This window comes from Diceros bicornis, chromosome 13, assembly GCF_020826845.1.
Source record: "Diceros bicornis minor isolate mBicDic1 chromosome 13, mDicBic1.mat.cur, whole genome shotgun sequence".
In the NCBI taxonomy this organism is placed as follows: domain Eukaryota; kingdom Metazoa; phylum Chordata; class Mammalia; order Perissodactyla; family Rhinocerotidae; genus Diceros; species Diceros bicornis.
In genome coordinates this window covers 55,241,035-55,293,713 of record NC_080752.1, presented here as the reverse complement: position 1 = coordinate 55,293,713, position 52,679 = coordinate 55,241,035, and the positions used below count along the sequence as shown (strand labels likewise).

At 54.3% G+C, this 52,679-nt stretch overlaps 1 protein-coding gene across 1 annotated transcript; it reads right to left on the bottom strand.

Moving 5' to 3' along the window:
- Positions 1-21,673: 21,673 nt before the first annotated feature.
- LOC131412366 (forkhead box protein O6-like) lies at positions 21,674-51,826 on the bottom strand. The gene is given in 4 exon segments (XM_058551950.1): positions 21,674-22,881; positions 22,883-23,116; positions 41,221-41,370; positions 51,734-51,826. Coding segments are annotated over 4 exon segments (1,521 nt in total). The 3' UTR covers positions 21,674-21,837.
- Positions 51,827-52,679: the final 853 nt, after the last annotated feature.

Below are 52,679 nucleotides of genomic sequence, written 5' to 3'. Positions count from 1 at the left end.
ATCTACTTTTTTTTTTTTTTTTGTGAGGAGGACCAGCCCTGAGCTAACATCCAATGCCAAGCCTCCTCTTTTTTGCTGAAGAAGACTGGCCCTGGGCTAACACCCGTGCCCATCTTCCTCTACTTTACATGGGATGCTGCCACAGCATGGCTTAACAAGCGGTGCGTCTGCGCGCGCCCGGGATCCGAACCAGTGAACCCCAGGCCACCTCAGTGGAGCGGGGGCACTTAACCACTTGTGCCACCGGGCCGGCCCCAAGAGGAATCAACTTTTATCTTTAATTTTTTTCTCTTAAATAGGCCACCTTTGGTCTAAAAATATGAAGAAATATGATAACGGAGTTTGTGAAGAGAGAAAAGACCATTCCAAAGGCACGTATATTTAAAAAAAAAAAAGATTTACTATTCTAGTAAGTATTCAGACACAAAAGCAATAAAATTAGTCAAAAACAGGAAAAATAAAATATGAAAAATTTCATAATAGCATCCTCACAATTTTGATATCCTATAACTTCCAAGAAAGTCTGATTCTCTTTCATTTCCAGGTGAAAAACTTGGAGAAGACCTTTAATTGGCTAAGCTTGAATTATATACCACCGTTAGGCCAATCAACTACAGCTAGGGGCGGAGCTCCGACAAGAACACGGCAGCTCACACTGTAGCCACAGGGCGGCAGGGGGCTGGGAAGGCCTGAGGCTCCCAGGAGAAGGGAAGGGTGCTGGGCAGATAATACGCCCAATGTCCCTTGCACAGTATGAGTGTCAGCTGAATTCCTAACCAGAGAGATGGAAGGGAATCATGAGAACAAGGGAAAATTTGCAAAAGTTTGGAAAATGGAGTAGTTGTCACTCAGAGGCCCAGGAGGGGCAGCCTGAGAAAAGCCCATGGCCCCAGAAGGCATTGACTGAGAGCAGAGGATAAAAAACATCGTCCTGACAGAGAAAAGGAGAAGGCTCCCAACAGAGTTTGTCTGTGTGTGTGAGAGGCTAGAGGAGCAGTGTCTGGGCTCCTGGAGTGGTTGGGTGGGGATGTAACTGGGCCTAACTGTAATATCTGGTAAAAGTGTGAGGAAGACCCTCATATCCCCAGAGACTGGGGTTGCTGGGAAAGGGCCTGCAGATGGAAGCTGAACTGGCAGAGCAGACAAAAGCAGAAGGTAGTCAATTGCTTTCTAACAAGTCTCTGGAGCCACTCACTAGCTGTGCAGCCTGTGTGTAAATTAGATTTCACATCTCTGAGCCTCAGTTTGCTGGGATTTAAAATGGCGCATGTGTTAAATGCAATAATGGATAAATGACAGTGCCTCTCTCATAAAGTGGAGAGAAGATGAAATGAGATAATGCATGTAAATTACCTGCTACAGAGCCTGGCACAGAGTAGGTGCTCAATTATGTCATCTATTGTTTCCATTATTACCCCAGAGGAGGTGTGTGGAGGAGGTAGGTCAGAGAGAGTTCCCTGTAACTTTTGAGTGCCTATGAGAGAACATTCTCAAATACAAGAGGCTTTAATTTATGGTCAATGACTCCACCCTGGGCAACAGTAATAGAAGCTGTACTTTCTGATCACCTGCTATGTGCCAGGCATTCTGTTGGGTACTTTACTTACATCGTCTCATCTTTGTCCATACAGCAATGATTTGAGAGAGTGTATTAGTTAGCTTTTGCTGTGTAATAAATCACCCCAACATTCATGGCTTAAAACAACTATCACTTATTAAGCTCATGATTCTATGGTTTGGAAATTCAGCTAGGCTGTTCTGATCTTGGCCGGGCTCACCCATGCGTGTGTAGTCAGCTGCTCGTCAGTTAAGTGGTTCCACTTCTGGGAGTTGCCTGGCTGTCATCTGGGTGATGGGGATGACTGAGCCATGTCCCTCTTCATCCAGCAGGATAGCCCAAGCTTTTCCATGCAGCAGCTGGGCGGGGCTCCAAGAGAGCCAATGAAAGCGTGCAAGACCTCTGGAGGCTCAGGCTCAGAACTGGCACTGGCACTTCTGTCACATTCTGGTGGCCAAAGTAAGGCGCAAGGCCAACCCAGATTCAAGGGTATGGGAGAAGCTGCAAAGTTACATCGCCATGGGGCGTGCCCAGGGAGGAGTGGAAAATTGTGGTCACTTTTGCAATCTGCCACACACAGGCACTAGTATTACTGCCATTTTACAGATGAGAAAATTGAGACTCAAAGAGAAACAATGTCTTGCCTAAATTATGCGGCTAGTGAGTGGAAGAGCCAGGATTTGACCTCAGGGGTCTCCGTACGTGATTGCATTGTGACATTCAAACTCCATCCCCTTGGGGGACACTGGCAAGGCCCTTGTCGGGCACCATCCAAAACAGCCCAACCTAACAGGCACCGGAGAGCTTGGCTGAGATAAGGCGAGGCAGGAACAGATAAAAAGGTGATTCTGAGGTGGCAGGACCAGGGAATTCAGATGGAGCCTGTGGCCATGACAAGGATGCCAGTTTTGTGACATGGACTTCAGTGTGCCTCACAAAGCCAGAGAACTCGACAGGCCAGGGCTGACCTCTCCCAGACAGAAACATTGCCTGGGCCTCATGCTGACAGGGGCCCATGGTGAGCCTGCGGTTAGGGAGCGGCCTCTGGTGTCTGTTACTGAGCTCCCAGACCATGGGTGGCCACAGTGCCGGCCAAAAGATCAAAGAGGTGTCGCAAGGTGAAAGAAAAGATCTGTCCTCCCAAAAGCGCTCTGAGGTCTGCCCGTATGGAGGGTGAGCAGAGGCACACTGGGCCTGCCCCACCTCCTCACCTCCACTGTGACGGGCTCCTCCCCTCACAGAGATACCAGAGCCAGGAGCACAGCTGTGCCCAGCCAAGCTGCCGGGTGCCAAGACGGGCCTGGCGGGCTCCCTCTCATCTGTCTCTCTTTAGCAGGAACAAATGGGAATGAGGGAATCAATTAACAAGGCTCCTTAGCCAAATGACTGCTGCTCCCTCCTTCCCCAGCCGGTTAACTCTTTGCTTCCAGGGCTGGGAAGGGCTGCCCTGGCTTGCCGTCCACGCTCGCCCCTGGAGCCCCCAGCTGGATGCTGTGCTCCTGCCTTGTCTGTGCCAAATGCCGGGGGCAGCTGCCAAGCTGAGGAACCAGAGCCAGGAACACAGACACCTCCGTTCAACCTCAGGGAATTTCTCAAAGATACCCAGGGGCGCTGGCCCAGGGGGCAGGCCTGGCCTTTTCTTCTCTCTCCAGGGACCTGGGGCCCTCTCCTGGATCAAAAATCCCTGAACAGAAGGGAGAGGCCTAACAGCAGCCTTCAGACCGGAGGGAGGGTCACTGACAAGCCCCACCTGGGGCCCACACTGGGTCTGGGAAAAGGAAGGGGCCCAGCGGACAGGGAAGGATGTATCAGGCCACATTCAGGAAGCCCTGACAACTCTAACATCAGATGCAAATGGCGAGCGCTAAGAATTCTCTCTGAGGAATTCAGAAAGGCGAGCATGGGGGCCTGGAAGTCCGAGGTTGTTAAGAGTCCTGGGTTCAAGTCAGAGCTCAACAGCTGACATGGGGCCTGATGACATTTTGGATAATTAAGCAACAGGCCACTCTTTCTCCCACCCACTCTCACCGTGTCTTGACTTGTTCTCCAAGGGTCTCTCGCAGCCTTGGCAGTTGGGCTTCAGTCTTGAGCTGCTGCATTACACAGCTTGGGGGTGCCGCCCGTAGCCTGATCCACCATATGAGGTGACACTAGGTCACCCCTGCACTGGACAAGAGAAAAAAAGCCGTGTACTCTTGGCCTTTTACATTCAAAAGATCCTCTTCTAAGTTAAGCCCCCACAACTGCACGCAGCTTGCATGGAGAGAGCCACCCACCCCCACCCCTGGACGGGATAAAAGACCCCAAAGACTGGTGAGGGGGTGGTGAGAGGGACCAGAGAAGACAGGTGAGTGGGGAGGAGCACCTGCTGAGCCCCACACTGGTGAGTGAGCTCTGTGCCCAGCCAGGGCCTGAGTCATATTCATCCGTCCGTTCATTCATTTCACAAAGGGACAGTGAGTGCCTGCTGTGTGCCAGACCCTGTTCTGGGCACAGTGAACGAGAAACGAGGGCCCTGGCCTCAGGCAGTGCGAGGGTGAGGACCCCTCAGCGACAACGCTCAGCCTTTCACCCATGACTGTCCAGCAGGAGTGAGGCTGTCCGTGCCCTGAGCTGTGCCTCAGCAGCCCCTGGGGCGTCCAATGGGCACAGCCCCCTCCTGCCTGGCTTCCATCCCCCTGGACACTCGTGAGCCCCTGGGTGACAGTTGGCCCTGGACAAGCAGAGGGGTGATGGGGGGATGCGGGAGAGGCTTGGGCAAGGTGGAGCTAGTGGAACCAGCTGGAGACTGCCTAGTAAGCCGAGGGCATGCTGAAGCCCCTGGGCTGCCCCGTAACAGGCAGGTGATAGTCAGACTCGCTCCCTCTCCCACTGCAGAACGGGATCTGGGCTGCTGAAACCTCCACAGCCTCATCTTGGCCCCAAGTTCAAAACTCTCAAGTCAGGGCTCTGATTGGCCCAGTTTGAATCATGTGTCCATCCCTTAGCCAATCAACACTGCCCAGGAAGGTGGGCCCTTTAGTGGGGAAACTGGTTCTCTGAATACAAAACCACAGATGGCCACCACACTGATCTTGGGCATGTGGAGATACATGGAGCCTCACTTTTCTGCCCTGTAAAATGGAGCCAATGAGAGTGCCAACCTCACTGGGCTGTCTTGAGGATCAAAGGAGAGCATTCGGCAGGTACTGAAGAAATGGGCGTCAAGTTTGGGACCTCTCTGGCCTCAGTCACTCCCTTTCTAAAATGGGGGGTGTCTCGTTGATCTCCCCAGCCCTGATGCCCCAGGATCCCAGGGCCCAGAGCCTCCATGACAAGTGTGAGTGAGCAGAGACCCTCCCCTCAGAGGTCAAGGGCCTCCTTCTATTCCTCAGGACTGGGAAAATCCTCCTGTTGCTCTTTCCCTCCCCAACTCCGTCTCCCCACCCCTGTGACTGCCCCTCAACCCTCTGAGTCTTTGCCTGGTGTCCTGGGGAAGAGCACGTGCAAAGCTGTGCTGAGCTGGGCCATCCGAATTCAGATCCCAGTCATGTCTGTCGCTCAGAGGCTGGGTGATCTGGGTCAGGCTCCTGAACTCCTCTGTGCCTCAGCTCCCTCATCTGTAACAATGGGGTATAAGAATAGGCACTCCCTTGTGGGGTCGTTGTGTATGTGGCCCAGCCACGTAAGTATTAGCTGTTCATGTTATTATCGCTGCTGGCTCCTGCTGCACCCTGCTGCGGAAACAGCCCAGCGGGTAAGAGTGAACCGAGCACTGGGGACCGAGCAATGCACCAGACTGGCTGACGCCGCCCCTGTCCTCCTCGAGCTCCCGCCTGGTGGAGGCAGACACATCAACAAGCAATTTCAGTGCAGCGTGACCAGGGCCCCTCTCTGGGGAAGCCTGGGGACCGTGTGGCCACAGGAGGGGCCCAACCCCACAGAGGGAGACCGGGGCAGGCTGCGGGGCGGGTGATGACGAGAAGTCAGTGCAAGCGGGCTGGTGAAGGAGGTTCAGAGTTGGGGTCCAAGCAGAGGGGCTAAGGGTGCAAGAAACTCAGCTGTGAGGGTGGGCCAGGAGGCCTGCTGCTCTTGGTCAGTTCCGGTGGAGGGAACATGTGACAGGATGGGCTGGAGGGATCCAGGGGGTGGCTGCACTCTGGGGCAGACTGTGGAGCCTCGGTGCCTGCCTTTCACTGGACTGTGTGCCTGGGTGTGACTTTGTGTGATTGACTGGACTCTGTGTGTATGTGTGTGGCTGTGTGGGGGACGGTGTGTTTGTGAGTGTGTTTCTGGGTGGGGCTGTGTGTGTGAGAATGTGAAATAGTGTGGGTTTGAAAAGGGAGGGAGCTTGCCTGTTTGAGACAGTTTAGGGTGTGACCACTGTGGGTGAAGTTGTGTGTGTGATTGTGTGTCCATGGATGTCCCTAAGCAGTAGATATGTGGCTGGCTGGCTGTGACCAGGAGTGTTTGTATGTCTGGTGTGCGTATGTATATACATATATGTGCATGTGTGTGTCTGTGTATATATGTACTATGTGTGTGGGCGAGTGTCTTTGTGTAGGTATGTGTGTGTACGTGTGCATGAGACACGTATATTGCTGTCTGCGGAGTCCAGGGCAATGAGAGCCAGTCTCCCCTCTTCAAACCCTGCTGCCTGCCAGCAACACACACACACACACACACACACACACACACACACACACACTTGTGGGGCTGGGAGGGGTGGCTGCCCATCTGCCGCAGCCAGTCAGAACTTGCTAATTTGCATGTTAATGAAGCTCGGGGAGCTCTCCAGCTTGAGACTGACAGGAGCCCCCGGCGCCCCCCCATATCCTCCCCTGACAAGCCTGGGAGGGGGGAGTGGGGATGGCTGGGAACCGACAGAGGGAAGAAGAGGCAGAGGAGGCTCTGGGCTGAAGCTCCCCTTTCTCTCTCTTTCTCTCACTCTCCCACCCCTGTGCAGGCCCCAGGCCCCAACCACATGGCCACCTGCCCCTCAGTCCCCCTGCACTCTCCCTCCTGGCCTGACTAAGAGAGAGGGGGCTGGGGCAGAGGAGGCTGCTCAGGGTTCCCCGTGAGGTGAGGCTGGGCTGCCCACCCCCTGCCCCTAAATGGAGCATCCACCCTGGGGCAGATGCCCTGGAATGGGCCTCTGAGAGCAGGTTGGTGCCAACACAGCCAGCAGGCCCTCCCTCCTGCCCCCTCTGGCAAGGAGAACCACTGTGAGCTCTTCAGCCTGCACCCCAAGACAGAGGGCTCAACCCCAACCCATGTGAGGTCAGGGCTTCTGCACAGGAAAGGAGAGAGTGGGTCAGGGTGGGGGACAGGGATGGGGACTCTGGAGACAAGATGTGTGGGGAGACTGGGCTAGAAATAGAGGCTGCCTGTCCCCAGAGGGCTGTGCTCTCAGTGAGCAAAGGGCAGGTGGTGGGTGGTAGGTAGGAGAGCAGAGCCCTTACAGCTTCGATCAACAGGTCAGTTGTATGACTGTCTTATGCTCGGTCCTATCTCCAACCGCATTCTTGTTTTGGTCCCTGGATCCTTCACCCTTCCCATCTCTGCACACCCCTCCTGTCCCAGCCCCTCCTCCCCTCCTTCCCTTCTTAAGCAGCCACATCCCACAGGAGGCTGGGCCCTCTGGGGAGCCCTCAGCAGCCGGCTCCTAAAAACACTGTCTGGTTTTGTCTCAGAGCTGTGTCCCCTGCCTTGGCAAAGAGAGGGTCTGGGCTGGGGGTCCTGGCTCCTGCCTCCTCAGCCTGACTCCTGTGGGGCATTTTCTTCCCTCCTTTGCCTTCCCTTCTCCCCCGTCTCTTTCTGCCCTGGGTCTGGCCCGCTGGCCCCTGTCTCTCCTTGGGCCTGGGTCTGCATTTCTCCTTCCTCTTCCCCAAATGCTCAAATATTCATATCCCACCCCCCAATCTCCTCTCTCTCTCCCTTGCCCTAGGCACCCGCCCCTGCGCAGTCCCTGCCCCATCCCCCTGTGGCCAGGCCTGGCCCCCAGATGTGCTCTCGCCAAAGCTGGGGAGGCAGAGAGGTGAGGGCAGCCCTGGGTCTCTGCAGGTGAGAGGAGAGCCAGGCAGTTGCTAGTGTTAATTGCAGGGAGGATGTCTGGCAGAAATAAGGTGGTTTTTCTGCTTCAGTGACGACTGTTACAATCAAATTGTCCACAGACAATTAGCGGAGTGGGAGAAATAAGAATTAGATTTCTAATTATTTTCCCAGTAAAAGCCGCCCTGGACCCCGTGGGTGAGGGGGAAGGGCTTTTCAGTGGAGCCAACTGGCGCTTTCATGGGTCTAGCTCCCCTGGGCAGGGGGGGAGCCCCAAGTGGGAGTTCCCATGGGGAAAGCAAGGGGCAAACTTTGCTTAGCCTTGGGTGCTGGAAAGAGCTGGGAATTTGGACGCTTGGGCCTCACAACTAGCCTTGATGCTGACTTGCTGTCACTTCCCCTTTTTGAGCCTTGGTTTGCTCCTTCTAAAATGGGAGGATATTCATTCTCAGGTCGTAGAGCTCTTGTGAGGAGTCGAGGAGGTGAGGTGGAGACACCACCTGACAGACATTGGCACAGGGTAGAGCGTCCTGGGGGCCCTGGCCCCGAGCTCACACGCCCTCGAGTACGGGAAGCCTCTCCTTCCACACCCTTCTGTCTCCCTGGACGGCTAGGTCTGTGTCGGTGACAGAGGGAGGGGACTCTCAGGGAAAAGGAGACGGTACCCAAATAGAGCCTAACTCGTAACAGAATGCCTCTCCCTGATCTGTGTGAGCCTCAGTTTCCACATCTCGCAAATGAGGCTAACGATGGTGCAGCCTGCCTCGGGTTGAAGTGAGGGGTCAGTGACACACACGTAAAGGGCGTGCCTCAGGCCTGGCACATGGCATGTGCTCAGTAAACCCTGTTAATGGTGAAAGTACTATCCCAGGCGTCCAGCCCAGGTGTGAGGCTGAAGAGGGAGGGTAGGGGGTGTTTCTGGAGGGAACCTGGATAGCAAGCTGAAGGAAGGGATGAATAAGTCAAGTCCTTCTCAACTCCTACTAAGCACAAGGGCTCAGTGCTGAGTGTTGTGGGACCACCAGACCCAGCCTCAGGGGCCTCAGATGCTCAGAGAGACAGACAGAAGATGGAGCAGAGAAGGACCGACTGGGCTGAGTAGGATGGTCCTGGGTTCGTGTCTGGGCAGTGCCCTTTCTAGGTAGTCAAGCCACTGCCACTTCCCCTCTTGGAACCTCAGTTTTCTTCTCTGTAAAGTGGGGAGAATATGAGTGGCTTCGTCACAGAGTTGTTTTGAGGCTGTGACAGTGCTTTGCTCCTGGAACGTGCTTTCAGGAGCAGGAGGGGCTGCTGGCACAGTCACCGTGACTTGAACAACAGCGCCCCACATCCTGCACCCAGACTCGGAGTCCCTGAGTGGGAACATCTGGGCCAAACTGAGCAGAGGGAAGACCTGGCTCACTAATGTCCTCCAAGTGCCCAGGGCTAGTGACAGCCGTTGCACCCGCACCCAGAAGACCCCATGCTGGTGCTACGCGTGATCGCACTCTCGCTGTCACATTTGTACACGCACCACACACACCCTTTCTGGGGCAGCCAGAATGTCCCCACGTGAACTGAGGGGAAGCTCGTGGCTGCACCCACCAGGGCTGTGCTGAGGGAAGCAGCTGCGGCCCAGCTGTGGGCTCTGGGGTGGGATGAGGGGAGCTGCTCCGAGACCCAGCTGGGAGTGGGGCAGGAGGGGTACTCAGCTGCACCTTGGGCTCCAGGCCACCTTCCTACCTCCAGGGCCAGCTGGCTGGGCATGGCGTGGTGGAGGTCACCTGCTGGGGGTGGCAAGAACCTCCACCTGTATTGCTCTCCCTCCTCCCCCACCGCCTGTCACTCAGCAGCAGTGACTGGGACCCTCTGGATGGTGCCCTGCCCACCTTCCCCCACCTTCTATGCCATCTCTTTCCTTCTCCCCACCCCCATATCTCTTGTCTCCGGCTCTCTGACTCCGTCTTTCTCTGGTCCCCTGGACCTTTGTCTCCTGGGCCTGGGTCTCCCCACCCCAGGGCTGGGCTATGTAAATGTGGTATTTCCCGTCTCATCAGCAGGGCTGCCTGCTCAGCTCACATTTAATTTGATCCGTGGCGGCGCCTCTGCGGAGCCACTCATCAAAGCAGGAAGACAATTAGGTGAATGTCAGGGTGGCCTAGGCCCCACGGGGCGACCAGGGCCTGGGGCTGGGGCCATGAGAGATGGGGGGCAGGGGGCTGGCTGCCACCTTCATCTCCCTCAGGGCCTGTCTATACTTGGGGCCCAATGCCTGTGGGGTGCCCAGAGGCCTGGACTGCCCCAGTGAAGACCAGGTTGCCCTCTGCCCAGGACTGGAGGCATCGAGGGGCGTGGTCGGTGCTCCTGTAATGGAGGAAGGGCTTGGCAGAGCCCCTCCCCACCCCTGGAGCCCAGAGAGCAAGGGGCCCGGGCATCTGCATGGCTATAGTCAGGTGGACTCCTGGGCTGGGCGCCAGTAGGGTTTGGGAGAGGATCTGAGCTCTGGCTCAGGGTCCCCTGAGAAAAGCACACGTTCTTTCCACAGCAGTCCCACCTGTGCCGGCACGGAGGGGTCTCTCCTGAGGGGTCCCCTCCTGAGCCTCAGCCCTGCCTTTCGTCCTCCCCTCTCTGTCTCTTTTCGTATCCTTCTGTGTCTTTATGTCTCTGATTATCTCTCTCTCCGTGTCTCCCCCCGCTCTGCCTCTTTTTCCAACTCATACCTTTACTCCTAACCTCTCCCTTTTCCTGGGTCTTATACCCGCACCCCCACCCCACCATGTTTTCGATCTGGGACCCTCGAGCCTCAGCTACTTGTCTGTCATTCCCCAACTCCCTCTCCATGGCTTCCTCATGGCTGACCCTGCCCCAGCAGCCCACCTATGGCTGACCTTCTAGACGAATCCCAACCCACCACCCCAGTCCTGGATTCCGCTCCACTGCCCCCCACCCCCCAGGGATACCCTGAATCGCCAGCATCTCCCTCCCTACTGGCTCCTTCCCGTCAGCTCTCAACACATTCAAGTCTCTCTTTTCTTAAAAACCAATAATAATGATAAAATAATTTTAAGAAATACTTTCCCTTGACAGCCCAACCTCTTCCACCATGGCTGAGTCTCTCCTCACCCTCTAGAGAAGCTTCTGAGAGTTGTCTATATTTGCTCTTTGACCCACTCCAAGCTGGCTTCTATACCCCTCATGCCCTAGAAACAATCCTCCCCAAGGTCACCAGCAGCCTTCTTGTCACTAAATCCCACGGTCATTCCTCATCTGGATGCCGGGACAGCGTCAGGCACAACTGACCTCTCTTCTCTTCTTGGCTCTCTCGTGCTCCCGTGATGCCTCCTGGCTTTGCCTCCACCCCTCTGGCTGGTACCTTCTTGGACTCTTCCTCTGCCCTTCTCACAAGGCTGCTCTCCAGAGCTCTGTCCGGGTCCCCTTCTCCGCTCACCCTTCACATGACCCCTGGGTAATATAATCCGTGCCCAAGGCTTCAGTCACCATCTGCGTGCCTACACCTCTGATCTTCCACTCCAGCCCAGCTCTTTCTCCTGAGCTTGGGACGCGACTATCCACTGCCTCCTGGCCCCTCCTTGCATGTTCCCTGGATATCTCCAACCCAGTGTGGCCCAAACCAAGCTTTCTCTCTGACCCACACCACGCTCGTCCTCTTGGCTTCCCCAGCTTGATGACTGGTGCCTTCATCTCCCAGTTTCCCAAGCCAGAAACCTGCAAGTCAAACCAGAGCCCCTTCTCCCACCTTATCCACATAGAGGTGACGATGGACTGCAGATTCATCAATTCTGCCTCCAAAATATTTCTCTTTCTCTAAGGCCTTGAAAGTCCACCCTGACCTTCCCCATCCTCCCTAGACAGACCACTCAAGCCAGGATGTTCTCATCGTTCCTTGGAGGCATCTTATGCTTGTCTACCGCCAGGTGATTACTCTTTCTTTGTCCCCACGTGGAATGCCCTCTTCCTCTTCTTTGCCTAATCCATGCTAAATCTGTCTTGGCCTCCTCTTCAAAGCCAAGCTCCAGTCCCCTCCAAGGAAGCCTCTCCTCTCTGCCCCACTTGGCAGAACTCCCTCTCACTCTAAGCTCCCGGGCCCTTCTTGTCTTGTCCATGCCTAGACACATAGAATCACCCCGGCCCTCCTCCTGCATACACGAAACCCTACATTTCCCAGGCTCCTTCTTGGTAAGTGGGCCGTGTGACTGCTCCTGGCCAAGGACCTGTGGACAGAGGTGAAATGGTCACTTCCCGGCCAAAGCATATAAGAGCTGGTGCATGACCTTCCAGCTGCTGCAGCAACCAAGAAAGCCTCTTTTGAGGCGGTGGATCCTCAAGATCAAAGTGGCATGGAAAGTTGAGTCACCCCATGAAGGACAGCAGCCCTGAGAGGTGCCCGGACCTGCAGGAGACTTTGCATAAGCAAACAATAAGTTTTTGTTGTGTTTCTCCACTGAGATTTAGGGGTTGTTTGTTACCACAGCATAGCCTCTCCTCTCCTGACTAATACAGCCCTCTCTGAGTATAATTTCCCCATCTCTAGTCTGAGGATAACCATCTACTCCTCCCAGGGTGGTGATGAGGATTAATTATCAAAAGGTCCACCCCTAGTTCCTGAGTGCCTACTGTATGCCAGGCTCACTGTGAGGGCCTGACCATGAGATGCCTTGGCTGGGCAGGTGTTATGAACTGAATGTTTGTGCGCCCCCAGATTCACATGTTGGAGCCCCAATCCCCAATGTGATGGTGTTTGGAGGTGGAGGCATTTGGGGGCCTAGGTTTAGATGAGGTCATAAGAGTGGAGCTCCCATGGTAGTAATAGCACCCTTAGGAGAAGAGGAAGACACCAGAGCACTCTCTCTCTCTTCCGTGGGAGGAAGCAGCGAGAAGGCAGCCGTCTGCAAGCCAGGAAGGGTTCTTACCAGGAACCAAATCTGCCGGCACCTTGTTCTTGGACTTCTCAGCCTCCAGATCTGTGAGAAATAAATGTTTGTGGTTTAAGCCACCCAGTCTATGGTGCTTTGTTATAGCAGCCCGAGCAGACTAAGACAGCAGGGCTCCATCATCAGAGAGAAAAGGAGATAGCTACATTCAGCTGCTCAGGTTGGGTTCTGAACAATTCCAGGGGGGAGGGGCACTGACAAACATTATAATGTGGAAGTCAACCCTTGGAGTTGTGAACTGTAGTAACCCTGTCGTACTCCCACTCCCAGTTCTGTTTTGAACCCACTAATAAATATGGAGACTGATTTTGTTGTTATAAGAGTAAGAATTGCGGAGGAGAGTCTGAAAAGGGCACAGGAGAAACAGGAACAATGGTTATAATATCATAACATTAATATCGTCATAATACTATCAGGAAACATTCACATCATGCTGCTATGTGCTAGGTAACACTCCAAGCACTTTACTAACATTCACTTATTTATTTCTCACAACAACAGCCCTATGAGGTAGGTACCATCATCCCCATTTTACAGATGAGGAAATTGAGGCAGAGATAAGTTACCCAACATCATGTGTCTGGTAAATAGCAAAGCCAGGATTTGAATCTGGGCAGTTTGGCTTCAGAACTGCTCTTAACCCCTCCACTGTATGGGTTCCTGGAATGAGGGCAGTGTGGAGCCCTCCCCAGCTGAGCCCCTGCTTAGATTTCAGCTTCCAGGGTCAGGGCAAAGGCAGAAGCTGAAGAAACTGATTTCATGAGAGTGTTTGAGAGATGATAAGCACAAGCACAGCTCCTTGGGGCCCAGATGACAAGGCCCAGAGCTGAGCAGGAACACAGTCCCTTCTACCCTTTACCCCTTTCATCCCCCGTCTTCACCCTGCTGCCCTGGCCTTGATGCAGAGCCCAGAACCACTGTGGCATCCAAACAACAGGGGATTTGGAGAACACCCAGAGGCCACTCTTTGGCCTGGTATTGATATGTCATGATGGGAGGAATGGTGGGGAGGATCTGTCAAACATGTTCAAAGGTGGCAGGCGTGCATAAACGGGAGTTGGGTCAGGACCAGGCTGGAAGAATGATGGGTGGGCTGCAGTAATGAAAGACAGGTCTGTGGGCCCCTGTGAGACCCCACCTCCGGAGCCTGCCAGAAACAGTGGAGACTGTGGGGGGTGGCCTGAGGCCCTGCAGTGAGCATGGGGGGACTCAGAGCCTGAATCATTTAGGCATACCAATAAACGCAAACGTGACCTCATTCATGCGCATAGGTTCTTCAGCTCTGGGACACATCATGCCACAGACAGGAACTCACTTAATTCTTACATCAACCCATTTTACAGATGAAGAAACCAAGGGTCAGAGAAGCTGATTGCCTGAAGCCATTCAGCCATTAGGGAGCAGAGTCTGGCAGACCTCAGGGCTGTCCACATCTCCGGCTGCCCCCACAAGTGCCAGCCCTCCTGAGAGAACTCCCTATGTCCCCAAGGATACCTCCTACTGGGGACCAGGTTATCCAGGTCTCCTGCAGCCTGGCAGAGGTCTGCCTACCCGGGAGAGCCTCTGCCTCACCCGCCCACCCGTGTGCTAGGGACAAAAGGGGGAGTTTATGTGCAATCTGCCCCACTCTCCAGAAAGCACTTAGGTTTACGATGTGCATGAAATTGATCGCCAGTTGGCGCAGCCCCCGCTCGCTCAGTGCCAGCCCAGAGCTGGCAGGAGGCTGCCCCCCCACCCCCGCTTTCAAGGAGCATCAAAGCCGCCTGCCAAGGCCCCTCGTGAGGGTCCTTCTCCACTAACAAGTGCAGAGTGGAGGAGGGAGCTCTGTCCCAAGGACTTTCCACAGCACACACACCCCCACCCCACGAGAGTTAAATAGCTCTGTGTTTTCTGCCAGTTCCAGCCTCTTCTGCTTCCCCTCTAACAAGCTGATGCTTTCAAAGGCCCAGCTAATTGGTGTTTGTGCCTCGCACACCACGACACTTTGATAGTCACTTAGGACGTGGGGCCATCCATCACACCTACGGTACAAGAGGTTGCTCACCTAACTGCACCAGGGTGCCTGGGCCCGTGTGACCCCGTGCCTGTGTGTGCCTGTGAGAGTACCCGTGTGCTTTGCTTCATATGTGGAGGACATGCATCTACACAGGCACACATATGTGCACATGTGTGTCTAAATGCTCCTTTGAAGATATTTCTTGTGTACCTATGTGTTTGCATGTCAGTGCATGTGCACGGGTGACACTACCATCTGTGCACCCGGGGGTGTGCATTTGTGTGCGCGCACTTTCCTGGGTGAGTGTGTTTGTGTGCAAATGTGAACTCGCGTGTGTTTATGCATGCTCTCGTGTGCCTTGCATGTTTGTGTGTGGACATCTGCTTGCAGGCGGGCACGTACATGTGAATTTTCGCAAGTCTACTAATAAGGTACATGTTCCCGTCCGAGTGCATCTCTGGGTGCCGGGGTTTGTATGCCTAAGCGCAGGGGAGGGCAGACGTGTGTTTGTGTGCATGCAGGTGGGACGTGGAGATGAGAAACTCTCTGGTTGGGGATGTATGTGTATGTGGCATGCATGTCCCTGGGCATTTGTGTATGACACGTGGAGGAAAGGTGTAGCATAATAGTCAAGGGCCCATAGACTTTGGTTTTGAGGTCTGGATCTGCCATTTTCTAGCTGTGTGACTTTGGGATAATCACTTAACCTCTCTAATCATCAATTTTCTCATCTGTAAAATGGAGATAATAAAAGTATCTACCTCACATTGTTGCGTGGATCAATGGGATGGCACATTCAAAGGGCTGGCAGGGATGTGCAAGATGCAGGGGTGTGTGCCTATGTGCAGGGGCGGGCCCTTCCCACCCTCCCAACCCCTCCCTCCCCCCGGGGAACACCCACAGCACAGACACTTTTCCCCGCCCTCAACATGGAGCTAGCTGCCTGGGAGAGACCTGTGGGCACCTGGGGAGAGAACTGGTCAGGCCCGGGTCACACAGTAACAGCTACAACCTCGGAGATCTTTGTTGCATCTGAAGTGAGTTCACACTTTTATTACCTCCCTTTGACAGGTGGGAAACTGAGGTGCAGAAGTAGATGCCAGTTGGTGGCAGAGCAGGAACTTGCTGACAGAGGACACAGCCTACAACCAGGCTGTGGGAAGCCAGGCCGCCCCTCTACTCTTGAGGATGGAGTAATGCTCACCTTGGCACCTCGTGCACAAATGCACAAAGCTGGAGCAAAGGCGATTCCTCGCCTGTCCCTGGCCTAGGGTGCTTGCCTCGGGGGAGGGTCCCTGATGGGGACTCCAGGCTGAATACGGACAACCTCTAAGGATCCCAGCCCTGTCCCCTCTGTGAACACAGCTTTAGTCTAACCCTCCCCTTTACTCAGAGAAACTGAGGCCCAGAGAGGGAAGGGAGCTTGCTCTAGGCCATAGGACAGAAAAAGCTAGAACAGAGGGCCCAGGCACCAGACCATGACTCTCACCCCCTTGCTCTCCTCATTCGCCACACTGCCACTTAAGTGGCACTGACCAGGTTGGTGAATCGTGGGGCAGAGGCTGGGTCCTCCCCATGGGCAGGTCTTAGAGCCTTCAAGCCCACCTGGTGGTCAGCCTGAAGTGTCCATTGCGTCCCCATTTGGGGGTACATGACCTCTAGACCTGGGCTCCTGGTCTGCCCCCACCTAAGACTGCAACCAGTATGCATTACTTTTATTTCCTTCCTATTTTGCAGGGTAATTTTTCATGTTACTTTTTTAATTTCAAAAGAATTAAAACTTTAAAAATCACAACCAGCAGCAGCATTGCAACCTTGCCAATTGACACTGCCACTATCATCAGTACCATCATCCCCCAGAGTCATCACCAATGCCAGCCGCAGGGTATGACTGTGCCCCCACTGCCAATGCCCACCCCTTAAGCTGTCGTTACACCCTCACCCTTAAAAAATGTCTCCTACGTGGCCCCAGAATCAAGCAGAAATGGTCTTCCTCCAGCATTTGCATTTCATTTCTCCTCCCACCCCCAAGCTCATTCCAGGGTCATATGACCTGATGCCCTCCCCGCTCCCAAGGGCCCCTGGCCTAGCCTGTCCTGCAGAGACTGTGGGCTGGGCTCTGGCCCTGAAGTCCTCGCTGGGGGCTGGCAGCCAGCAAGGGAGCCGGGAGGGCAAGCGGCCCCCTCCTCAGCCTGGCACTCCACCCACCCAGCCGGCCGCCCGTCTGCCTTCCTGAGCTCATTATCTGCAGGTCACCGTTCAGCAGGAAAGACAAGGCGTGGGTTCTGCGGGCGTTCATTAGCCGTGAGAGGAACAGTGTGTGTGAAATTAGCAGTCACCTGAGGCCCTCGATAATTTCATAATTAGGAGGCCTAATGGCCCCAGCTCTGGATGCCAAATGACTTAACCCCTTGCCTGCTGGGCGCCAAACCCCTAGCCCAAGGCTGCAGGGGAGGGCATGCAGTAGCCCCCTGCTCCAGTCCCTCCCTATGGCCCAATCACGCTCATTTCTGCCACCCCAGCACCCAGCACCAGGGCTGGCACAGAGGGGTGGCATGTAAAGTTTATGGAGTGAATGAGTGAATGAATGAATGAACGAACCTGTATCCAAATGGGGAGAGTTTCAGCCCCCGCTGCAGGTGCTCAGGGAGGAACGACTCTCCATCTGTGTGCGTAGGTGTGTGGCTGTGTGCATGCCTGTGTGTGTGTGTGTGTGCACGCGCGAGCTTGAGGGCACACACATGTGGATCTGTGATGTCTGCTTCTAAGAACCTTGCATGTGTCCATGTCCATGCTCACATCTGTGATACTCATTCTCCTACCTCCTGTCTGGAAAGAGAGGGAGCTCTGCGATGGGGCCCCAAGAGCCTCCCTTGATGCCAGCCTCTTCCGGCATCACCTGAATAACAGTAGCTCCAGAGTTTCTCTATCGGGGCACACTTAAGGGATAAAGGGGGCCAAGGAGTTTCCCTTGAACCTGCATTTGCTTAGCAAGTGCACGTTTTTTAGACTGAATGTTTATTTGGGGGGCTGGTGCTATTAATGAGGGGCAAAAGTCACAGCCTTTAGCATAGGGGGAGCTGGTATGACAGCCTCCAGAAACCAGCCCATCCCCCGTCACTCTCAGCCTGCTCCCCCTCCTCCCAACCTTCCCCTAGTCCTGAAGAGGTGAAGGCCGAGGGGAGGGGTGGGGTACACCGGGCTCCAGGCCTGTGTAGGCCTTCCCCAATCTGGGACAATTGGTTCTGAGCCTCCTGCGACCCTGCCTCCTTCCCCTAATTGTAGAGCAGATGTGGAGAGGTGAGTGGGGTGAGAAGGGAGGAGCATGAAGAAATGGGCGAAGAGGAGGTATGAGGAGAACAAGAAAGGAATAGAGAGAGGGAACAGGAGGGGAAGTGGGAAGAAAGGAGAGGAAGAAAGAATGGGAAGTCCCAAGGAGGTGAGAGAGAAGAGGGGAGGGGAGGAGAGGCAAGGAGGCTGAGAGCATTATCAGCACTTAAAAAGCCAGCAGCTCTGTTCTTCTTTGGCACAAATAATAGCTTTTTACGAATAAATCATGTGTCAGACGCCTCCCAGGGAGTGGGCGTGGAGGGGGGCTCGTCTGCTGGGCTCAAGGCTGGTGGGGAAGGGCCAGTCGCAGACCCCCAGCTGCAGGGGTGTTGCCCCCTTTCTCCCGATGGGGCTCAGCAGGACAGAAGCTCTCTCTAGAATTACCACTGGCCTGAGCCGGGCAGAGCTCAGTCGTTACTCTGAGGTGGTTTCACTGCTCCCTGCTCATAAGCCTGGCCACATCCCAGGGTTGGGAGTGTCCCTCTGCTCCCCTCCTCTTCCTCCGCAGAGCAGCCCAGAAGACACTCCTGGCAGGGGAACACCAGCTCTGGTGCACCCGGAGAGACGTGTGCGCCAAGAAAGGCAGACACACCCAGAGAGGAAGGCATGCAGCACACACAACTCACACAAGCATGGACTCCACAGCCCCGGGCACACATGTGAGCCTACTCAGAGATGGATACACTGTCATTCTCAATAGACACACACACACACACACACACACGCTCAGGCATGTGCGTACTCAGACAGGGAGGCTCCAACCATCACTCAGCCTGCCCCCCTCCCAGCACACTCACACACACACACACAGGCCCACACAGGCAGAGGCACATGGGGCTACATGGACACACACAGACCTGCACATGCACACCAGCAGCCCACCCTCGGTCAGCCTAGGGTGGGGGCAGCTTTGCAGCCCATATGGAGCCCAGACCCAGCTGGACCATCCGGAGTCTGATTGTGGGGTGGGGCTGGGGCATCTGTCCCAGGGGAGGATCTGTCAGCCTCTCTGTGCTCCCCACCCGGCAGGGACAGCTACCACACCCCACAGTGAGGTCTCGCCCTCCACCTTTAAGTCCTGTACATGTCCTGCTGGCTCAGAGCTCGTTTGCTCTTGTGGTCACAGCCACCTCCCCAGAGGCATTGGAGGCTGCAGGAGAGCCTGGGCATTGGAGGTCCACAGTGCGGGCAGGAACCCGGCTCTGCTCCCTGCCAGCTGTGTGACCTCAGAGAATAATTCCAATCTTATTTGCTCTTCAAAACAAATCTGAGACAGGTGCTACTGTCCCATCTCCCAGAACAAGAAAGTGAGGCTCTGCGGGTAAGAGCACTGGGCATTCCTTTCTAGGACCATGCTCTTTGCACAGATTCTAGGAGCTCACAGTGTCCTGGTTTTCCTTCTCCTCAGTCCGGCGGCTCCCTCTCAACCAGTGGGTTCCTCTTCCTGTGCCAAGGTGTGCTAAGGTATCCATGCAATCAGACCTGGATCCCCTGTTCTTCCCATTCTGCACCACCCCCAGGCCACTCCCAACACCTCCATGACAGCCTCTGTGCCCTTGGTTCTCTGAGCCTCTCCAGCCCAGACACCTTCCTGGGCTTCTGACCTCACTACCCAGGGGGACATCTCCAGGCTACCATGTCGGCCAATGCCAGGGCCAATGCCATTCACACAATATACATGCTCCTGAACACCCCTCCCACATCCCACTGGTTCCCGTAGTACCCAACTCAAATTGAGCCTGTCTGAGGCTGAACGCACCAGCTTCCCCGGGGCTCCTCCTGCTGGGATGTTCCCCATCTCAGGGAAGGGCTCTGTCTGCCCAGGTCACCAACTCGAAACCAGGTATCACTCAACTCTTCCTTCTCCCTCATCCCCCATGTCCAATCCACAACAAAGTCCCAATGACCCCACATCCAAAATATATGTGACCTCTTCCTTTCCGCTCCAGCCCCACTGCCCTCCCATATCCCTCCTGGTTTCAGTCACCACCAGCACCTCTGGCCTGGCCACTGACTCCCTCCCACTGTTGCTCCCTCCAGCCCATTTGCCTCCCTGTCATCAGTAACCTTTCTATCTCTGAGTTTCCATCACACTAAACTGCCTTTGGTTCTGGAACCCATATGATCTCTTGATTCCGGGCCTCTGACCATGCCGTTCCCTCTGTCTGAATCCCTCCCCTTCCCAAGGCCAACTCATCCTTCAAGGCTCAGCTGAGACAGCACCCCCTCCAGGCACCTTCCCTGACTCCTCAAGCCTGGGATGGGTGCAGCGTGTCATTCGTTCCCACAGCAGCCCTCTGGCTCCTCCCTTCATTCCAGCTCTGACCTGCAATCGCCTCTTTACTCATCCACGTCCCCCTCGAGCCTCGAAGTTCCTTGAGGGGAGAGACTGTGCCTGTGGTGTTCTCTGTGGCAGCCCCAGTGCTTGGTATAAGACCTGGCACATAACAGTTGGTCACTAAATCTTCTGTGGATGAATGAATGAATGAGTGCAGGACCACTGCTGAGCACATTACATACCTTTTCTCCTTTACTCCTTAGAAGAAATCCATGCAATCAGTGCTACTATCCTGTGGTCTAGGCCAGGAAAGCAAGGCTACAGAGCTTAAAAACTTGCCCATGGTCACACAGCCAGTAAACCGCCGGGAACGGATTCAAGTAGATGTCTGTGTGCCTTCAAAGGCCTCCTTTCCACCCCACCTTGCCTTCCCAAGCCATTGTCCCTCTCGGACCTTTTTCTCATCTGTATATCGGGAACAAAAATCGTGCCTAATACATGACCTGACACTAACAGGTTCTCAGTAAATATCTGTGCCTTCTCTTCCAATCTCTGAGGCTTATTCAGGACAGAATTTCGCCAAACCAGAAACTTCCTGCATGCACATGTTCACGGAAACAGGTGCAGAGCTCCACACAGGCACATCTCCAGCGTCCGGAACTCACTAGGCCCTTAACCAATGTGTGTTGAGCAGACAGACGTAGTGAATGCTGACACATACTCAGAGGCAAAGCCACAGTAGGGGCTCAGGCACAGGGACACTCCGTCCCCATGATCCCTGCCAATTCTCCTCCTCTGCTGCTACGCCCCCTGCTAGCCCAAGGCGCGGGAAATATTTAAAACAATTTTATCCATGAAAATATGCTGTACAATGCACTCTACACGGCCTCGACACGGCACACACGCACACGCGCACGCTGACGGCACGGCCACGGTACACTGCCTACGACATGCGCCAGGGACGCCGCGCCCACAGCCCGCCCCGACCGGACACTTATAAATATGGGAGAGAGGAGCCAGCACTGGCACAGAGAAAGGGGTGTCGGTTGTGGGGTGGATGGGAGCTGAGGCCCGCTGGAGAGACTGAGACCAGCACTAGCGGGTGATGGGGAGGTTGGAAAGAGGGATTGACTCCGACGGAGGAGGGGAGAAGCTAGGGCCGGCAAGGATGGGTGGGAGGGTGGTTTAGGGCTGAAAGAGGACAGCTCAGGGTGAACAGCAGGTAGGTGTGAGTGTATTTTCGGGAGGGGATTGCTGGCTTGGGGTGGGTGAGGCTAAGACCAGTAGGAAAGTGTCAACTGAGAACTAGACCGCAGTTTGGGGTGGGCGATTCGTCATGGCGAGGGCCCCACAAATGAAACTGAAGATTCGGAGACGCCCCCTGCCCCATCTCCCGGTTGGCTTCCCCGACCAGCGCGGCCCACCTCGCTCCTCGCCGTTCCACCCAGCCCGGAATTCGGCCTCCACTCCCAGACTTCCTGCCCCCGGGGGAAGGAGTGGGTCTCAGGAGTTTGGGCAGCAGTGGAGGGGTGCCCCAGCCCCTCCCCACCACTTCCTTCAGCGGTCAACTTCTGAGGGATGTCTCTAGCTGGGCTGGGGCTGCCTCCTGGATCCTCCCGCGGAGCTGGAATCGGGGGTGGGGTCCCGGGGATCAGGATGGGAAGACAGAGGCCCCTTGGGGCGGGGCAGGCACCCGGGGCGCGGGAAGCGGCCCTCAGCCCGGCACCCAGCTCTGGTTGGGGGGCGGGGCCCCGGCCAGGCCGGGCGGCGGCGGAGGCAGGGCCGAGTCGAAGTTGAAGTCCATTTCGTCGCTGTCCATGAAGTCGCTGAGGACGATGGACTCGACGTCGCACTCGAGGCTCCCGCTGAACATGTCGAGGTCCAGGTCGGCCGGGAAGCGGTCGGGCGCGGCACCCAGCGGCCGGGCAGCGGCGGCCGCGTACGGCCCGGGCAGCGCGTCCAGCAGGAGGCCGCCGGGCGGGGCCCCGAAGGCGGCCGCATGGCCCGGCGGCGCCAGGCCCGGGGCGCCCGCCTCGCCGGGCAGCGTCATAAGGCTGATGGGGTGGGCTAAGGCACTGCGCGAGGGCACAGGCGGCGCGTATGGGGCCGCCCCCTTGCCCGGGTAGGCGGCGGGCGCGCCCGCCAGCGCCAGCTCCCCGGGCGCTCCCAGCACCGGGCCGGGCCTGGGCGCGGGCGGCGGCGGCAGCAGCGCGGACAGCGCCCCGGGGCGGAAGGGCGCGGCGGCCGGCGCGAAGCTGGCCTGCTTGTTCTCCTGGATGGTCTGCATGGGCAGGCGGCGCAGCGCGCCCAACGCCGGCGGCCCGAAGCCCCCGCCCCCGCCCCCGCCCCCGCCGTAAGCACCGCTCTTGCAGCCCCCGAAGTAGGCGGGCGTCCCGGCGCGGGCCCGCGGCCCGTACGCGTCCTGCGCGCCGTCCAGCAGGGCCTCGGGCAGCCCCGCGCCGCCGCCGCCGCCGTGCAGACCCAGCGGGCCTCCCAGCTCGGCCAGGCGGGGCAGCTCCCCCGGGCAGCGCGCACCCAGCGCGGGCGACAGCGCGCTCGCCGGGCTCGGGTACATGAGCGGCGACGATGGCGCCAGGGCCTCCAGGGCCTCGTCGTCCTCCAATTCGGCCGCCTCCCCTAGCAGGGGTCTCCCGCCACCGCGGAAGTCGGCCCACGCCTCATAGTCGTCGCTGGCGTGTGAGGCCGGGCTGGTGGCCCACTTGGCCGCGGCAGGCAAGGGCCCCGGGGCTGGTGCGCTCAGGGGGGCTGTCGTCGGGGCTTCGCTCAGGTGCCTGCAGCTGCTGCTTCTTGCTTGCCTTGCCTTTGATGCACAGGAACTTGGCCCCGTTGTCCATGGACGCGGCCCTGCGCCGCGGGGTCTTGCCCGTCTTTCTGCCCTCGGGGTTCAGCATCCACCACGAGCTCTTGCCGGTGCCCTCGTTCTGCACGCGGATGAAACGGGTGTGCAGCGACAGGTTGTGCCGGATGGAGTTCTGTGGCCGGAGACAAGGACATGGGTGGGGGAGTGGGAAGTGAGGAGGCCGTGGGGAACGGGGAGGGGGGAGAAAACAGAGAAGGAGGTGAGAGGATGAGAAAGGAGAGAGCCAGAAGGGAGAAGGGGGCAATGGGGTTGGGGGAACAGGTGTAAGTCCCCAGGTCGGACTAACCCGAACACCCATCCTCTCCCCCGCTCCCCACAGGCACTGCCCAGAGGGTGGGACCCGAGCCTTGGGCCTGGCCTTTCCCGGGAAGCATGGGCGAACCTGAGGGCGACTCTTAAGGGGCCTGCAGCAGGGGAGCAGGACCCTGTCTCCCCAGCTCAGCCCAGCGCCGCCTGGAGCTGGCCAGCCTGCCAGGGCCCCCGGGCAGATTATGTAAGGGCTCATGCCGCTGCGGCTCATTTGTCTGCCCCCCTCCCTCCCCAGCCTGGCATGGTGCCAGGAGCCCGAAAACCCAGGGCTCCAGAAATCAATCTCTCGGTGACTGATTAAGCCCTGTTTAGAACTAATTGCTCTTTCGTGTGTGGGGAGAATAAATTACCTGCTTTAATTTCGTGTCTTTAAAATGCAACTGCAGGTAGAGAAGACTGTTAACCCTTTGCTGGGAGGGCCTGGCCAGGGAAAGCAGAATAAGCTGGGGGTCCCCAAGGTGGCTATAGGCCCGAGACTATGCAGAGATTTCCCCCAACTCCTCTGAGCTCCTGGGACCTCCACAGAGGACGTGGATCCCAGCAAGCCCCTCAAAACACATCCACTGGCCGTGGAGACCTCAGACCCCACCTCTGCTTGGTGCCCACCTTCAGGCCAGCCCAGCTCTCCAGCCTGCCCTTTGGGCTGCAGCCCACCCTTCCCTCCTGACCCACCTGAAGCAGAGTAGCTCTGCCCTCAAAGCCCCTTCCGTGGAGCCTTCACAAAATCCCCACAAAGCAGGTGGCGTAATCCCCATTTACAGACAAGAAGACCAAGGCTCAGGAGGTGAAGTGGCTTGCCCAAGGCTCCATGGCCCTTTCTGCTGTTCCTTCCTACTTCCCTGAGCTTCCTTTTTGCCACCCCTGCATATCCTCTTCTAAATTTCTACTCTGCCAGTCTCTAGTGATCCCCATGTCACTGCCTGCTTTTGCCAAGAAGGCAGGGGAGTCCACAGCTCCACTGACCTGGCTCCCCTCAGGAACCTGGAGGAGTAGGACTTCTGCTGGGCCTGCCACGCCCCACCACTGGGGCCTCCCACCTGGTGGCCTTGACCTCCCAGCTTAGTAACTGCTGCAGAAACAGCATGGGCTTGGGTATCAGAAGGGCTGGGCAGGATGCCTGGCTCTTTTCAGCCACCTAGCTATGTGACCATGGGCTGCTGACTCAATCTCTTATGAGCCTCAGTGAACTCTGAAAAAAATGGGCAACATTCAATAACCACTTTCGAAGGCTGTTAGATCATTACCTGAGATAATGTGTGTGGGTAAGTGTTTGGTGAACCCACCAGGTGCTCATAGACGTTGGTTAAATCCCTCACTCTGGCCAGAAGACCTCATCTCTTAGGTCACCCAACAGACCTGCTCTGTCTCTACCTCCTTAATATCATACCCTGAGCATAACTGTGCTGGGCACTAACAACCCGGGGAAGCTGGCATTACCCCATCTCATGTACCAGGGAGCGGAGGCCCAGAGGCATGATGTAACTTGCCCACAGTCCCACAGGCAGCAGTGCTAGGTACCACTCCATCCAGATCTGCCCAGCTCATGGACCTGCTCTTAACTCATTAATCCACCTGTAACCATAACCACTGATCCATGAGGGCTCTCCCTCCCGCCTCCTTCCCACCAGTCTCCAGGAGGAGGGGTCCTTTCTGCTGCCCAGGATATGCTCCCACCCCTCACCCCCAGCTCCAGGTACTGCCCTGACTCTTCAGGGCCCAGGCTCCCTATCTCTGGCACTTTCTGGTCTAAGGAGGTGACAGCTGGGGCTCCAAGGCCCCTCCAAGCGTTGCCCTGCCTGGCTTCTCCTGGGGCCCTGAGAGGAGGGGAGCTGGACCCCCAGGGAGTGGTGCTCCCTCAATTAGATACCCCCTTCCTGCTCCCGCCCCTGCACCTGGCTCCCCAGCCCCTCCCTCACACCTGTGTTCAGGGGCCTAGGAGGCCTCAGTTCTTCTCCCCTATGGAACTCTCTGGCTTCCCAGAAGCTCCACCTCCCAGCTTCTCCACCTGGAGGTCAGTAAGGCAACACGTCTTTATCAATGTCCCTATGTGCCAGCCTGGTTCTGAGTGCTGGGGGGGAAGGAGGAAGGACATTGCCAAGTACCAGCACCTACTCAGAACCTGCCTGTTCAGACGTATAAGCGTTAAACTACTTTATCTCACGTGATCAGTCTGTCAAACTCCATACAAGTCAGGGATTGTGATCCCTATCTAAGGATGAGGATAGTGAGGCTCAGAGAGGTTAACTAAGTTGCCAAGGTCACACAGTTTAAGTGGCAGAGCCAGGTATTGATTTCAGGTTAATCTCACCCTGAGTCTAAAGGACATCACATTCCACCACGGGAGAGAGAAACGAGTCAGAGAATTTCCAAAGAATCTTAGGAAGCCAGTACTCCAGTGCTTCTCAAACTTTCCATGTAAACTATCCCTAGAAGCTGGCAGCATGGAAAGACTGGGGACATATCACAAGGTCAAAATTTCCTATATGTCTTGTGATTCGTTTGTAGAGTTCAAGTGAATTTTGAATTGTACTTCATAATACGTCCAAATTTTCTGAATATAAAAATAATGTTTTAGATTTTTACCAAGAGCACATGTTCTGAGCCTAGGAAGGTTTGCATCCTTCCCCACTCTGTTTCCTTCCCAGCCAGGTACCCCTGGGAGCTTGAGCCCCAGCCTGAAACAATGGCTGGTCCAAACCAGAGAGAAGAAAGGATTTGCCCAAGGTCACCCAGGACCTGGTGGTAGAGCAGGGATTCGGGCCCAAGCCCCCTGACCCTCAGCCTGGGGATTGATCCATTCCACCAAGCCTGACCTGGGGCAAGTCCCTCCTTCTCTCCAGCCTCAGTTTCCCTACCAGTAAACTGATGAGATGGGCCATCTGTACTCTGGGGACCTTTTGGATTTGACACTGAAAGTTCTTAGAATCATCCAGCCCAGAGGTTTTCAAACTTTTTTTCAAAGTAGTGGAACTCTTTCAGTTAATGGAATCTAATGCAAAACTTGAGTGTTGCACACTCAAGCCATCAGGGAGTGGGGGTGGGGGCACCTGAGGCCCTGCCGGCTCAGCACCCTCCCTTGCACTCGCACAGAAAACCAGGCCCCTGGGGAGAGATTCTGCTGGCCAGATGGATGGGGCAGAGAGGAGGCCTAGAGGAGGGCGATACCTTGTCCAGGGTCACCCAGGGAGGTGGCCCAGAGCTGCACAAGGACCTAGGCCCTCACTGCTGAGCCAGGCTCTGCACCAGGTGTACACCAGGGCTGTGCCCCACGAGGGAAGCCCAGGCCCTGCAGCCCAGGCTGGCTCCTCAGAGCCCAGCCACCTGGTACCGATCAGACCTCCCGGCCAACATCCAATGGCAAGCGCAGATCACAATTCACCCACAAGGCCTCCTGGGAGGCCAGAGGCCACAGAGGAGGTGAGGGAGGCAGAGGAGGGAGATGCTTCTGCCAGGCAGCAGTAACCAGGGCTCCCTCTCGGAGTCGCCTAGCAACCCGCCACCACAGCCCGGCCCCAGCATGCCCGCGCTCCCCTGGTGCCCAGAGCTGGGCCCGACTTCTGGGGCCTCCCATCTCCCATACCTCCATGCAGGCCTGGGGCAGGTTCCCAGGGGAGATAGACCTTCCTGATTCAGGGCCTCAGGAGACCCTCAGCGGGCAGAGGGAAGGGAGAGTGAGTTACATTCCACACCCATCCCACTCTCCCTCAGAACCTGGGCCAGGGAGGCCAGTCCCCTGGGGCCTCACCCACCAGGGAGAGGAGGCTGGCGCAGGGCAAAGCGCATGCGCTCTGGTGTTGGCTGCGGATCCCAGTTTTGGCTCCAACACTCACAAGCAGTGCGACCCTGGGGCAAGATGCTTTGAACTTCCATCTCCTCACACAGCTACCTGCTTCCACCCTTGCTCCCCTGCAGCCCTCCACCACGCGCCAGCCAGAGTGGTCCTTCAAATAACCCGGATCACGTCCAGTCCTGCCCAGAACCCTCTGACGCCCCCATCTCACTCAGAGTAAAGAACAGAGGCCTTGCCATAGCCCACAGCCCCTCCATGACCTCTCAGACTCCTCCCCTAAATGCTGGATCCCTCCCTCCTGCTCTGAAGCTGCGAGACATGGTCGCACCTTGGGGCCTCTGTCTCAGAGAAACACTGGGCGCCCAGACACCCACGTCGATCTCTCATCTCCTTCAAGTCTTTCTTCAGATGTCACCTTCTGCAACGAGGCCCATCCCGACCACTCTTAACAACTGCTCCTCTTCCCTGCCATTTCTGGGCCCCCTTACCTTGCTCTACATTTTTCTAAAGCAATTATCACTGTCTAAATGAATATTTAATTTATATATCTATGAATTAATAAATTAATATATGTTATATATAAATATATAATGTATTTATATTCTGTATTTATTATTTATTGTCTGGTTTCACTATTTCATGAGGGATTTTTGTCCATTTTTTACTGTACTCCATGTGTTTGATACATACTAGGCGTTTACTAAATGTCAAAGGAATGAATGAATGAATGAGAGAGTAAAGGGGGAATACTGTGTTGCAGGGAGAATTAATGAGACTGGGCAGAGTAGCTGGCACATGATATGAGCTTCTCCAAACTGGGCTGAGAGAAGGGAACATAGTCAGAAGGAGAGGTAAGCATGGGGTGGAGGAAGTCAGGAACAGTGTGATCCACAGATGGAACCGCAGAGAGCAGTGAGGGATTCTGTGAGAGGGGAAGAAGGCCTCAGAGGGTGAACAATGCAGCTGCCCACCCCAGCCCCCCACCTTGCTCCCTCCTGCTCCCCAGATAGACCTGAGTAACCTAGGGCTTGCTGGGGCCAAGGTTTCTTACAGACTGTACCACCTGGGCGAGAAGACACTCCATGAGCCCCAGTGGGAACAGAATAACCTCATCCTTGCTGACCGTGCTTCCCTCCTGGACAGGGTCTGATCCATTTGATGGCGCACCTCATCTATCCAGCAAGACAACCCCATCTATTCCCAGGACACCCTTCGCCCACGAGCAGTAATGCATTCATCTGACAGCACAACCCCATTTATCCAGCACACCAGTCCCATTTATCCAGCAAGTACAACCTCATTTGCTAACAGCACTCCATTCACCTGACGGGCCCCCTCATTTATCCAGCAGGACACCCTCATTTATTCTCCAAGTCGGAGGCTCTCCTTCCTCCTGTGGTGTGGCTGTGTTCTCTGACAGTGCAACCTGACTGATCCAGCAGGACGTCATCTCTCCTACAAGTACACTTCATCCCGACAGTACAACCTCATTTATCTAACAATGCAGCCTCACCTTGCCTCCAAGTACCACCTCATTCCCTGACAGTACAACCTTGTTTATCTTCCAGTACAACCTCATTTCTCCTCCCAGTACAGCTTCATTCTCTGATAGCTCAGCCTCATCCAATCTTACTTTTCCAGCCAGAGCCCACCAGATCTCTAGGTGGGGAGAGGGGAGTGTGGAGAGGAAAGGGGTTCCACCATTTGCTGTCTCCTGCTATGACTATGTCCAATCTCCCCAGGCCCAAAAGGGCCCACAGCCTTTGAGTTCTAGGTTGCGTGGCCCAGCCAGTGCTCCACCATTGCCCCACCTCCCGTTTTGTCCCCTCTAGGGCTAAAGAGGGCCCACAGGATGGATTTCCTCCAGCTCTCCAGGATTTGATTTGTAGCTGTTGCTGATTTCTGTGGCATGGATACTGCCATCGTAGCCAATTTTAAGCTGCCAGCATGACGTCACTGAGCGCAGAACTGGGAAGAAGTGTGCACGATCGGCTCTCATGAGCCAGTGGAAGCCAGCTCTAGCACACCACCGCCACGTGCTTCAAATACTGAGGCAGGAGAAGGGCACCACTTACAGTATGACAGACCCAGGCTAGGTTCTTTGATACATTTCTTCTTTTAATCCTGATAACTGCCCTGCAAATAGGTAGTGCTACTTTACAAAGGGGGGAAACTGAGGCTCAGGTGGATTAAATGACTCCTGAGGCCGTGAAGCTGGGAAGTGATGGAGCCAGGTCTGGGTCTCAGTGTGACGGGGGACACTGCCCCCCTGCCCACCTCAGTGTCCATCCCTGCCTTGGTTCTCAAGCCCAAGCTTCCTGGCTTTCATAAGAGACAGGAGACCCAAGTCTTGTGCCCCTCACCCACCACAAGCCCTGTGCTACCTCCTGGCCTCCCTGGCACCAGGCGGTTCCAGGACCCTCCCAGTTCAGTCCCGGGTCTTGTGTCCATCCATTCAAGCCCGAAGCCAGGTATGGACACCTCTCCAGGTTCTATCACTGTCCAAGGTTCAGCCCAGCCCCTCCCTCAGGAAGTTGACCTGCCTACCCCATGGGGATGATGATCTAGCTCCTCCCTTTAATGCCTCCCTGAGCAGACACCACCTGTGGGGCTATGTGAGCGCTGGATCCCCACCATGACTCCCATTTCGTCTCTCCCTCCTTCCTTCCCTCCCTTCCTGCAGGAACAAAGGTCCAGGGCAGTGGCTGAAATTCCAGCTTCACCCATGGAACCTTGGGCCTCCCCTGGAAAAGAAGGTAACAATCCCAACATCCATGGATGAGATCCCACATGTCATGAACCTCAACCCCTCCCTGTCTCAGAGCCCCAAGAGCAGCCCCTGTCCCACCCCTTACCCCAACCCCACTCTGGGGCCCCAGTCTGGCCCAGGAACACACACCTGTCTCAGACAGAGCCACAGACTCTCCGGGGGTCACTTGCTCTGCTGCCTGAGGTGAAGCTGTGGTGCTTCACCTGGCAGAAAGGGTGACCTGGATGACCTCAAGGGCCTGAGGCCACGTGCAAATCCTTGGTACTAGTGTCTGTAGTGGAGGAGGGGTAGAAGGGCAGGTGGTGGCATCAGGGCCGCAGGTGTCAACAGGTGGGTGAGCTTGGGGTCAGCAGTGGAACAGAAGTGGGCAGCCAGGGGGTAGGGGGAACCAAATGTCCCAAGCAAGGCATGAGTTCAAGGGATAGGCCCTGGCATCCCCCACCCCTACCCCAGAGACAGCAGAGCCCACACACCCAGCCTGGGCAGCAAACAAAGCAGCAGCAGAAGTCCGAGCTCTTCCCTCAAAAGCCTGTGGCTGCTCATCACCCACAGGCTTGGGTCCAACTCCAGACTGATACTCAAGAGCCCTCTGAGGCTCTCCAGCCTCATCACCTCCATTCCCTTAAGCCCATCTGGGGCTCCAGCCACCCTGGATGTCTCACACCTCCATGCCTTTGCACTCTGTTCCCTTTGCCCTTCCCTCCCTCTCTGCTCCACCAGTTCCTGCTGCTCCAACAAGGCTAGCTCTGTGGCATCTTCCTAGCGCCCTCTGCAAGCCCCAAAGATAGCTGCTCCCACGTCAGTGCTACTACAGAAATCTAACTGCACACTGGAGTATAACTGTCTATGAGTCTGCCTCCCCACGTGAACTTTCTGGGGCAACCCTTGGCTCACATTCAGTCAACCATAGGATGGAGCTCTCAGCAGCCACAAACCACTCAGGCCTGGCAATTCTGTGCAGTTTCTGTTCAGCAAAACCTCAGGCCAGAGCTCCAGGCCTTGCCTCCTCCACCCTGGTCTCCCCTCCCGTTCCTGCTGCCTCTGCCACCTCCCTCCTTTTCCTCAGCACTTCCTGGCTCCTCCAGAGAATCCAGCCAAGTGAGGAAGCAAAGAAACTACCATTTACTGAGCGTTCACCAGGTGCCATGCACTGTGCTGGCACTCAGCAATTAAAACCCTATTGAGTCTTTGTGACAACCCTCCGAGCTGGTTTATTATCCCTATTTTACAGACGAGCAACTGAGGCTCCAAGAGACAAACTGACCTGCCCAAGGTCACGTCGTGTAAGTGGTGGTGCAGGAATTCACACCCAGGGCCCTTGCTCTTCCTCCCACCCTGAGATGCCTCTAGGGAGGAGCCCAGGCCTGGCAGAAGCTCCAGGGTGGGCCTGGGGTGGGGGTGGGGGCTGTCCGCAATGGCTCAGCCACACCTCCACACTCTTTCCTCCTTCATCTGGGATTAAAGGGGATCCCTAAATGCAAAGCCATTCAGGCTTCTCCCTGTCTCTTCTCAGTCGGAGCCCCCTCCCTCCCTCAGGCCGCACCTCCCCACACCCCTGCCCTAGGCCTGGAGCAGCTGCGGTGACCTCACCCAGCCCTGCCCTGGGCCTGGCTCTGGGGAGGGCCCAGCAGCTGTGCCCCAGCCCTGCAGGCCGGCTCCTGAGGGGAAAAAAGGCAGAATGGGCGTGGTGCCAAGAGAGCCATCTGCTCTCCCAGGGGCATGGCCACCCGCGCAGACACTGGCCTTGCCCCAGGGGCCGCCCTTGGCCCTCTGTCCCCATGCCAAGGGGCTCCAGGAGCCCAGGGCAGCCCACCCAAACTGGGCACCAGCCCTCATCTGCCATCTGTCTTCTCCTGGATACTGAGAGGTCCTTGCAGGACATGTTGGAGCACGAATGTCTGCTGAAAAGGGACAAGTGCTCAGGGCAAGTTCTTGGTCCAGAGGCCAGGGGCCAGGGCTAGGTGTACTGAGCACTGCCTTCCCAGCCCCAGCCTGGCCAGGCTAAGAGCCGGAGATGCCCTGGGGGAGGAGGGGGCCTCCATCCCCTCACATCTGCTCAGCTGGCAGGTGCCTCTGGCAGAGGGCAAGCCCCTTCCCCCACAGCCCCAGCTCAGGTTACAGAGGAGGCAAGGCCAGACGAGGACAGGGGGAGGGGACAGGAGGGGTGGAGAAGGCATCACAGCTTCCCAGAGTCTTGGGGGAGGGGAATTCAGATCTCTAGATAGGACTCAGCCAGAGAGGGAAGGGCCATGCCCAAGGTCACACAGCCTCCCAATGGGCAAAGGGCAGCAGGCACCCAGGGGCAGGCAGCCCTGGGTTCAAGGGTGACCTTGAGCAAATCACTGCCTTTATCTCTAAAAATACAGAGCCTAAAACCTGGCTGCTTGCCTCCCAAGGCCATGGGGAAGGCTCTGGAGGCTAGAAAGCAGCGGGTCAACCTAAGGGCAGGACAAAGCTTGGACATCCTGAATATCTGACACCTTAGGGACAGAAAGGGAGGCATTAGAGGAAGGACCCCCTTTCCCGCAACACGCACAAGTCAGTGTCTTTTAGGGATCAGGGCCCAGGGACCCCCACCTGACACAGCAGTGCTGGTTCCTTTCCTTTCCCAGAGCAATGAATAACCGTCATGTTATTTCCTGATATCTTGGGGACAGTTGCCCAAGGCCACACACAGGGTGAGTGACAGAGCTATGATCAGCTCCTCCCTGCCTGTGTCCAAGACCCCTAACACCACTCTGCCTCACCTCCGGGATCCTTGAAGCACCAAAGGGTGCTGAATGGCACCTCAGGCCTGGCATCTAGGACTCTTTGGGCCTCCACCCTCTCTCGGGCTCATCTTCTCCCCTGGACCCCACTACCAGGCCCACACTGGGTGCCAGCGCCCGCCTCTCCCCTCGTCCACCCTCCACACCACCGTCAAGGGATTTTTCTGCCAGAGTAATTCCCCATCCCCTACAGCTTGGAGTGCCAGCTCCCCAGCTTGGCATTCAAGGCCACTAACTGTCAGGCCTCTGCTTGCTTCTCCAGCCTCAAGTCCTGGTGGGCTCTGGCCAACACAGCCAGACTCTGTGGGGCTCCTAAAGAGTCCTGAGGGTTGACTTCCTTTATCTGGTTCCCTTCCTCTACCTCCAAACACCTATAGATCATTATCTGGCCTTCCACCGTGACCCTGAGCAGTCTTTATCCTGAATCAAAATCTGGAGTCCTCATCTTATCTCCCCAGCTTGACTTGTGGGCACCTCAAAGTCAGGGAGCCAGTCCCGTTCCCCTGAGCAGCACTGCAGTTGGTGCCCAATGGGTGTAGGCCTGGAGGGAGGAAGCTGCCATCAGCCTTGGGGCCTACAGATGGGGTTGGGGAGGGGGGTGCAGTGTGGGACAATATCAGGCTGGTCAGGCCCTGTTTTCAGGGAGCTCTCTGAGAAAGGGAGCCAAGGACCCCAGAGCCACGCCCCAGGCTGGAAGCCTCAGGGCCAAACTCCAAGGGAGAGCAGAGAGGCAATGATGGGGCTGGAGACAGGGGTGGAAGCGGAGGCCAGCTTGGAATGTCTTGGCCAGAGCAATGGGCTAGGCAGGAGTTAGCCCTGGGGAGTTTCATTTCTGTCACTTACAGTGGGATACTGTGAAAGCCACTTTATTTCTCTCAGCCTTAGTTTCCTCATCTGCAAAACGGGGACAGTAACAGTACCAGCCTCACAGGGTTGCTATGAGAATTCAAGGAAAGCATGGACGTAATGGCATAAGGCGATTGAATCCTGAGCTGGAAGAGTGCAGTGTGGCTACAGCAAGGGTCAGAAGACGGTGAGTGATGTGGCTGGAGAGGCTGACTGGTGCCAGGTGGCCAAGGCCTTGAGTGTCACGCTGAAGCCCCTGGACTGGATCCTGTAGGAACAGCACTGCACTGTACACGTGCTCACGTCTCCTCACCAGATGGGGAGCCCTCAGAGAGCAGGGGCTGTGACGTTCAGTTTCCTCACCTTTCTAGGTGCAGAGAGGCTTCCTGAGAATTTACACCATCAATTCCCCTCCCTCCTGTGGCCAGAGGCTCTGAGTGGCACAGCGTATCAGCCCTGGCTGCCAGCTGCATTCTCTCCATCCACATTCTATATGGCGCGATTCCTAAGACGTGAGGGATGAGTGAATGTGTTGGGGATGGGGGTCAGTCCCTTCAAGCTGTCTGCATGGGGTTCAAGTCTCTGGAGGATCCAAAAAGAGCGAGCAGGAGAGGAGTGGGCTCAACCTGGGCAGCCTGCTTGGAGAAGAAGCTGGTCCACACTGGGGGCAGCGGAAGGGAGGGACAAGTGGAGCCTGAGACGCTACCATCTAAGGCACTGCTTCAGAATCGGACCCGTGACTAGACAGACCTGTTAAAATATAGATTCCAAAGCCCACCCGCTGAGAGTCTGATGGAGAGGGTCTGAGATGGGGACTGGAAACCTGTATTATCTAAAGCCTCTGGGTGACTCTGATCATCAGCCAGGTTTGCCAACAACTAAGGATTTAAGGGAGGAATTCTCAGGGAGACACAGTGAGTTCCAGAATCACCTGGGAGGCAGGTCTTTGTTCCAACCACCCAAGACCCCGCCTACTTTCTGAGGGGTGTCCCAAGGGATCAGTCCATGAGTCAGTAGCTGCCTTGGTGAGCATGTGACAATGACAGTGGGTGTGGGTTAAGAACTCCAGGGCCAGGTGTAAAGGCGACAACGTGAGGGTGGCCTGAGATCAGAGGCTGCAGGGAAAGCGGGAGCGAGGGTAGGGTCTAGACAAGGCCAGCAGAGGGCCCAGGGGTCCAAACAGAGCAGTTTGGGCTTGCTTGGCTCCCAGGGGAACTGAGGAGCCCTAGAGCGTTCTGGAGCATGAGCAAGCCTTGGAGCAGGAGGGCTGGCTGGTGTGTGGGGCTGAGACTGCACCAGCATCGGGACATGGGGAAACATGGTAGAAACAGACAAGTCTGTGTCTAAATCCAGGCTCGGCCTCATCCCAGCCATGCTGCCTTGGCCAAGTGACTTCATCTTTCTTGGCCTCCATTTCCTCAACTGCAAAATGGGGCTATTAACACATAGCTGGCAGGACCCAGGGAGGATGAAATGAGAGCATTTATGTGAAGTGTCCAACTAACTGCCTAGCACCCAGACGTTAATTCTCTTCATTCGTGTTCCCCTTCCCACAAGAAGCACCCCTCCTAGAGACCAGAAAGGTTTCTCTGCAAAGAGGGAGGCCCTGGGGGGAGGGTGTGGGAGGCCCCTCCCCCACACACCACCTGGCCCCCCTCCCACCTCCACATATGGGGTGGGGGTGGGGAATGGCAGCAAACAGCCAAACCCTCCCAAACAAGAGTTGCTTTCCATGGTAACCAGGGTGCCAGGAGGAAGGGGGGCGCTCCAGATCCAGCTATCCCCCTGAGCGCCCTACTCGGGCCCCAGAGCCTCAGCTAATGCCCACCCAACACCCTGCACACCCCATCTGCCCGCTCTGGGGGCCAATTGGGACTGCCATGAGCACTCCTGTCATTGCGCCCAGAGTACGTTTGCCACCTGGGTAACGCCATGGGCAGGGTAGGCATCTCCAAGCAGGAGCCCCAAGTTCAAGTCCATCCACACCCACACTCACACGCTTCCACCCGTGAGAAGTCCTATCGGTACTTTGTGCCCGCCATGCCAACTAACCCCTCGTGGTTCCCGAACCAGAGGATTTGTCAGTCACAGCGCCGAAAGGACCAGAAACCGAGTTAAGGCCCTTTGGACACTAGGGAGAATACCAAGGACCAGAATGCAAAGAGCTTTGCTCCAGCTCACACACCTGGATCAAGTTCCTACAGGTGCTCTGTCCACCCCTCACCTACTCCCAACTCCACAGCTCCAACTGACCCCAAAGGGCTGAACTAGGACACCCTGAGCGATGCTCCAGGGAGATGGGCCTCTGCCGGGAGAAGGAAGGACGTCTTAACTTTAAGACCTGTCTAGCAATAGAATGGGCAGTCTCAGAGGTCAGAGATCATGAGCTCTCAGTCACTGGGAGTGTGTGAGAAGGGACTGAGCTGAGGAAGGAGGCATGGAAGGGGGTGTTGGGCTCTGTGACTCCCCACTTCCCCTAGAGACCCAAAGTCTGATTTGGAGGTGGGAGGAGTGGGCACCAGTGTGTACCTGCTTCCCAGGTACCACCCCCAAGTTAGGAGGCAGGCCCACAGGCTGCAGATAGGCAAAGGGTGCTGGTGAGTCAGTCACGAAATAGGGGGGACAGTGAGGTGAGGAGGGGGCTCCCCCTGCTATGGCTGCTGCACCTATATCCCAGAGGCTCACATCCATACACACAGTCCATGACCACCCCCTCCCCTCAGAGGACACAGAAAGAGGGGCTTCCACAGCCCCAGGACCCCATGTGGTGGCCACCACCGGCTGCCACTCAAAGGACGGAGAAGGTGGGCTGCAAGGAATAATCCTGTGCCCTTTCAAAATCCAAACACAAGAGCCCCCCTCCAGCCCCAATGGTATAGAAAAAGCTTGAGTTTTGGGGTCAGAAGGGGGTTCAATTTCCAGGCCTGCCACTTCATAGGGATGTGACCCCAGGACAAGTCACTTCTCCACCTGGGACACAGAGATGCTAATACCCACCCAGAAGGATGGTGGCCAGGATTTGATGGGATATGCCCTGGGCTAGTGGGCATCTCCTTCCCAGCTCTCCCTCCTCTCTGGTAGAGCACCCCCACTCCAGCGAATCCTGCAGCTGGAGTCCTCAGGGCACACAGAGAGGGGGGCCCCAACCCGCAGAAAGTGGGGGCTGGGGGGTGCTGAACTTTCAAACCCGCAACCCCCCCCCCCCCCCCCCCGCGCCGTTCATTACCTTAACACGAGTTAAAAATAACCGTCTCATCTCTTTAAATTAGTCTGTCTGCAATTACCGCCTGGCACGGCGCTGCCCGCCATCGTCCCGCTGGAGCGGCGCCAGGTGGCAGGCGGGGCCCTCACCCTGTCTGTCGGTCTGTCTGCCTGCCTGCCTGCCTCCTGGTCCCCCCTTCCCCCCTACAGCGGCACAGCTACCCCAGGGGCCTCCCGGCGCCCCGCCTCCTGAGCTCCCCAAGTTGCGCGAGGATGGGGGCCAGGGCGGTGGGGCTGGCGGGAGCGAAGGGGCCGGCGGGGCGCAGAGAACCGGGGTGGGGGCTCCGGAGCACGGCGGCGGGGGAGGGGCGCCGGGAGGCCCAGGAAGCCTGAAGGGCCCGCAGCGCGCCAGCGCTCGTGGGTGGGTGTGAGCAGGTGGCCGTGGGAGTCTGCCGGGCGTGCCAGCAACTGTGCCAGGAGCGGCTGGCACGGGCTCGTGCCCAGGAGGTGGGCAGCTGCCAGCCCTCCGCTCGTGCAGTGCGGGGGGTGAGGACACCCCCCAACCCAGGCTCACACCGCCTCCTCCCGAACCCCCACCAGCCCTTGGGGCTGGGGATCCCCGGAGGACAAAGAAGGAGGAGGCAGCCCTGCTGGAGCAGGCTGGGGGGAGGAAAGAAGGGGAGCCCTCTGCGCTCACAAGCACTGCTCAGCCCGGCTGTAGCACGACCCTCCTCCTGGCCTCTCAGATCAGTCCCTCCCTCCAGCCTCCCTCCCACCTAGGACCTGCTGGCCAGCCTGGGCCAGATGGGGGTAGCACCACCCCTCCAGATCCCACCCCCCAACAGCTAGGCTGCTCCAGCCCTGAAGGAGAGGGAAACTCCCCATCCACTGCGCTCCTCCCCACCCCCAGGCCTGGGGACAGAAATGGGAGGCGCCCAGGCCTGACCTGGGAGCTCCCAGGGGAGCTGGCAGCCAGGAAACACAAAAGCAGGCAGAACAACTCCAGAGGCGCTAAGTGGAAGGAGTGCCAGGACCCTGAGCAGCCTGGAAGGCTTCCGGGAGGAGTCCAGCACTAGGGAAGGTGGGGCTGGAGCATCTGAGAGGAAGTGGGAGGCTCTACCTGGATGGTGGAGATAAACACTACTAGCACACTGCAGAGGGAGGGGGACCTCCTGTCCAAGCGCCGTCCCAGGCCTAGAGACCCTCCGCCCTGAGGGGAACACTGCCAGCCTCTTGGGTGGAGTTCCCAGCACCAAGCCCAGCCCCTCCTCAGGCTTCAGCCTGCTGAGTGCCCTGTGCCTGCTGCTGACCTTGCCTCCTCCACTTCCTCTCCGCAGCACGCCACAGCTGGGACCACAGGGCAAAGGCCAAGCACAGCGGCCCGTCCTGATCTGGCCCACTCTGCCTTTCCCATGCTACCTCCCTGCCATCCCTAGGAGCCCTCATTCCAGCCTGGCACGCCCAACCATCTCCCAAACCCAACATGTATGATTCTACCTCCTTGCTTTTCCATATGCAGTCAACAGCTCCTGGAAGACTCTCTCAAATTCTGCACACACACCCCCCCCCCCCCCCCCCCGGTGAAGGCAGCTCAGATCAAGTGCCACCTTCTCTGTGAGGGCTTGCCTGGCTCCCAGCGGATCTAACCTGCCTTCCCTGCACTCCCCCACCCCCGGCCCTTCCTGCCTGTAAAACACAGGGCCTGGGTGTGGAACTGGCTGAGCTCTGATGCATCCTGAAGGCAGGTGCAGTGCCTTCCCCTGTTCCCCGACTCCGTCTAACACCCCTGGGGATTCAAGTGCAACACTTATGTGGGAGAGGGGAGGGAGGAAGGAACAATGGGCCCCTTGCCCCAGCCCTGGCACCTGAGCGTACCACAGGCCCTGCTAACCAGAGGTTGGCTGGGAGTTGGAGATGGCCCCTCCACCAGACCCCTGGAGGGACTGACTGGGAATGGAGGAACAAGCGGCAGGGGGGGCACGAATGACGAGGAGGAAGCTCCATGGGGAGCTGGATGGGGGGTGGGGTACAAGGGGGACAGCCACTGAGAGCATGAGATGGGAGAGGCCCATCTGAACAGCCTCCTCCAATGCCTGGGTGGTCTCTGCCAGGGCCTAAGTCAGGAACCCCAGGCTGAAGCACCCTCTCCAATGCCCCAGTCCAGGACAAGCCTTCCAGAGCTCCTTCCTTCCTGAGCCCGGGGAACAGGGAGAACCAGTGTGTCCCCAGCAGCATGGTGCAGTGGAAAATGCATCCAATGGGCAGGCAGGAGACCTGGGCCATCATCCAGGGCCTGCCGCTCACAGCTGACTGACGACCTGAGAAGAGTCCCATCCCCTTCCGGGGCCTCAGTCTCACAGTCTGAGAAATGAACACATGGGACTAAATTATCTCCAAATTATCTCCATTCCCAATCACGTTCTAGGATTTAGACCTGCCCCTGTGCAAAAGCCGTCAGCGCCCCACTCCCACGGCCAGTGCCAGCAGGATACTATTCCAGAGGCTCTGTGGGGCCTTGGAGGGAGACACACCTGGACTGGAGTCCAGCTTTCCCACCAACTGACTATGTGACCTTGGGCAGTTCACTCCTCCACTCTGCGCCTCAGTGCCCAGTTCTGTAATGGTGACGGTAAAACTCACCTTAGGGACTGCTGAGAGCATTAAAGGAGACACCTGGCACAGATGCCTGAAGGTGTCTGGCACAGGGCTTGGCCCTGAGACCCTCAATGAAGTGCAGTTCTCGCCCAGCTTCCAGCCTCACGTCCCCTCTTGCCATCTTCCCCCATCATACCTAATCTATTAAGCCCAGCTGGAGCTCCACCTCCTCTAGGAAGCCCTCCTGGCTTACCCTGGCCCACAGTACCCTCCCTGGTCTCAGCATCCTCTGCATGATCCACCCATTTCTTCACTCTTTCACCAGACATGCACCGGTGGCTCCTCGTTGTCAAGCTCTATGCTGGGTGCTGTGGGCACAGAGATTGCTCTGACACTGCCACTGTCTTCCAAACGCAGGGTAGAGAAGGGAAATGAGACCTATGACAGATAGGGAGATGGCCAGAGAAGAGGGAGTCCTAAGCTAGCTAAAGAGGATTAAGGGAAGGCTTCCTGGAAGAGGCATCTAAACTGTGCCCTTGAGGACAGGGAATATATCCACAAGGAGAAGTGAAAGGTGGGACAGTGCATGGGGAGCAGGGAGGGAGGAGGGAGCAAAGCCCAAGGGCAGGACCCAGCTGGGAGGAATAAATGTTCTGGCCCGGGCTGAGCCCAAGGGGACAGGAGAAAGCCTGGGGAAGGAAACTCATGTCTGCTCCTCCAAGCTGTGGCCCCACCCCACAGGGGCCACAGAGAGACAGAGAAGCTGCCAGCACAACGCCTGAGAGCCATGGCTCCCGGGTCAGAGCACTGCGGCCCCTAAAAAGCAGCCTCTGGGCATCTAGAGCTGTCCACATCCACAAGCCTCCCCTCTTCCACTGGCACACCTCCTTCCTCTGACCCTGTCTGCAGCCACCACCACGCACAGCCCCCTCCCTCCACGTAGGCACGACTCCCTTGCAGGGACCCCTCTCCCATAGGGAGCCTGACAGCTCACAGGCCCCAGGCACAGCACCCCCCACCAACCTCCTCTCCCCTAAAGGCATCGACTATCCCCATTCCCCAACACAAGATGGCCAGGGGAGGGTCTGGAGGCCACAATCCAGTCAAGCCCCTGTCCCCTCGCAAGATGGCGCCCCCCTTTCCACTGGCTGGCACTGAGGCCTCCCTGGGGTGCCCCTGCCCCTCCCCCCACCACCAAATGCATCTGGGCTCAGAAAGCCAGAGAAGTGTAAGACTGACAGCCTGGGGTGGGCAGGGACAGATCCCCAGCCCTCAATACCGTGCCCCTACACCAACAGAGGTCATCACCAGCTCACCATGCTGATCCAGGCAAGGGGGCAGCAGCTGCCCCATGGAGAACTCAGATCCCAGGTCACCTGACCAGTTCCCCACCCCAGGCTGGCTGGTGCCCTAGGGTGAACTCCTGGCACCACAGGAAGAACTGTGGGCCCAGGGTCGCACTCTTCACCCGGGGGCCAGCTCCAGGGAGGGCAGTGGGAAAGATTTGGGGGGAAAGCAGTCACTGGCCCCAAGTCATTATTCCAGCTCTTTAAGGAGGGTGATCTGGTGGAGAGGGCAAGAGTATCATAAAGCAAACTCGCAGGGGTGAGAGGGGCTCCCCCATGTCCGAGGCCTGGGAATTGGCTCCTCTGCTATGCTCCCAAGGACGGGGTGGGATGCTCCTCCGAGATGCCTCAAAGCGGCAGTCCCTTGTCACCCCACCAGACCTCCCACCCCGCATCCAGGGCACACACACAGCTGCTTCCAGCACGCCCGCGCCTGTCTGCTGGCCGGCCCCACGCCCTAGGCACACACTCCATGTCCCTGGGGGTGCCCCAGGGCCTCCCTCCGACCGCCTGACGGGAGCCTGGACGCACCTAGCAGCCTGGAAGCCCCAGCCCGCGACCCCAGCCCCCTCCACAGCCGGACGCCCCCACCTTCCAGCCGGCCGAGCTGTTGCTGTCGCCTTTATCCTTGAAGTAGGGCATGTAACGGACCATCCAGTCGTAGATCTGCGAGAGCGTGAGCCGCTTGTCCGGGGCGCTCTCGATGGCTTTGGTGATGAGGTCGGCGTAGGACAGGTTCCTCTTTTTTGGTATGTGAGCCGCCACCACAGCATGACCGCTGACAGATGAGTGGTGTAGGTGCACACCCAGGAACCAAACCCAGGCCACCGAAGCGGAGCACACCAAACTTAACCACTAGGCCACTGGGGCTGGCCCTAGAGGATCTCTTTTGATTTTCATAATACAGAAAACAATTAACTTTGAGGAAAACCTTTGATATCCTTAGACTAGCAGGGAAAAAACTGGACAAACGTGTTCAAACTCAGTGCCAAATGTACTGAAGGAGCTCATTTCTAGGATCATTCCTTCAGCCGATAACCTTAGGTACGTCCTAGAAGCTGAAGCTGCCACATCATAGTTTTAGGGAAATGCATAAAGAAAACAGAACCCACTTGTAGTGACCTTGAGTCCTAGAGGTATAAGTCCTCCTAGGGACAGTGATGACTTACCTTCCTAACAGAGGAAACGTCAGGCTCTTACTATTTTATTTACTGCTACAAAATGTGACCATATAAAAGCAGTGCTTTAAAAACATTTTATTTTGTTCAAAATCACACTGGCATATAGATTTCAAAAAACCAAATAGTATTAAAAGCTGAACACTGCCACTACCACCAGTCCCCAGTCATCAACCCTCGCCTTTTCCGCAGAGGCATCCAACAATGGTTTAAAGCAACAATGGTTTAGTTTTCTTTTGTTTCGTTAGAAACCAGGGGTCATATTTTGATATGTCAGGTAGTTTTCACATTTCACAAAAGCATTCCGGCTAATTAACTTTCTAAAACCCCTCTGCCCACCCCCAAGAATGATTCATTTGTCATGTCACTTGATCTGTGTTTTCTAGGTAATGTGTTTTTTCTAACTGTTTCAGTTCAGGCTTCTCTACAGACTGTGCCCCTCACCCAGGCAACAACAGCCAGGCAGCTAGTCCAGATGATCCCCACAGGGGCCCCGTGGCCCTGTGCAGCCACGGGTGGTCCAGGAGAAACTCACGCAGCAGCAAGTTATGATGACAACCGTGGCCCAGCTGCAGACCCCTGGTGTTCCCGACCAGCACAGGTGCCAGCCAGCTCTGATAACCCAAACCAGCAGCCCAGATTACAAATAAGAGTCCCTGCTGTCAGGTTAACAACGCCCACCCAAACTCCATGCCCCTAGTCAGGAAAGTGGGGTGGCCTCAGTGCAGGCCATCCATGCATTCCACCATCTAGCCAAAATCTGGTAGATTTTACTTATTGTTGAAACTTGGGACTATGTCATGTGAGATGTTCAGCACCTGTAAAGCTATAATTGTAACAAAGCAGTGTAATCATTTTATTACAATGCATCCTATACTGTGGGAGCATCATTTTATTATAATATCTCCTATACTGCAGGAAAATCATTTTATTACAATGCACCCTGGAAAAGGAGGTCACATTCCAGCAGCCAGCCTGACGATAAAATAATTCAGAAGGGGATAAGTACCATGAAGAAACAGGGGCAAGATTCTGACAACCATCTGGATTTTATCCTAAGTAGATGGGAAAGGTTGAAGCCTGAAAGACAACTTGACTTACAATTTTGAAAGGTCGCCCTGTCTGCAGTGGAGATGTTACCACCCAACGTGTGGCCTTCTGCTCGCCAAAAGACATGCCAATAGCCAAGAGGCAAAGTGGTAGGAGAAAAAGGACTTTTTATTACAGCTTCCTAGCAAGAGGGAAGATGGCCGACTCATGTCCAAAAGAACCATCTTAAGGGGGCACAAAAATCTTACAGCAGTTATATAGGCCATTGGGTTATTGGGGAGGGGATTAGGAATGTTGACCTTCTGGTCTTATAGACTGGGAGTGCCACACCAGATCTTTCAGTTTTCACTGATGATGGCTATCAGCATAGATTTTCTGTTCAGGGGTCATCACATTCCTAAGGAACTCAACAAAAACAAAGTTATCACCTTATCAAGTTACCATCTTATCGCAGCTGGGAGGTACATGCACGAGCAGGTGTCATAAAATCGACAGAGCAGTTAGATCTCCTGGAGGGTGCATATCCAGCTGGGTTAGTTTGTCAGAGGTCATTCAAAGTTACAAGAGAGTTTTTCTTTTCTACAATATGGCTTCCCTTATGTCAACCTTGTCTTGAGCTGGTTTCAGAGACTTGATGAAACGGAGCAAGAGTGAAACCAGAGACACACTAGAACATTTCCCTGGTCACAGGCAGGAGGAAGAACTATCCTTGTGGATCTTCAGATCCCCGCTTACAGCCTATTGGGCATCTTCTGACTCCTTCTCCCCAGTTTAAAATAGGCACTCAACTCCCACCACATTTTCTCAGCAGCCCTACCTTATTTTCTTCTCATTGGGCATTTATTTATTAATAAATGATAAATAAATGGCAAGCAATAGGATATATTGGGTTATATGAGGAAGCCATTTGGTGTAAAACTAATTTGGCCTGACCTTGTTTTTCCAAAAGGGCCTGCCGCAGCCACTGAGCATGCATTGTATATCTGCTTTAAGTATTTACTATGTCCCAAAGACAAGCACAAGGCCCTTTAAGATAAGGAAAGATGTAACTTCCCGTTGGCATTTCCTTAAGGATAAGCATCTCTCCCTAGGCTACTGATTGATTGGTGACCTGCTGTGACCACCAAGCTCGAGACGACAGACCTGCTACTTGCTGTGGTCATCAATCGCTGTGTGAATTGCTGTGCAGGCTAGGCAATCTCTTGACTGTTGTAAAAGGGACATTCCAATCATATGTGATACATGCTCTTTGATGGTGTATAACCCCTCTGTACACCCCACTCCTTTCGCGCCCCTCCTTACTTGGAGAAGGAAGTCCCTGGGCTAGTCCTCAGATATGGCTCATAATAAACTCACCCCAATTTTGACCCTTTTGATTTGACCCTTCCTCACGAGATTCCAGGTTCTACCACTGCAGGAACTAGACGTGCTTGGTCAGTGTAACAGGTAGTAAGCATCCCGTGTATGGGTGGGTGGGCAGACTGGCACGTGCATAGTCTGTGGCAAGCAGAGATGCATCAATGAAGGCATGAAGGCCGGTGGCGGCCAGAGACGGAAGCTAGAGGAGTGCGCAGGCGCCACCTCCGCCCCACCCACTCCCTCTGGGTCCTCCGCTCTCACCCCGCCCGCTTCGATCGGCCCGCATTCCGCCTGCGGGTCCGCAGGTGCCCGTGCCTGAGCTGTGTTCCTGCCTGCTGGTGCGCCTGCGCACTGGGGCCAGCCAGACCGCTTTTGTCTAGTCCGGCGGATCCAGCAGTCCCGTGGCCTGCCGCTGCGCTACTCCTGCCAGAGTCCTGCGCCGCCTGCCCGGCAGCCTCGGTAGGGACGGCCGCTGTCCACGCCGGGGCGTGATGGGCGGTGCGGCCCTCCCCTCGGCCTCCACTGCTGGCCCGCCTCCCCTGTCACCTGGGCCCGGTGACCCCCGCTTAGGTGAGGCCGCCTCCCACAGTGGAGTCCCCTGCCCCGTTCCGGGAGGCCGCTGTCAACGGTGCTGACGCCGCCGCGCCCGTCTCTGGTGGGCCGTCGGGTCGGGGTGACCCTGCTTTGCACCCCGAGAAGGGCGGGTCCGTCCAGGGAAGCAGTCTCTCCGTGGGCTGAGCCCTGCGCGCGCACCGTTGGGAGAGACCTCCCCGCAGGGGGCGTTCAGACACCGGATGGCGAACTAGGACACACCTTCGCCCCGAAGACCGTTAAGCCATCTGGCCAAGGGCTGAGTAAATATCCTTCCGCACAGAAAACTGACCTGCTGCAGTCAGCTGGCGTAAGAACGCTGAAAGTTTGAGCGTTTGACATTTTGAATCTCAAGATCCTTTGGAAAACTGATTTGCCAAAGTAATTTTTTTTTGTACCTTGGAGTGAGGTATATTTTAAAGTTAGTTTTTAAATACAACAAAATACAACCTTATAAGAAGAATTCGAACAATGTAGAAAAATAAGAATTCCTTTCTGTCCTCTTTTCTCCTTAGTCCTATTTACCTCCCTTCCCCCTTTTTCTTCACTTAGCAATATGTCTCCAACATCTATTCAAGTCCAGAGATAATTTCTTTTGGTCGCTGCATAATGGTCCATAATTAGGATGTACCATACTGAGTCAATCGTCCCCCATTGATGGGTTTTCCCACCACGAGTCGTACTGAGATAAGCGTTCTGATACATAGGTTCTGGTACTTGATTTCTATGGGCTAGATTCCCAATAGTGGGAACTAAATCGAGATAATGGGTCAAAGGATATACATATTTAAAATCTTAATTTTAATAGATGTTGACAGAGTGTTTCACAGACTATTATAGCAATTTACATTCTATAAATGCAGGGGAGGATCCTTGACTTCCTATCTGAAGTTAATGCCAGCTGAATGGGTGAAAAGACATCTTGCCCCATTGCTTTATGTTGCTTTTCCTTGGTTGGCTGTCGCCAGTTGGGACAGCCTCTTCAGTAAATGCCTCTTATATTCTTCTCCATCTCCTTGGTGAATTGTTTTTTCACTAATTTCTAGGAGCTGTTTGTATATTAAGGATATTTACCCTTTGCAGCCATAAATAAAATGTTGCATGTATTTCCCCCCTGATTATTTTTTGTCTTTTTGTTAGAACATCTTTATGTAGTTATTTTTTACTTTATGGCATCTGGGTTTCCTGCCATGTTTATTAAGAAAGTTTTCACCATCTCAGGATTGTAGAAATATTCTCCTAAATTTGATTCTAATAAAGTTCCTCTCTCCCTCCCCTTATTCTCTTTCTTTCTTTCTTTTGAGGAAGATAGCATTTAACTCTTTATTCCGTCTGACATGGTGTGGGGTAGGGAACTAGCTTTTTTTTTTTTTTTCCCCTAGGTGCCACTACCATTTTTTAGCTAAAGCATTCTTTTTTCATTCAAAGTAAACACCACTGTCTATATATTTTGGTCAGGACTCTGTATTCTTTTCCTTTCCTCTTTTTTTTTTTTTTTTGGTCTATTTCTGTGCCAGGACAACACTGATTTTTGAGTACAGAAGCTCTAGAATAAGTATGAATATTTTGTAAGTCAAGAACCCCCTCGGTATTCTTTATTCTTCTTTTCAAAATACTGTTGCCTCTTTTCAGACATGAGCTTTTTCATATAAGCTTTAAAGTCATGTTTTCTATTTCTAAAGCAAAACAAAAGCCAAACTCATTGGAATTCTCCTCAGAATTGCATTACATGTATATTTACTTTTTTGGAAGTGTGGCATTTTATGATATTAAATCTTCTTATTCAAGAACATAGTATCTTATTTCATTTATTCGTGTCATTTTATATCCTAAAATAAGATTGTATGGTTTTTTTCAGATTGTGCTCCACTTTTCTTGTTAAGTGTATATTCACTGGTATTTTATAGTTTTTGTGGCTGTTAATGAAATGGGATATTTTTTCCATTTCTGTTTCAATTGTCTATTGCTGACATAGAAACAAAGCTATTGATTTTTGTATGTTTATTTTGATTCCAGGCACTTTACCAAATTCTGTTATTCTTATAATTTTTGGTCTCTTAGGTTTTCTAGGCATACAGTCATATGATTTGCAAACAAAGATAATTTCATTCCCCTCATTATTTAGCTCATTTTTCTTTGTTTTTTTAATTGCTAAAACCTCCGTTGAAGTGGTGAAGTGGTGATATTTGACTCTCTTGTGTTTCTAATTTATTGGAATTAGCTTCTGTACGTCAACGTTAACATATTTGCTGTTGAGTTTTGGGCCCTAGTTTTTTAAAACATCACATTTAAGTAGTTTCCTTTGATAGGCGTTGTATTTTGAATTTTTATTAGGAATGGCTGCTAATTTTATAAACTATTATTTTGTCATCTAGTACTTTTTGGCTTTAAAATTGATGATAAAGTTAGTGAGTTTCCTGATAGTCCACTCTCTTACATTTTTGGCCTACCTCCCCTTTGAGGACAGTCTATTATCTCTGTTAGTATATGCTGGGCTCTATTTACTAATTTCTTAAATAATTTTAATATCCATACATATGCAAAATTTTTGTAAGTTTATCACTATGAACTTTTGTAAAGAACTCTTTGTATGGACATATGCTCTCTTTTTTCCTTGGTGAATACCTAGGAGTGAAATGGCAGGATCATGTGCTCAATGTGTCTTTAACTTCTAAAGAAACTACCAAGCTGTTTCTCAAAGTGGGTGCACCCTTTTACATTCCCACCAGCAGTGTTTGAGGGTTCCAGTTTCTCCACATTCTCACCAACACTTTGTATGATCAGTCTTTGCAATTTTAGCATTCTAAGGTGTGTAGTAATATCCGGTTGTGGTTTTGTCTTGCATTTTCCTGATGACTAATAATGTTGAGCATCTTTTCATGTGCTTATTTCTCATCCATACATTTTTCTTCAATGAAGTGCCTGCTCAACTATTTTGCCCACTTAAAATTTTTTCTTCAAATTGAATTTGAGAATTCTTCTTGTTGGAAGTTCTATATCAGATAATGGGATTTGACAATATTCTCTCCTAGTCTGTGGCTTATATTTTCATTATCTTAATAATGTCTTTTCAAGAGCATAAGTCTTAATTTTGATGAAGTCCAATTTATCAATTTTCTCTTACGAATCTATTGTTGTATCCAAGCTGTCTTTGCCTACCCAAAGTCATAAGGATCACAAAGATTTTCTTCTATGCATTCTTCTAGGGAGTTTTTAGTTTTAAGTTTTATATTTACATCGCTGATCCATTGAAAATTTTTGTGCATGTCTATTGTACAACGAATGAATCAAAGTTCATCTTTTTGCATGTGGATACCCAGTTGTTTCAGCATCATTGTCTTTGCACCTTTGTTAAAAATTGATTAACCATATATGTGTGAATCTATTTCTAGTCTCTCTATTCTGTACCATTGATCTATTTCCACACCGTCTTGATTGCTGGCTTTATAATAAGTGTTAAAGTCGAGCCATCTACATTTTCCAGTGTCTTTTCCAAAATTTTGGCTCTTCTAGGTCCTTTGCATTTCCTTATGAATTTTAGAACGAGCTTCTCACTTTCTATAAAGAGCCTACTGGGATTTTGATTGAGATTGCTTTAAATTTTTAGATCAGTTTTGAGAGAATTGACATATTAACAATATTGAGTCTTCTGATCCATGAACACTTATTTACATCTTTAAAAATTTCTCTTAGCAATGTTTTGTCACTTTAGTGTATAGGTCTTACACATCTGTTATAGATTTATTGCTGATATTTTTTGATGCTATCATAATTTTAAAATTTTTAACTTCTGATTGTTGTCAGCTTGTAGAAATATAACTTTTGTATATTGAGCTTATATCTTGCTAAACTCACTTATTAGTTCTAGGAGTCTTTTTGTGGATTCCATGGGATTTTCTGTATAGATGATTATTTTGCCTGGGAACGAAGGATTTTAATTCTTCCTTTACAATCTGTATGCCTTTTATTTATTTTTCTTGACTGATTGCACTGGCTAGAATCTCCATTACATTGTTGAATAGAAGTACTGAGAGTGGATATCTTTGCCTTCTTTCTGATTTTAGAGGAAAAGTGTTCAGTCTTTTACCATCTAGTATGAGTTAGCTTCAAGTTACCTGTAGGATGCCCTTTATCAGGTTAAGGAAGTTTTCTTCTAGTCCTAGTTTTCTGTGTAGAACCAGATTTTCATCTTAGATCTGGTAAGAAAAGTCTGTAGCTTTCACTGGATTCTCAGAAGCATCAACAGGGTTAAGAACCACAGGTCTAATCACTGTTGTGAGGGTTTTTCCATGATCTCACGTGTGTTCATGTGTGCTGGTAACAGCTGGGGCAGGAGGGGCGAGTCCTGCAGTAGAAATTGTTTAGAAGGTGTAACAGGGGTGAACACAAAGGGACTCTTGATCTATCACAGTGGTTCTCAACCCCAGCTGGTTCACATTTGAGTCTTTCTATTAAATCTTTAAAAATTACAAAATTTTTTTATCTTGAATTTTTCCATTTGAAATCTAACGTAAACATTTTATTTCTTCAACACTCTTTATAGTAATTTCAGTGACTACATACTATGTCATCCCATGACTGACCTGCTGTTCTCTTCTATTTGGTGTTTCGTTTACATCCATTTTTTTTTTTTTTTTTTTTGTGAGGAGATCAGCCCTGAGCTAACATCCGCCAATCCTCCTCTTTTTTTTGCTGAGGAAGACGGCCCTGGGCTAACATCGGTGCCCATCTTCCTCCACTGTATATGGGACGCCGCCACAGCATGACTTACCAAGCAGTGCGTCGGTGCGCGCCCGGGATCCGAACCAGCGAACCCCGGGCCGCCGCAGCGGAGCGCGCGCACTTAACCGCTTGCGCCACCGGGCCGGCCCCCATCCATTTTTTATATGACGTGCTGTCATAAACATCTCTGAGCATCAAGCCTTTGGAAAGGCGGCTGCCATAGTTGGTGGGGTTATTGCAACTTTTAAATGTTTCCCCTGAAATTATATGATGTATTATGATGGAAAAAAATGATATCTGAGCTGTCTTATAAAATATATTTTTCTATAATACATATACTTTATTCAAAAATATTTGGCAGTAGGGAGTCTCCTGTGTCCTGGGCTTTAGTCCCAAGTTATGATAGTGCTGGACCTGGAGGTTGGCCCACCAGGAACTTCAAGCCCACTCTGCACCGCATGTCTGGCCTGTCTCTGGAATGACTACTTCAGAAACTGTCTGTCTACTTCCATTCACTATTTTCCACCAGAGAGCTAGTCACTAAGCAGTAATCACTGAGTCCCTCTAGCACTTAGTTCCCGTAGGGTAGGTGCTAAACAGAGTGTTCAGTCTTCACACAGGCTCAAATCCAAAGACCTGGTGCTCCAGCGCTGTTTGGTCAACAATATCCAAATCCAGATTCAGGGCAAGGCTGAGTCTGTGTAGGACCTATCCCAGTGCTTGGCTCAGTGGCCGGCACGTGGCCTTGGAGCTGGAGAGCCTGGGGCTGAAGAAGGCTACTGCCTCTTAGCTCAGACGGCGTGTTCCCCTCTCGTGGCCTCAGTTCCCTCCGTGTAGAACGGGATGATGGTGGAATTGGCCTCGTGGCATTCTCCTGAGCAGTCAGTGAGGTGAGGAATGGAAAGCCTCTAGCACCATGCCTGGAGCACAGAGGACCGGCCCCGGTAAACGTGAGCCGCTGCCCCTGGTCTCCTCTGGCTCCTTGTTGCTGTCCTCATTACCGTCAGCTCGGAAGCCACTAGCCAGTAGAATTGAATTAAGCAGATGCTTTAGCTCATGGAAAATTTGATACAAGAAAGTGTTACTGAACATCTCCTGCCGAGCAGCTCTTTTAATCTGAAATTACTCCACTGTAAGGGCTTTTTTCCACCTAAAGTAATCAGTTTGTGCCTAATTGTTATCAACCACAGCAGCCGGCTCCCCTATTCCTAAAGCAAGTAATAAGGGTACGCTTTTTGATGCAGTAGTCGGACTTTCTAAATGCCTTTGTACAGTACTCAGAAAGACTACTAGAAATAAAATTTGCCTCACTGAATCTCATCTTTTCTGTATTTGTTTAGGAATTATTTCATAAAGAAGTGATAATGCACCATGGCAGCGGCCCTCAGCATGTCCAGCACCAGCTGCAGAGGTCTGGGGCCTTCACAGGCAGCGAAGGAGAGGAGCAGCAGGCCCATGGAAATCCACTCCAGGCCCCTGCCATGTCCTTCACGCCATCGGTGAGCCCAACCCACCCCAGTCACCCAGTTACCAAGTTCAGCAGCAGGTGAATAGGAGTCCCGTGGCTGTGCAGAATGTGAGCATCACTTGTCAGAATGTTGGATTGGAGGAGGGAGGAAGCCCAAGGATCCCGCTTGCCCCTGTGCTGCTCCCCAGCCCCACTTCTCTGGGTTTTCAGTTCAGTGCCCAGCAGAGGCAGTTTGAGCATGGATCTCCGTCATATATCCAGGTTGCCTCACCACTGTCCCAACAGCTGCAGACCCAGAGCCCCACCCAGCCCAGCCCTGGGGCAGGACCGGGCCTGCAGAGCATGCAAATTGGCTCCCCTCACGCTGGCTTGGGCCTTTGCAGCAGCAGTCCTACCTGGTGAGGCAGATCAGCTGGAACCCATCCAGTGGTGGGCGCTCTGTGTTTCAGGAGGGCTAGGGCCTTGGCCAGGTGGCTCAGGGGACCCAGGTTCACCTGCAGCATGCAGGGACTCCCATCACTGTCAGAAAATGGAGACTCTCACAGCCCCACACCCAGTCCAGGGGGGGCTGTCCAGCACCTGAGACCCCAGAGCCCTGTGGACACAGGCAGGGGCAGCCTGCAGCCTGTGGCCAGCCCCATCACATCACCACAGCGAGCTTGCCACCCTAGATCAGTAGCAACATCCAGGGGCCACTGATGCAGCAGAAGCAGGTGCTGCAGGGACCACCACTGACCAGACCTCTGCTCCGTGGGGTCAGGGTCAGGGTTGGGGGAACTTCAGCATTCGGGAGGACATCCCTGCGCCCCACCAGCCCTTCCAGGACCATGGTGCCCGCTGGCCTCTCCAGCCTTCCTTTCACATCTCTGGGGAGTGCTGGGATGTGAGAGGATCCCAAGAAGTAGGAGGAGATCCTCTGGCCTCCCAGGAGCTGGCTGAGATGAGGAAGCAGTGCCTGGACCACCACTACAGAGAGATGGAGGCGCTGAAGGCGGCCTTTAAGGAGTATTTGATTGAACTGTTTTTTTTGCAGCACCTTCAAAGGAACATGATGGATTTCCTAGCTTTTAAGAAGAAACATTATGCCCTATCGCAAGCTCATCTCAGGCAGAGTGATTTGGACCTTGAGGAAGAGGAGGAGAAGGAGCAGTCTGAAGTTACTAATGATGGAGGTGAAAATTCTCATGTTTAATTACTTGTCATGGAAATGGATATCATGGCTTATATCATCACGAGTGAAATTCAGAGCTGCATCATCCTAAAGCACATGTTCTAGACATTTTACTCTCACACCAAGACACTGTTATAGTTACTTGATAGCTGTCTTAGAGATGTGCTGAGGCCCTCCCCGTTTATGGAGGATGGTTTGGGGACCCTGTGCATGGCTGAGTCCGCTAGCACCTGCATGCCAGCCGCTCGCCCCTCCGTCTAACTGTCCCTCCACTTCTCCCCATCACTGTTCCAGGCTGTGCTGCTCGGAGTGGCAGCACCCGCAGCCCTCTCTGCGGTGCCTTGCCGGGGGGGCTGGACACTATCCGAAGCTGAGAATCCTGACCATGCCCCTCTCCGTGTTAGAGTCTCTGTGGGTGTTATAGGTCTAACTTAGACTCGAAATATGTAAGGCACAACTGACAGAATTTCAAGGGGGACATTCTGAAATCCGCCATTATATGAGCGGATTC